This window comes from Cavia porcellus, unplaced genomic scaffold (genome assembly GCF_034190915.1).
Source record: "Cavia porcellus strain 051 isolate PalLab524CR breed Dunkin Hartley unplaced genomic scaffold, mCavPor4.1 scaffold_17, whole genome shotgun sequence".
Lineage (NCBI taxonomy): Eukaryota > Metazoa > Chordata > Mammalia > Rodentia > Caviidae > Cavia > Cavia porcellus.
In genome coordinates, this window is record NW_026947500.1 from 67,462,129 (window position 1) to 67,523,076 (window position 60,948).

The 60,948-nt window shown below is 40.0% G+C and overlaps 3 protein-coding genes across 3 annotated transcripts in view; 1 reads left to right on the top strand and 2 right to left on the bottom strand.

Annotated features, from left to right (window-relative positions):
- Positions 1–2,050, bottom strand: part of LOC100723962 (olfactory receptor 7D4) — a 6,627-nt gene extending 4,577 nt beyond the window's left edge. The window contains exon 1 of the mRNA XM_063228598.1: positions 1–2,050. This exon is cut by the window's left edge and continues 4,577 nt beyond it. The gene's annotated coding sequence lies outside the window, so the exon portion shown is untranslated.
- Positions 2,051–32,884: 30,834 nt separating this feature from the next.
- Positions 32,885–33,838, top strand: LOC100720558 (olfactory receptor 7D4-like). The gene has a single exon (XM_003461170.4). The coding sequence runs from the start codon at positions 32,885–32,887 to the stop codon at positions 33,836–33,838; it is 954 nt and encodes a 317-aa protein (XP_003461218.3).
- A 6,567-nt stretch (positions 33,839–40,405) lies between these two features.
- Znf317 (zinc finger protein 317) lies at positions 40,406–60,008 on the bottom strand. The gene is made up of 7 exons (XM_003461171.4): positions 59,817–60,008; positions 48,858–48,975; positions 47,712–47,851; positions 47,107–47,233; positions 46,497–46,592; positions 44,985–45,067; positions 40,406–43,578 (listed from the first exon to the last, which is right to left on the bottom strand). The coding sequence occupies exons 2-7, from the start codon at positions 48,886–48,888 to the stop codon at positions 42,256–42,258; spliced, it is 1,800 nt and encodes a 599-aa protein (XP_003461219.1). The 5' UTR covers positions 48,889–48,975; positions 59,817–60,008; the 3' UTR covers positions 40,406–42,255.
- Between the last annotated feature and the right edge of the window lie 940 nt (positions 60,009–60,948).

Here is a 60,948-nt window from a genome sequence, read left to right on the forward strand (position 1 = left end):
TGTCTGAAGAGGTATTTTCAGAAGTAGTTTCTCTGGGCTCCATTCATGGCAGCGGCTCATAGGGCTCTGGTCATGTGAGCCTGGTGGTGGCAAAGACACACTCAACCACACAGGGACCTCTGGAGCGCTCAGGTGGTGGAGGCCTGCTCAGCACTGGTGCCGTGGGCTTGGGTCCTCGCACAAGTGGTGAGTGCGAAGGTGGGGATGCGTCTCAGCAGGCCCGTTCCCATGCCCATGGTGCTGCAATGCGTCCTTCTCCTCATGCCCTCTGTGATGCGGCCCAGATCCAGGAAGGCAGCCGAGGGAGCAGAGGCGGCAGCAGCAGCAGTGGTGGTGGCTCTGTGGGGCTCCAGTCGCACAGGCCTGGCAGTGGCAAATACACATACACCCCTGGAACCTTAGGGGTGCTCGGGTGGCAGGTGCCTGCTCAGCGCCAACACCATGGGCTCGGGTCCTCGTGTGAGCAGCAAGTGCGAAGGTGGCAATGCATCCCAGCAATGCGGTCCCAAGCCCACAGGACTGCAACCCGCCCACTTCCTCATTCCCTCCTGTACAGGGCCTGGATCCAGGGAGGCAGTGGTGGTGGCGGGGGCAGGGGCAGCCGGTGGATGCTGAGTCATTTCACTCTCCCAGCCTCTGTTGGGCCCCTGGTGATTGAGTCAGAGGTGGTGGCTGGAGGCGGTGGTGTGGGGATGGCCTGTGTCACTGGCGGCCCGGAGGCACTCAGGGCTGCATGGTAGCACAGACAGCCAGGAGTGTATGTTCGATTCATTTTTCTCACCTTAGTTTCTCCTTGGGACAAGAGAATTCCTCTCCCTCTGTTCAGGGCTCCCCATGTTGTATTATGTTGAGTTCTAAGTTGACTATCTCATGGAGCCACTGTAGCCAGCTGTTATCTATCTGCAATCTTAACTCCACCTCCTATCACTGGCTTGTTAATTTAAATTCTCTTTTAATGCTACAGACATGAGCTAGTTTTTTCCCTTATTATGGCTCATCCAAAGAAACTGAAAGGATTTTTTTTTCTTTTCTTTAGCAATCTTCATGTTTCTTTATGCTATATTTTTATAAAAATAATCATGCCAGGATTTTTAATTCAAATATTTATTCTGTGATACTTTGTAATAATGTGATACTTCTCTATATATGCTTGACTTTTCTCTTTATACAGGTGATTTTTGCTATTACTCTATTTATAAGGCTTTAAAGTATATTTGTGCTCAATAACAGTCTCAGTAACTTATATAAAAGCTCTCCTTTATAACATTTTGAAAATACGAATCTCCCAATGTACACTGAAATTTGATTTATTATCTGAGACTTTCATAGTATATTTTAGTTATACCAAGTAGTGGGTTTTATTTTGGTGTATTTGTACATGCATATGACATACTTTGGTTATTAACTCCCACCATATTTCCTACTTATTCCTCAATCTCCTTCCACTTCTTAGTAAAACTGAAAAAAATAAAAATAAAAAATAAAGCTGCAATTTTTATTTTAAAAGCATGATTTAGAATGAGGGAACAAGATGGAAGACAGAAGCACATAGAACTAGTTCAATTCTCTGATAGTTGGAATCAAAACTGCTAGCAAGTATCTGTGTATGAGAGTGGGTGACTGTGGAAATGCATGTGAGCTGACAAAGGACAGAGACTTGGAGAACCACAGAGACTGTAAACAGTGCCAAGAAAGTGACAGGGAGTTCTTGTAACACTGATTCGATTACATTGCAGCAGAATGTGGAGTTACCAGAGAAAGAGGTTGAGATCCAGGAAGCACAACTAATGTAGGCATTGGCAATATCCAGAAGGGCATAAAAAACAAGATTTGGAATCTTCAGAATAAACTAGAGCTTAAAAAATTCTCTGCAATTCCAAAGATTCTCTACATACTAGGGAGCCATTGGGAGAAGATCATATCTGATGTTGGTGCTTAGAGTAACAAAAGCCAAAGAAGTCTCTTCCAACTTCATCCATTTGATGTTTTCCTCAACCTTTACAGGAACTGTATTGACAATGAACTGAGTGTTGACCATCAAAAATAATTAAATTGCAGACATTAGTTGCAGTTATATTGCAGACCTTAAGATGAAATTATAACTTCAGCAATAGAGTGCTAATAAGAGATTTTCATAAATTAAAAATTCCAGTGAAAATATTTAGGAATATATATATACCAGAATGATCCAATCAAACTTGGAATGAAATAGATAAATGTGGTGTAAGTTGATTTTCAGTGAGGAGTTAATGAACAGATAATGGAAGGCAGGAACCTAGCAAATAGTAGAGATTAATTCACAATTGTCAAGATTAAAGAGAGGCTATAGATTCCAAATTGTGAAAGAATGAAATACAGAAATACCTGGAAGAGATGTGGTCTCTGTGGAAACTAAAATTCTTTCTATGCACAGGGATGTTCTTTACAGATTAAAGAAAATGGAATTCTCATTATTCTAGAAGTCAAACCCAGTGCTGATATTCTCTCCTTTTTTTTCTAATTCTTCTTTCTGTCACTGGGATATACTTCCACTCTTTGAAGGTGGTCACTGAAACTTCTTTGTCACCACATTTTTCCCCCACAAAGACAACTTGAAATTTTTGTAAGATGAGATCAGAGAATTGTGGATGGGAGGTTCCAGGAATCTTGCTAAATTTTCTACTGTCTCAGAAAATAAATTGTTCTATTTTCTTCCACTCTCCAAACAAGTCATCTCCTTTGGGTACAGAAAAGATAGAAAACAGAAAATATTCAATCAATTTTGTGCTCATGTAAGCACTGGCAGAGGGAGATGGATTCATCTCTTCAAAGGAAATACTTGATTATTCCTGTTTTACTTTCACAGTCTCAAAGTGTCCCCTGAGGAAAGACTTGTCTTTATAAAAAAAATAGTCCAGGAACTACATGTTGTGATATATTTCTTTTTTGTAATCTTTGGAAATTTTAGAAATCATTACGACAAAGTGGAAATCATTTCTTTTAAGCTTAATATTTTTATTCTTCAAATTAACTTATATATTGATTTAGGTTAGTAGACAAAATGCTACATATATATGCTTACAATATGAAGTATTTTATTATATAAAATAAATTCAAAATATTAACACATGAATTTTTCAGTAGCTAATTTTATTTTGTGTAGTGGTTAAACTCAAAATATTAACACATGAATTTTTAGTAGCTATTTTTGAAGAACATAGTATGTCTGGTGCATGTCTGTAATTCCAGCACCTAGGAGGCTAAGGCAGGATGATCATTGCAAATTCAAGGCCAGCCTGGGCTACAAAGTGAGCTCAAGGCCAGCTTGAACTGCATAGCAAGACCTGGTCTCAAAAAGACAATAATAGTAATAATAATAATAATACCACTAACCGCTGTACTATAGATTTTTAGAGATGATTTCTCCTGCTTAACTAGACATGTGCACCCTTAAACACTAATTCCTAACTGCGTCAGTCACTAGTAACCACAGTTCTCTAAATTTCTTTGGATGCAACTTTTAAAGTCCACTAATGTGTGCAATCATTAGTACTTATCTTATTATACCTGACTTCTTAAAATAGTAAAATGTTCCTCAGATTCTTGCATATGGCTTGTAATGGTTGATGCATTATACCAAATTGAGAGGCTTAGAAGTTTAAGTGACTCAGTAGGGGACCAGGGTCTTCACTTTGTAAGCATCCTGAGCGTGTGTGCATCAGGAGGGCATGGAGATGGTGTGGTGGGTAGCCTGCTTACCATATAAGATAGGAAAAGAGGCTTGCTCCCCCCACTTTTGCTCTTGCTGCTTTTGTTGTCTTCTGCCACCTCGACTGTTATTCCTATTCCATGCCACCCTGCCCAGCTGATTACAGCCTGAATCCCCTACAAACTAGGAACTAAATAAACCTTTCCTTCCTTTATTTTTGGTATCAGGCATTTTCGTCCAGCAGCAAGAGAAATTTAACTAGACGTATTTTGGTACCAGAGAAGTGGAGTCATTGCTGTGATTATAACTGATTATGTGGTTCAAAAGCCTTCTGGAATGACTTGTGGGAAGAGTTTGGAAAAGTTTGGAGACATTGCCTTAAAAATTAGTGCTAGCCTGCTTTAGGCTGCTCTGTGTGGGAGATTCTAGTCAGAGCTCAGTAGGACAGAAAGCTCATGAAAATCCTACTGATAAAGACCAAGTTTGGAAGGCTTCTTCTGGGAAGGACATTGGTTGATGGGCTCCAGACCATGTGTGTTACGCCTTTGCAGAAAGTTTGCATTTTGTTTCTATCCAGAGACTTTCCCTGAGACTAAGATTAAGGTAATTGGACTAATTAACCTGGCAGAAAAAATGTCAAAGTAGTCAAATGTTAAGGTAATGGCATGGCTATTGTTGGAGGCTTTTAGCCAGATCTACATTGAGAGTCAAGAGCAAATAGCCCAGCAGGATAATTTAAAAATGTGAATGTGATAAGAAATGAAGTTCCAGCAAAGCTGTGGATTAAAAATAAGAGCTGTGGCAATCTCCATAGTTAGAAGGAATATGAGAATGGAAAATATGGCCTGTAGGCATCACAAGAAGCAGCAAGTCACCATACACAGATGGCCAGCTGACTGGGAACAGCCAGATGCAAGCTTTTTCCCATAAGTAAGTGCCATTCGTGTACTGTGGGGAGAGAAAATAAGCCCTGTATAGGAACCAGCACCATGCACAGGCTGCCACAGGACTGGGAACAACCAGACCCAAGCCTTTCCCATGAGTCAGCACCATTTGAAGACTGTGAGGAGATAACAAGGCCACACCAGGAAGCAAGCCCCATATGGAAATCAGCACCAAGTGTGACTGACTAGGGACAGCCAGACACAAGCCCCTTCCAGCACATGGGCTGGCAAACTAGAAGTACCCCGCACCCCGTAAGTGACTGGCTGATCTGGAGAAACAAAGGCTCTGAGGATAGCTATCAAGGGAAAATGCAATTGGATGCCTGTGGTGCTTTGGTGTTTCATTGAATTTGCAAGTCTAGGGCCAGTGGTCTGATCATAAGTTCAGAGGATGGCCATATGTAGATTCTCTTTCTAAAGGTTGTAGCCATTTTTTATTCCCTATTGTCCTGTTTTGAAGTGCTATGTTGTTTTCATTCTTTTGTTGGGCTGTGTTTTATCCTCTTTTTGTTTAATTATGTTAAATCTGACAGCAGGAATAGCTATTTCAGAGATATATGATGATAGCCATTTTAGATTTACTGTTGGCTTGTTTGGGAGTCCTTTATTGCATTAGTTTTTTATTTTTATTCTTTCATTTCCATTCTCTTCTTTTTGACTTTTATTATGTCCAAAGGTATCTACAGTTATTTTGAAGACAACATAGGACATTATAGTAACTATTGCTGATTTTGTAATGTTTTGAAGTCTTATATTATTTATACTACTTTGTTTTGATTGGTTTTATTCTTTTTAAAATAAAATAATATAAATTTAAAGAAGCAGCAAGTCTCCATAATTTGCAGCCTCAGTACTGCAAAAGTGACTTTGCCTTGAGAAGTAAGTCATAGATTATCATGTACCACAATGGTGGCAATATAGAAAATTTGCTACTAAGAATTGGATTCAGAATGATCATCAATCGAGGCACTTGACCCTCACAACCAAAAGAAAAGAAAGCCTGGCTACTGTTCCAGTTGGCAGAAGACTGTGGAATCATCTACATGGTGCTGGTTTTAGGTGCATGCAGAATGCAAGAATTATGGGGTTAAAAAGACTTTCCCATTGATTTGAGAAAGCCTGTGAAGCCAAGCATTGGGCCCCTGAAAGGGCAGTGTGTAAAGCTGTGAGAATGAAACCAAAGATATAGTGGAGACTCCAGAAGATCATCTAATGAAAACAACAAGGAAAGAGAAAAACAGGCCCTAAGTGAGAAGTCATGGAAACTGTAAACACCAGAAGTATCATAGGGGTGGGGTTATTCAACCCCTTTAGAGCTCATGATTTGTCACAGATTGCTTCAGATGGTGGACATGGAACTTAATATTTTCCCTGTTGGATTTTGGACTTGCTTCAGTCCCATTACTTTGCATCCCCTGTTTATAACTTTTAGGATGAAAGTATTTATCTTGAGCTATTTCATGTTGGAAGTATTTAATTTTTCATTTATCCAGGGGCTTTCAGTTTAGAGTTTGCCTTATATCTCAGAGGAGTCTTGGAACTTGGACTTGTCAGTAATGCTGAAACAATTAGGACTTTGGTAACTCTTACAGATGGACTAAATGCTTTTTGCATAAAAGAATGTACATGAGTTTGAGGGGCACAGGAACAAAATGTTATGGTTCTAATGTAACATGATATTGATAGACATATACTGGCTCGTAGGGATTGTTAAACATGTTATAATGTTCAGGTTGTAAAATGATAAGAATAACCATGTCTTTGTATCTAGAGATCAGTTTAAAGAAATGGGTCTGGTTGTCAAGGTGACAAGGGGTAATTTGGGAGCCATGGATTTAGCTCAGCAGTGTAAGTACCTGGCTAGCAAGTGTGAACTTATGACTTTGACACCTGGTACTCCCTAAAAAATAAATAAATAAATAAATAAATAAATAAGGGGTGGATTGGATATTAGATATTGTGTCAACTGGGAAGTTTAGAGGTTTAACTATTTGGTTCAACAGGAGACAAAGGTCCTTATTTTGTAAATGTCCTGAGCCTGTGCAAGAAGAGGATATTGAGATGGTGTAGATGATTAGCATATTTACATTATAAGGGAAGAAAAGAGACTTGTTTCCTTCTAGTTCTCTTCTTGCTACATTTAATTTGTTCTGCTCCCTTGAACTGTTGCCTCTTTGCCATGTTACCCTGCCTCAGAGCCAGCTAATTACAGACTAAAACCTCCACACAAATTGGGAGCTAAATAAAAATTTCCTTCCTTAATTTTGGGTGTCAAGTCTTTTGTCTCATAAATGAGAGAAAAGTAATTAAGAAATGGTTGTTAACTATAGATTTTTATAATTTTTCATGTCCAATAGTAATCCATAGTGCATTTATATTACGTTTTCTTTACCTACTCTTATAATGATGGACACATAACTTGATACGAGATCTTATCTATCGTTAATATTTCTTAAAAATATTGGAGGAGAGGAGGAGCTGGGCGGATTTGGGGTGCCTGCATCGGCCCCTTCCTGTGTCTGGAGGGCTGTGAACATCTCTGCAAGCAGGGAGGGATTGCAGGTTCCTGAGGCACCTCAGCCTCTGGTAAGTGCTCAGCACACTCTGCCCAAATCTCAGACTGTTCTGGACCCTCCAGGCTTCTGGGTGCAGTGAAGTGGAGCAGTGGGTTAGAGGCCTCTACATCCGCCACCCCATCCCGGCTGCACTTGGAGATCTGCTGAGCTTCCGACGGGTGGGTGGGCCCACACTATCCCCCCAGCCCCTCATCTTTTGCTGCCGCGCCTAGCCATCGGTGTGCAGAGGAGGAGCTGGGTGGATCAGGGGCACCTGCATCCACCTCTCCGTGTGTCTGGAGGACTGTGGATATTTCAGCCCAGACTGTATGGGTCCCTCCAGGCTTCCAGGTACAGTGAAGGGGAGAGGTGGGTTTGAGGCCTCTACATCCACCTCCTGATCCCAGTTGCACTTGGAGAACTGCTGAGCTCCCAACGGGTGGGCAGGCCCACACTATCCCCCGAGCCCAGCCTGTTTCGCTGCTGCGCCTAGCCTTCGGTGTGCAGAGGAGGAGCTGGGCGGATCTGGGGTGCTTACATTGGCCTCTCCGTGTGTCTGGAGGACTGTGGATAACTCTGCAAGCAGGGAGGGATCACAGGTTCCTGAGGCACCGCGGCCTGTGGGGAGTACCCTAACCCGGCTGGGACTGAAGAGCTGTGGAGCTTCCAAGGGGCAGGTGGGCGCACAGTGTCCCTGAGGCCCAGCTTGTCTGGAACTGTGGAGTTCTGAGCAGGCAGAGGACGGCCAGTGGTTCTGCAGGCCCAATGGCTTGGGGTAGCGTGGCGCCAGAGTCTCAGTAGCTTCAAACATAGAAGGGGATTTTCAACAGATCCTGAGGAAGCTTTCAAATAACACTTGAAACACAGAAATATAGGAAAATGACAAAAGGAAAGACCAAATTACAACCTCAAACCTCCAGCCCATCTCAAGAAACCCTAGGAGGAATGTATTTAGAAGAAAATATATCCCATCCACCTCATATATCGGACACAATAGCTACTGAAATTGACAAGCAACTCCAGGAAGCTTTAAAGAAATTCAAACTCAAAATAATCTCCCAGAAAAAAGAAGAAATGATAAAAGAAATGAAAGAGATTCTGAATATATCTAAAGAAAACACAGATAAAAAATTGGAGGAACTAAACAAAAAGATAGAATCCCTAGACGAGCAATATAAGAAAAAACAGAATACATAATGCAGATGCACAGAGATATACAGGAAATAAAAAACTCCACTGAAAGTTGTAAAAACCGCCTTAATGAAAGTGAAGATAGAATTTCGACCTTGAAGACAGGATTGCAGCTAGTGAAAAGGAAAGGAAAGATCTTTTAAAAACAACAAGGAATCAGGAAACCACAATTCAACAACTGCAAGACGATGCAAAGAATAACATAAGAATGATAGGGATTAATGAAAAAGAAGGAGACAACATAAAGGATGTCAAGAGGATATTTAGAGAAGTAATAGCTGAAAATTTCCCAAGCATGAGATCAGAAACTGACATCAGGATCAGTGAAGCATATAGAACTCCAAATAGTCATAACCAAAATAAAACTACACCCAGACATATAATAATCACCATCCCAGAAATCCAACACAAGAATAGATTATTAAAAGCTGTCAGAGAGAAAAGACAGATCACTTATAAAGGAAAACCTATCAGAATCACAGCAGACTTCTCATCACAAACAATAAAGTCAAAAAGAGCATGGAGTGAAGTATTCCACATCCTAAAGCAAAATGATTTCCAACCTAGACTGATATATCCTGCAAAACTATCATTCAAAATAGATGGTGAAATACGATACCTCCATGACAAAGAACAGCTAAAGAACTTCATGAACACCAAACCAACCCTGCAAAAAATATTGAAAGACAGTTTAGATACACAAAGGAAAAAACCACTAAGCAAAGCAAATAATTAAACAGAACAGAAAGATAAAGATGCAACAACAGAGAGAAAACATTCCTACAATTAACCAGCATTTAACAGTAATAATCATTAATGTAAATGGTCTCAATGCACCAATCAAAAGAAACAGACTAGCAGAATGGATCAAGATACAAAATCCAACCATATGCTGTTTACAGGAAACCCATCTAACCCAGAAGGATACTCACAGACTGAAAGTCAAAGGATGGAAAACAATTCTTCATGCAGCAGGAATCCAAAAACAGGCAGAAGTAGCCATTCTGTTTTCAGACAACGTGAACTTTAAACCAACAATGACCATCAAGGACAAAGAAGGTCACCACATACTGGTAAGGGGAAAACTCCAAGAGAAAGAGATAACTATCTTAAATATATACGCACCAAACTCCAGAGCACCCAGTTATATTAAACAACTATTAACAGAAATGAAAACTCAAATTATCAGGAACACAATTGTAACAGGAGACCTTAACACACCATTGACACCAAGGGACAGATCAACCAGACAGAAAATGAGCAAAGAAATAACAGAACTGAATCACACCTGTGAATAAATGGGTTTGATAGACATATAAAGAATGTTTCACCCAACAACATCAGAATACACATTCTTCTCAGCAATACATGGATCATTCTCTAAAATAGACCATATATTAACTCACAGAACATATTGAAACAAATGCAAAAGAGTTGAAATCATCCCTTACATGTTATCGGATCATAGTGCTCTGAAATTAGAAATTAATGATAAAAGATACTGCAAAAATCCCGCAAACACATGGAAACTGAATAACACACTCTTGAGTAATCAGTGGGTCACAGAAGAAATTAAAGAAGAAATTAAACAATACCTAAAAGAAAATGAAAATGCAGATACAACTTACCGGAATCTGTGAGATGCAATGAAAGCCGTCCTGAGAGGAAAATTTATTGCACTGAGTTCCCACATCAGGAAAACAGAACAAATACAAATAAATAACTTGATGCTACACCTCAAACAGCTAGAAAAAGAAGAGCAAGTCAAGCCCAAAGCCAAAAGAAGAGAGGAAATTATAAAAATCAGAGCAGAAATCAATGCAATAGAGACTAAGAAAACAATCCAAAGAATCAACGAATCAAAGAATGGTTCTTTGAAAGAATAAATAAAATCGAAAAGCCCGTAACCAACTTTATTTTAAAAAGGGAAGAAAAAGCTCAAATTCATGCAATAAGAACTGAAAAAGTTGTTCCGGGAGAACATGGCGGACAGATAACAGATACTCGGAGGCTCTCTGAAAGGCTCAGATCAGAAGTCAGGAGGGTGGGGAGTAAGGAGAAATAAGCAGGTGGAGATATGCTCTGCTGACTCAGGAACGAACTGGGCTGAGAGAAACCAACTTGGAATGCAGTCCTGGTGCTAAAACAAGAAAAGAAAAGCCTCAATGTGGAGGCTGGACCCCGTGCCATTGGAAGCCGCGATTTGGGTTCCCCGCCACGTGGCGGCTGCCTCTACGTCAGCTCGGCAAGGAGAGAGACGCGCGGAAGCTCTGACAAAGGGGGGTCTGCGAATAGAGTCAAAAACAGGACGGGCAAAGAGGCGTGCACTGACTTGTGGTGAGGTGAGTGAGAGAAACTGACACTCTACAACAGTTTGACTCCAGTGGAGGACTTTCTGGGCCTGGGCAGTCCTGCGGGAGCAGGGCGCGGTGGCGACTCCAGCCACACATCCCCCTCTCAGGCGGGATTGGTGAGAAGTGCCTAGCCTATGTGATGCTGCTGGTGGACCCAGTGGGCTGGCCCAACCCAGATCCCAGAGCCTGACGGTGGCCGGGAGGGGCAGGCCCCGCATAGGCTGCCGGGTCTGTAACTCCCTGGTGCGTTGCGGTGGGCAGGAACACCTAGCCGGTGCAATTCCATCAGGCTGTGGCTGACACAGAGAGAAGCTGGGTCTCCTATATAAGCTTGCATATATAGGGAGCAGAGAATACAGGAAGAGACAGCAACAAGAAAGGATCCTCGGCCCCCCAATTCTGAGAAACAGGCAATAGTGGACACTGCACCAATAGACATAAAGCGCCATATAGAGAGCCTCATAGATCAGTTCAGGAATGAAGTTATCAATGACCTGAAGCTAGAAGTATGCAGAATAGTTAGAAAACTGCTAAGCACCACCCAAGAAAAAACAGATGGTGGAATGGAAGAACAGAAAAAGAGGGGAGAATTGTTTGATGGAGAAAACAGAGAAAGCATAGAATATGTGAAGCAGGTTCAAAGGGACTACCAAGAAACTAAGAAGTCTATCGAAGACTGGCATAACAGCTTGAAAGAAACTAAGGACAGACTATCTGAACTGGAGGGCAGACTTATAATATGGAAGAATGAAATTGAAAATTTCTTAAAAATAACAAAGAAACAAACAGCAATAATACAAAGACAAGAAGATGATAAGAGGAGCCATAACTTAAGAATTGAGAACATAAAAGAAGAAGTAGGGACACAAACAAATGAACTACAAAAGCTACTCACAGAAATGATCCAGGAGAATTTTCCTAATTTAGCAAAAGGTAAAGATACTCAGATGTATGAGGCATACAGGACCCCAGCTACCTACAACCCAAACAGAGCAACACCCAGGCATATAATAATTAAAATTCCAGAAATTCAATACAAGAACAGAATATTGAAGGCTGTCAGAGACAAGAAACAGACCACTTACAAGGGAACACCCATCAGAATTACAGCAGATTTCTCTGCACAAACCATCAAATCAAGAAGAGCATGGGGGGAAATAATTCAAGCTGTGAAAGATAATAATCTCCAGCCAAGATTGAGATATCCTGCACAATTGTCCCTGGAAATTGATGGAAAAACGAGGTGCTTCCAGGATAAAGAGGAACTGGGGAAATTTGCAACCAGCAACTCAACTCTACAGAGAGTATTGCAGGATATTCTAAAAAAAGAAAAATACAAAGAATCCAGAAATAGTGGCGGGGAGGCCACAATGAATGGAGCAGAGAACAAAATGAAGAAGACAAACTGACAGCTACTGACAGAAAAAGAGCTCAACAGAAATGAGGCAGAGAAGATTGGATGATAGGAACAGCTATTTTGGAGAAAATGACATCTTAGTAGGTAATACTGATTTAGTATCATCTTGTTTTGAAGTCTCATCAAGCTTTTGTTCTTCTGTCTCCAATGGTCTAAATAAGTTGTATCTTATTGGATTTTATTATGTATCATAGTATAAGCAAAAACCTTTTAAAGGAGACTATACAGAAACCATTGTTCATTTTCTGTTAGTCGATTCTAAATACTCTGTAATGCTGTCATTCTCTTAAATGGTTTTACATTGTTTTGATATATTTAATGCTACAGTATACGAAATTGTACTCAAGGATTTCAAGGAAAGAGACAATATGATAACTACTTTTAAGTCAGGATTATCTGGTGGTGAAACACTATTCTGCTTAAATGGTTATGTTTTGATCTGCGCTGTTTTGCTCTTATGCCCTCTTTTATCTCAATCTCCACTCCATTATTTACTTTTTTATTTTTATCCTTTTAATTAAAGGAAAAATAAATAAAAATGGCAGGATATATTATAGTAACCCAGTTTGACTTTCCATTATCTCGTTTTAAAGCCCTGTATTACTCTCACCATCATGTTTTTGACTGATGTTCCCCTATTCAGTTTTGCTGGATAGTATCAGGTTCGAAAGTTTAGGCATCAGCTGTGAAGATAATGAGATTCATTATAACGCCCATTCTCGTTGACTTTTATCTACTTTTGAAGACCTACAATGTCTCCAATGTTTTGGTTTTGTCAGTTTTGTTCTTTACTGTTTTGTTCAATTTTATTATAGCTAATGATATAGGCAATTCTATTAGAGATAGCGGGAGGCATTATGGTAACCATTGTTGATCACCTTGTATTATGTTTTTGCATTATCTATTATGTCCACCCTTTTGACTTGACTGATTCTGTTCTGTTATGTCACATTTGATTTTACTCTCTTCCAAAAAAGTAATAAGAACCGTGGGAGCAATGAAACCCAAAATGTGTAATAGGCATTGTACAAAAGAGAGGAAAAGAAAATGCTCTAAACTATATAACTGCATGTATATTTAAGTGTATAAGATAGAAAATGATATCACAGAGTTTTATTGGATCATTGAACAGAACTGTTTGCAGTATCATTGTTGGAATGTCCACTTTACAAACTTTAATTTTGTGACTTGAACGATTATTTCTAAGATGACAATATGTAATCCATTAACGGGTGATTTCCTACTGATTATTTATTTATTTATTTATTTATTTATTTATTTATTTATTGTAAATCTGTACAACTTGTACCCTTTCTCTGCTTTTTTTCTTTTCTCCTTAAATAAAATTTAAAAAAAAAGAAATGAAAAAGATGAAATCACTACAGACCCAATAGAAATACAGAAGATCATCAACACCTATCTTGAAAACCTCTACTCTCAAAAGTGTGATAACACAGAAGAAATAGACAGATTCCTAGAAGCATATGAATTACCAAAGCTAGATCAAGAGGATGTAAAACTGTTGAATAACCCAATCTCTGTTAATGAAATTGAAAATGTAATTAAGTCCTTACCCACCAAGAGGAGCCCAGGCCCAGAGGGATTCACTGCAGAATTCTACAAGAAATACAAAGAAGACCTAATGCCAACACTCCTCAAACTATTCAATGAAATTGAAAGGGAAGCAATCCTTCCTAAGTCATTCCTGGAAGCAAATATTACTCTAGTACCAAAACCTGAGGAAGACCCAACTAAAAAAGAGAACTATAGACCGATCTCCCTAATGAACATAGATGCAAAAATCCTCAATAAAATATTGGCAAATAGGATGCAGCAAATCATCAAGAAGATTATACACCATGACCAAGTGGGATTCATCGAGGAATGCAAGGATGGTTCAACATACGTAAATCAATAAATGTAATCCACCATATCGATAAAGCCAAAAATAAGAATCACATGATCATTTCTATAGATACAGAAAAAGCCTTCGATAAGGTCCAACATTTATTCATGATAAGAACTCTACAGAAAATTGGGACAGATGGTCTTTACCTCAATATAATAAAGGCCATTTATGACAAACCAACAGCCAGCATCATACTAAATGGCCAAAAATTGAAAGCCTTTACTTTAAAATCAGGCACAAGACAAGGATGTCCTTTATCACCTCTCCTATTTAATATAGTACTGGAAGTACTAGCCAGAGCAATTAGGCAAGAGTGAGAAATTAAAGGGGTAAAGATAGGAAAAGAAGTTAAATTATCATTGTTTGCAGATGACATGATACTCTACATAGAAGACCACCTAAACTCCATTGAAAGACTCTTAGATACAATAAATCAATTCAGTAATGTGGCTGGGTACAAAATCAATACTCAGAAATCAATAGCATTCCTATACGTGAACAACAAAATCACAGAGAGGGAAATAAGAGAAACTACACTCTTCACATTAGCAAGCAAATAAATGAAATATTTAGGAATTACTCTTATGAAAGAAGTGAAAGACTTATACAGTGAAAATTATAATACACTGAAAAAGGAAATTGAGCATGATCTCAGAAAATGGAAAGACATCCCTTGCTCATGGATAGGAAGAACAAACATTGTGAAAATGGCCATTATCCCAAAACTGTTATACAGATTCAATGCATTCCCAATAGAAATACCATCAACATACCTTATAGATCTAGAGAAATCACTCCTACATTTCATCTGGAACCAGAAGAGACCGAGAATCTCAAAGGCAATTCTAAGCAGCAAAGACAAAGCAGGAGTCATCACAATCCCTGACTTGAAGTTATACTACAAAGCAACAGTAATAAAATCAACATGGTACTGGAATCAAAACAGAGCCGAAGATCAATGGAATAGATTAGAAGATACAACCATAACTACAAACACACTCAACTACCTTATCTATGATAAAGGAGCCAAGGAGGTTCATTTGAAGAACGACAGTCTCTTTAATAAATGGTGTTGGAAAAACTGAATCTCCATTTGTCAACAACTAAAGGTAGACCCATGTCTATCACCATGTACTAAATTAAAACCTAAATGGGTCAAAAATCTGAATATTAAAACAGAAACACTAAATCTATTGGAAGACAAATTGAGTAGAAACCTTGAACACATACGGGTAGGTAGAGAATTCATGAACAGGACTCAAACCATACGGGAAATACTTCCCAGAATCAATAACTGGGACCACCTCTTATTAAAAAGTTGCTGTATGTCAAAAGAAATCTCCAGCTTAGTGAAGAGAAAACCCACAAACTGGGAAAAGATTTTAGTGAACTCCCCTTCAAACAAGGGACTTTTTCTAAAACATATAAAGCATTTAAAAAATGCAGACCCCCAAAATTCAAAGATCCAATCCAAAAATGGGCATCTGAGATGAATATGCAATTCTCAGATGAAGAAATGCAAATGGCAAATAAATACATGAAAAAATGTTCATCATCATTGGTCATTAGAGAAATGCAAATTAAAACCACACTGAGATACCATCTCACTCCTGAAAGAATGGCCAGGATAAAGAAAACCACCAACAACAAATGCTGGAGAGGCTGTGGGGAAAAAGGAACTCTCCTGCACTGTTGGTGGGAGTGTAGACTGGTACAGCCTTTGTGGAGGTCTGTCTGGAGATTTCTCAAAAAGCTGGGATTGGAAATCCCATTTGTTCCAGCTATTCCACTTCTAGGCATATTCCCAGAAGAACTGAAAGCATCATACCACAGTGATATATGTGCACCTATGTTTATAGCAGCACAATTTGTAATTGCCAGATCTTGGAAATAACCTAAGTGTCCATCAACTGAGGAATGGATAAAAAAGTTGTGGTATTTCTATAAAATGGAGTATTATTCAGCTATAAAGAAGGATCACATTGAGATATTTATCAATAAATGGGTGCAGCTTGAGACCATACTCATAAGTGAAATAAATCAATCTCGCATGTGTGAATACCGAATAGTTTCCCTAATGTAAGTAATGATTCAAATATATAAAAATATGTGGTAATCATGATTCCCCATTATGTGGCCTTGAAGCCTTATAAAGTTTTCATTTATTAATTGGAAAGGCTTTATTCTGGGCTTCTTGATATGGAAATATTTGAAGCTACAGTATATGAAGTTTTATCCAAATATTTCAAGGAAAAAGACAGACACTATGGTAACTACTATTAAGTCGGGTTATTTGGTGGTGAAGCACTAGATTGCTGAAACAGGCATGCTTTGACCTGTATTGTTATATTGTTATATCCTGTTTTATCTCAATCTCTGTCCTTATTCTTTAAAAAAAATTATTTAGTTATTTCTTATGTTTGTTTTAATTAAGGGGAAAAATTAGCAGGATATATAATAGTAACTCTTTTTGATTTCCTATTAACTTGTTTTGAAGTCCTGTAATACTCCCACGATCTTGTTTTGACTGATTAGACTCTGTTCCATTCTGTATGATAGTATCAAGTTTGAGGGTATAGGCAACTACTTTGACGGCAATAAGATTCACTAAGATGCCCATTCTGGTTTGACTATTGTCTCCTTTGGAAGTCCTGTAATGTTTACAATGCCTAAGTTTTATTGGTCTTGTTCTCTACTGTTTTGTCCAACTTTATAATATCTAATGAGATAGACAATTCTTTTTAAGGAAACAAGAGACATCGTTGATAACCATTGTTGATATCCTTGTACTCTGTTTTACATCATGTGCTATGTCTATCCTTGGTTTTGACTGACAGCTTTGTTTTGCCATATTTGACATTATTCTCTCCCCCCCAAAAAAGTAATAAGAACTAAGGAGTAATAAAAAAAAAGAAAATGGAAAGATATTTCTTCCTCTTGATTAGGAAGGACCAACATTATGAAAATGGCCATACTCCGAAAAGTGTTATACAGATTCAATGCAATCCCAATCAAAATATCATTAACATACTGTGTTAGTCACTTTTTACTCGTTGCTGAGATAAAATACCTGATGCCCAAGTTGGGAAAGGAAAGGTTTATTTGTTACAGTTTTTGGAGGTTTTAGTCCACACTCAGTTGGCTCCCAAGCAGGCGGGCATGGCTGGGCCGCCTTTCATGGCGGCTGCAAACAGCAAGCTTGAACTAGCAAAGAGAGAGAGATACTTTCTTCCTTCCATTACATCACATCCTGGCTCCACCCCTTTGTGGGTGGAGCACTGATACCATCAATCCAAGCACTAGACACTGAACGAATAACAAATGCACAATTCAAACTCATGAGGCCTGGGGGACACAGACATAAACCATGACATATACCTTACACATCTAGAAAAAATATACCTAAAATTCATCTGGAAACAGAATAAACCTAGAATAGCAAAGGTGATTCTGGGCAACAAAGACAAGACAGGAGGCATCTCAGTTCCTGACTTGAAAATATACTACAAAGCCACAGTGATAAAATCAGCATGGTACTGACAAAGAAATAGACCTGACAATAAATGGAATAGATTAGAAGATGCAAGCACAACTGCAAAGACACTCAGCCACTTTATATTTTACAAAAGAGCTAAACAATGTTCACTGGGAAAAAAGGACTCTTTAATAAATGTTGTTGGAAAAATTGGCTTTGCACATGTCAAAGACTAAAAATAGACCCATGTCTATCACCGTACATTAAACTAAAGTAAAAATGTATCAAGGATCTAAACATTAAAATAGAAACACTAAATCTATTGGAGGACAAGGTAGGTAAAAATCTTGGAGAGCTAGAGGTAGGGAGAGAATTCATGAATAAAATGCCAGTCACATGGGAAATACTTCAAAGAATCAACAACTGGGATCTCATATTATTGAAAAGTTTTTGCACTTCAAAAGAAATCACCAACAAAGTGAAAAGAAAACCCACAGAATGGGAAAGAATTTTAACCAACAATCCCTCAGACAAAGGACTTATATCCAGAACATATAAAGAACTAAAAAACATCAAGTCTACCAAATACAAAGACCACCCCCCTTCCAAAATGGGCATGAGAAATGAACACACATTTCTCAGATGAAGATATACAAATGGCAAATAAATACATGAAGAAATGTTCACCATCACTGGTCATTTGAGAAATGCAAATTAAAACAGAATGGAGATCTCATCTCACTCTAGAAAAAAATGGCTGCCAGCAAGAAAACAACTGATAACAAATGTTGGCAAGGATTCAGGGAAAAAGGAACTCTTGTTCACTGTTGGTGGGAGTGCAGACTGGTGCAACAACTGTGGAAATCAGTATGGAAATTCCTTTTTTTAAAAAATATTTTATTTAAAGGGCAAAAGAGAAAAAAAAGCAGAACAAAACAATATAAGGGTACAAGTCAAACATATCAAGACTGTGTAACACCATTCAAGGGGATGAAAGCATTGTAGAGTATTTAGAACCAGCTAACAGGGGAAAAAATGATCAATGGTTTGTTTCTTTATTATCTTTTGCCTATAACAATGTTTGTTTATACTACCAAAAATGATAGAATCCAGCAAGTTAAAACGTGATAAAATCAATGGAGACAGAAGAGCCATAGTTTGATGCAGCTTTAAGACAAGATGGTATTAAATCAGCATTAGCTATTATTATGTCTTATTTTTTTCAAAGTAGCTGTTCATTGCATCACAGGCCATAATATCAAATGGCCCAGAATAAAGCCATTCTAATTAATGAGTGAAAATTTTATAAGGCTTCAAGGCCACATATGGGGAAACATGGTTATCACGTACTTTTATATATTTGAATCATTTCCTACACTAGGGAAACTATTCGGTGTTCACAGATGCGAATTTGAATTAGTTCACTTATGAGTATGGTTTCAAGCTGCGCCCATTTACTGATAAATATCTCAATGTGATCCTTCTTTATAGCTGAGTAGTACTCCATTCTATAGAAATACCACCACTTTTTTATCCATTCCTCAGTTGATGGACATTTGGGTTGTTTCCAAAATCTGGCAATTACAAATTGTGCTGCTATAAACATAGGTGCACATATATCACTGTGGTATGATGCTTTCAGTTCTTCTGGGAAGATGCCTAGAAGTGGAATAGCTGGAACAAATGGGACTTCCAATCCCAGCTTTTTGAGAAATCTCCAGACAGACGTCCACAAAGGTTGTACCAGTCTACACTCTCACCAACACTGTAGGAGAGTTCCTTTTTCCCCACAGCCTCTCCAGCACTTGTTGTTGTTGGTTTTCTTGATCCTGCCCATCCTTTCAGGAGTGAGATGGAATCTCAGTGTGGTTTTAATTTGCATTTCCCTAAAAACCAATGATGATGAACATTTTTTCATGTATTTATTTGCCATTTGTATTTCTTCCTCTGAGAATCGTGTATTCATCTCAGATGCCCATTTTTGGATTAGGTCTTTGAATTTTGGGGGTCTGAGTTTTTTTAATTCTTTATATATTTTAGACAAAAGTCCTTTGTCTGAGGGGGAGTTCACTAAGATCTTTTCCCAATTTGTGGTTTTTCTTTTCACTATGCTGGTGATTTTTTTTTTTGACTTACAGAAACTTTTTAATAAGAGGTGGTCCCAGTTATTGATTCTGGGAAGTATTTCCCGTGCAGTTTGAGTACTGTTCATGAATTCTCTACCTACCCCTATGTCTTCCAGGTTTCTACCTAATTTGTCTTCCAATAGATTTAATGTTTCTGTTTTAATATTCAGATCTTTGATCCATTTAGATTTTAATTTAGTACATGGTGATAGGCTTGGGTCGAGTTTTAGTTTTCAGCAAATGGAGAGCCAGTTTTTCCAACACCATTGATTAAAAAGACTGTCGTTTTTCCAGTGAACCTGCTTGGCTCCTTTATTGAAGATAAGGCGGTTGAGTGTATTTGTAGTTGTGGTTGTATCTCCTAATCCTATTCCATTGATCCTCTGCTCTGTTTTGATTCCAGTACCATGTTGATTTTACTACTGTTGCTTTGTAGTATAACTTCAAGTCAGGGATTGTGATTCCTCCTGCCTTGCCTTTGTTGCTTAGAATTGCCTTTGATATTCTAGGTCTCTTCTAGTTCCAGATGAAATGTAGGAGTGATTTCTCTAGATCTATAAGGTATATTGATGGTATTTTTTTGGGACTACATTGAATCTGTATAACAGTTTTGGGATAATGGCCATTTTCACAATGTTTGTTCTTCCTATCCATGAGCAAGGGATGTCTTTCCATTTTCTGAGATCATCTTCAATTTCTTCCTTCAGTGTATTATAATTTTCCCTGTATAGGTCTTTCACTTCTTTCATAAGAGTAATTCCTAAATATTTTATTTTTTGCTTGCTAGTGTGAAGAATGTGGCTTCTCTTATTTCTCTCTCTGTGATTTTGTTGTTAGTCTATAAGAATTCTATTGATTTCTGAGTATTGATTTTGTACCCAGCTACATTACTGAATTTATTTATTATATCTAAGAGTCTTTCAATGGAGTTTAGGGGGTCTTCTATGTAGAGTATCATGTAATCTGCAAATACTGACAGTTTAATTTCTTCTTTTCCTATCTTTACCCCTTTTATTTTTCTCTCTTGTCTAATTGCTCTGGCTAGTACTTCTAGTACTATATTAAATAGGAGAGGTGATAAAGGACATCCTTGTCTTGTGCCTGATTTTAAAGTAAAGGCTTTCAATTTTTGGCCATTTAGTATGATACTGGCTGCTGGTTTGTCGTAGACAGCCTTTACTATATTGAGGAAAAGACCATCTATTCTAATTTTCTGTAAAGTTCTTACCATGAATGAATGTTGGACCTTATCGAAGGCTTTTTCTGCATCTATGGAAATGATCATGTGATTCTCACTTTTGGCTTTATTTATATGGTGGATTACATTTATTGATTTACATATGTTGAACCATCCCTGCATACCTGGGATGAATCCCACTTGGTCATGGCGTATAATCTTGATGATTTGCTGCATTCTATTTGCCAATATTTTATTGAGGATTTTTGCATCTGTGTTCATTAGGGAGATCGGTCTGTAGTTCTCTTTTTCGGTTGGGTCTTTCCCAGGTTTTGGTACTAGAGTAATATTTGCTTCCAGGAATGACTTGGGAAGGATTGCTTCCCATTCAATTTCATTGAAGAATTTGAGGAGTGTCGGTATTAGGTCTTGTTTGTATTTCTTGTAGAATTCTGCAGTGAATCCGTCTGGGCCTGGGCTCTTCTTTGTAGGTAAGGAATTAATTACATTTTCAATTTCATTGATAAGAGATTGGGTTATTCAGCAGTTTTACATCCTCTTGATCTAGCTTTGGTTCTTCATATGTTTCTAAGAATCTGTCTATTTCTTCTATGTTATCAAACCTTTGAGAGCATCGAAATAGGTGTTGATTATCTTCTGTATTTCTATTGAGTCTGTAGTGACTACACCTTTTTCATTTCTTATTGCATGAATTTGAGCTCTTTCTTCCCTTTTTTCAATAAGGTTGGTTAGGGGCTTATCGATTTTATTTATTCTTTCAAAGAACTAACTTTTTGATTCATTGATTCTTTGGATTGTTTTCTTAGTCTCTATTGCATTGATTTCTGCTCTGATTTTTATAATTTCCTCTCTACTTTTGGCTTTGGGCTTGACTTGCTCTTCTTTTTCTAGTTGTTTGAGGTGTAGCATCAAGTTATTTATTTGTATTTGTTCTGTTTTCCTGATGTGGGAACTCAGTGCAATATATTTTCCTCTGAGGACGGCTTTCATTGCATCCCACAGATTCTGGTAAGTTGTATCTGTGTTTTCATTTTCTTGTAGGTATTGCTTAATTTCTTCTTTAATTTCCTCTGTGACCCACTGATTACTCAAGAGTGTGTTATTCAGTTTCCATGTGTTTTGGGGATTTTTGCAGTATTTTTTATTGTTAATTACTAATGTCATGGTGCTATGGTCCGATAGCATGCAAGGGATAATTTCAACTCTTTTGCATTTGTTTAAATATGTTCTGTGAGTTAATATATGGTCTATTTTAGAGAATGACCCATGTACTGCTGAGAAGAATGTGTATTCTGTTGTTGTTGAGTGGAATACTCTGTATATGTCTATTAAGTCCATTTGTTCACAGGTGCAATTCAGTTCTTTTATTTCTTTGTTGATTTTCTGTTTGGTTGGTCTGTCCATTGGTGTCAATCGTGTGTTAAGATCTCCTGTCAGAATTGTGTTACTGCTTATTTGGTTTTTCATTTCTGGTAGTACTTGTTTTATATAACTGGGTGCTCTGGAGTTTGGTGCATATATATTTAAGATAGTTATCTCTTCCTCTTGGAGTTTTCCCCTAACCAGTATGTAGTGACCTTCTTTATCCTTTCTAATCATTATTGGCTTGAAGTTGACTTTGTCTGCAAACAGAATAGCAACCCCCGCTTTTTGGGGGGTTCTTATTGCATGGAGTGTTGTTTTCCATCCTTTGACTTTGAGTCTGTGAGTATCCTTTTGAGTTAGGTGGGTTTCTTGTAGACAGCATATGGTTGGATTTTGTTTCTTGATCCATTCTGCCAGTCTGTTTCTTTTAATTGGTGTATTGAGACCATTTACATTAATAGTAAGGACTGTTATAAATTGGTTTGTTGTTGACATATTATCTTTCTGCTGTTGCATTTATCTTCCTCTTCTGTTCACCTGTCTGCTTTGTTTAGTGGTTTTTTCTTTAATATATCTAGGCTGTATTTCAGTATTCCTTGCAGGGTGGGCTTGGTGATCATGAAGTTTTTCAGCTGATCTTTGTCATGGAAGTATTTTATTTCTCCATCAAATTTGAAGGACTGTTTTGCAGGGTACATCAGCCTAGGATGGAAATCATTTTCCTTTAGGATCTGAAATATATCACTCTATGCTCTTTTTGACTTTATTATTTGTGCTGAGAAGTCTGCTGTAATTATGATAGGTTTTCCTTTATAGGTGATCTGTCTTTTCTCTCTGACAGCCTTTAATATTCTATTCTTTTGTTCAATTTCTGAGATGGTCATTATTATATGTCTGGGTGTAGGTTTATTTTGGTTGTGACTATTTGGAGTTCTATATGCTTCACTGATCTTGATATCAGTTTCCATTCTCATGTTTGGGAAATTTTCAGCTATTACTTCTCTAAATATCCTCCTGACACCCTTTATGTTGTCCCCTTCTTTTTCATCCATCCCTATCAACCTTATGTTGTTTCTCTTTGCATCATCCTGTAGGAGTTGAATTGTTATTTCCTGATTTCTTGTTATTTTTAAAAGATCTTTTCTTTCCTGTTCACTTGTTGCAATCTTGTCTTCGAGGTCTGAGATTCTATCTTCACATTCATTGAAGCGGTTTTTACAACTTTCAATGGAGTTTTTGATTTCCTGTATATCTCTTTGCATCTGTTTTATGTATTCTGTTTGTTTCTTATATTGTTCATCCAGGGATTCTATCTTTTTGTTTAGTTCCTCTAATTTTTTAACTGCCTCTTCTTTAGCTATGTTTAGCATCTGCTTCATTTCTTTTATCAATTCTTCTTTCATCTGCGAGAATATTTCTAGTTTGAATTCCTTTAAGGCTTCCCATACTTGCTTCTTTATTTCAGTTACCATTATTTCAGGTATTTCAGTCATGTGGCATGTGTTTTCTTCTATGCACATGGCTCCTGGGCTTTCTTGGGATGGGCTGGATGTTTGAGATTGCATTTTGGACTTTCATTTTGTCATTTTCCTGTATTTGGGAGCTTCCAGGTGTGGGAGAGAGACCCACCAACCTGGGATGGGGTACCCTGCAATGGCCCCACTCACTGGACTCAGCAGGGAACTATGGCCTGCTCCTCAGGCCAGGAAGAGTGTCTCCTCAAGCTGGGCGGAGCTCCCAGCTGCTGCTGCCACAGTCTCTGATCTGGACTGGTCCCTGGGTCCGGTGGGGAACCAGCCTGGGTCCCCAGGTCAGGGCGAGAGTTGCCGCAGGCTGGGCGGAGCTCCCAGCCACCGGTGTTACTGTCACCCTTCCAGCCTGGTCTCTGGTCCAGTGGGGAGCGGGCCTGGTCCCCCAAGTCAGGAAGAAAGTTCCCGCAGGCTGGGCGGAGCTCCCAGCCACCGCTGCCACAGTCTCTGATCTGGACTGGTCCCCGGGTCCGGTGGGGAACCGGCCTGGGTCCCCAGGTCAGGACGAAAGTTCCCACAGGCTGGCAGTATGAAATTCCTCAAAAAATGAAGACTGGAAGTTCCCTTCAATCCAGCTATTTCTCTCCTGGGTATTTTCCCAGAAAATTTGAAAAGCTCATGTCACAGTAATACATGTACACCCATGTTGATAGCAGCCCAGTTTGTGGTAGCTAATTGTTGGAAACAATCAAAATGCTCATTAACCACAGAATGGATGAAAAACATGTGCTATTTTTATACAATGAAGTATTATTCAGCTATAAAAAAGATAACTTGAGGCCCTATTAGGCAAATGGAGGCAACTTGAGAATATCCTCATTAGTGAAATAAACAAGACTCATATTAGTAAATATCATATTGTCTCTCTAGTGTAAAAAACAATAAGAACTGGCAGAATAATAGGATCCAAAAACTATCACAGATATTGTAAAAGTGAAAGGGAAGGAAAGTGCTCTAAAGGATGTAATGGTATATATAGTGTGTAAGATAGATGACCATATTACTAAATTTCTATTAGATCATTGAACAGAAGAGTTTGCACTGTTAATGTTCAAGTGCCTAGCTACTTTTTATGCTTTGATTTTATAAGTTTAAGAACCATTGTTAAAATGACAATATGTAATGTACCAACTAGTGACTTTATGATGTTAATTTTTGGGTTTTTTTGGTCTTTTTTTTTTGGAGACAAGGTCTCACTATGCAGTTCAGGCTGGTCTTGAGCTCACTTTGTAGCCCAGGCTGGTTTCGAACTCACAATGATCCTCCCACCTCAGCCTCTGGAGTGCTGGGATTACAGGCATGAGCCACCACTCCTGGGCTCTAATTTTTATTTTCTTTTTGAATTCTGTATTCTACTTCTCATTTTTCTATTTTGTTTTAATTTTCTTTTCTTTTTTTAAATAAAATTTTAAAAATAAAAATATTTTAAAATGTTCCATGCAAAAAAAGAAAGAAACTGAGAGTAAATCAGATATAAAATCTTCAATAAATATGATGAAAGGGTAAGAAAATACTCAATGAGGAAAAAATAACTCAGAAAAAAGGAAAAAGAAAAAAAGATATAAATTTGTATATATACACTTAATGATTACTAAGATGATTGTACTACTAATTCTATTAGTTTTTGGAGCAAAATAGTTAACATTCATAGGATTAAATCAATTTTGCATTACTCTATCTAGTAATTCGAGTAACACTTTTGAAGATAACTATGTAAAACAACAACAAAATTTGTTGAAAGCCTACATTGTTACTGTTTGGGGCTCTTCAGTATTATTTATTTGTCTGTTTTATTTTTTGTTTTTTCATACTTTGTTTTTTTTTCTTCTCTAATACACAAAGGAAAGATGTAAATATATTGGCTTATATATACCTAGAACTTCTAAAGAGTTTACAAGAATTGATTTTATTACGTGTGATAGTATGAACAATTACATTTAAGAAAACAAGATATCATGGTAGCCATTTCTGATTAATTATCATCTTGTTTTGAAGTCCACTAATGCTTTTATTCTTTGTTTTAATTGATTTTAGTCTTTTTGCTATTATTTGATTTTAATATGTGTGAAAGTATGAACAGCTATTTTGAAGAGAACAAGAGACATTATGTTAGGCATTATTGATTTCTTATTGTCTGGTTTTGAAGGCCCATAAGGCTCTCATTGTTTTCACCTTTTTTTTTTTCTTTCTTTCTTTTTTTTTTTTTTTTTTTTAATCGGTACCAGGGATCAAACTCACGACAGCCTGCTAGCAAGGCAGGTGCTTATGCCACTGAGCTAAATCCCTAGCCCCCTTGATTGGTTTTATATTATTTTGTTTTGTATTAATTTATTCTGCATGAAGGAGTGTACAACTATTTCAAAGAAAACAAGAGACATTATGGTAGCCACTGCTGATTTCCTGTTGTCTTGTTTTGAAATCCTGTTACTTGCATTGTTTTGCTCTGATCTGCTTTGTTCTGTTTTGTTTTATTCTCTTTAAAATAAAAAAACAAAAGATCTGATCCTTTTATACAATTACTACTGAGCCATAAAGGAGGATAAACGAGATATTTATAGGTAAATGGATGCAACTTGAGATCATACTCATAAGTGAAATAAATCAGACTGACATATGTAAACATCTTATAGTCTCCCTTGTATGAGAAACTAAAAGAATAAATAAAGACCAAAATGTACAATAGGTATTGTGAAATAGGCAGATACTGTTCAAAAGGAAAAAGGAACTAGGGTGGGGGAACAAAAAAAGGAAGGAAGTAAAATGAAAAAAAATATAAACAAGTTAGTTATACTACTAGCTTCTGTTAGTTCATTCAAAAGAAAAGTTTGTTCTAATATCATTTGGAGATTTTTTATGCCCATATCTTGAACTCCAAGTAACTACTTTAAAGATAACAATATGCAATGTATTAATTATTGTTAATCTCTTATTGTTTTATCATGAAACTTTTTTTTCTATAAAATAACAAAGAAAGTAAAGCAATTTCATAGTAAATATAAAGAATTAAATAACAGGGTTATGGCCAAAGACAATAGTGGAAGATGAGTGTAGAAAAAAAAGAAAGGTATTTATGCGTATAAGACAAAATAACTCAGTGTCATGAGCTTTGACCATTTCTTATTTACTTGACACATGCCTCTGAAAGATTTAGGAAGAAAACTAATTTAACACAGTTTAAGATTTGCCTTTCAGAAATGTCTATGCTCACTTTTTTTTCTTTCTATTTTTGTAACTAGAAGTTTAACTCAAGGTTGCTATCCTTTTTGATACCTTTATTATTTATTTAGCATTCCATTATTATACTTTATTCTGGATTAATTTTATAGTTACCCTAAGAGAAAAATATATCATTTGGTTATTTAAAATAGCACAAATAAACCACATGTTTGTTTTTTTTTGTTTTTTTTTTTTTCTTTCAGGATTTTTTTAGAACTCTCTTTAGACTCTGGACACTGAACAAGCCTTGAGCGATGATATTTCTTAATCTTAGATTTGTTTTTTTTTTTTTTTTTTTTTTTTTTTTGTCTTTTTCGTTTTTACCGGTACCAGGGATCGAACTCACGACTGCCTGCTTGCAAGGCAGGCGCTTATGCCGCTGAGCTAAATCCCCAGCCCCAATCTTAGATTTGTTAAAGAAACTAGAGATGATTAAGACGTTCTCAGCCGGATGTGGTGGCTCACGCCTGTAATCCCAGCACTCGGGAGGCTGAGGTGGGAGGATTGTTGCGAGTTCGAGACCAGCCTGGGCTACAAAGTGAGCTCGAGGTCAGCCTGAACTGCATAGCAAGATCCTGTCTCAAAAAAGACAAAAAAAAAAGATGGGGGGCTGGGGATTTAGCTCAGCTGCATAAGCGCCTGCCTTGCAAGCAGGCAGTAGTGAGTTTGATCCCTGGTACTGATAGAAACGAAAAAGACAAAAAAAAAAAAGATGTTCTTGAAGGGAAACTGGGTCCCTGGGGCCACATCCAATGGAAGAATTGCTTTAGGAAGACAAAAGCAAACAAAAACAACAGTGAGTGCTGGTATATAAGCTACAGGAGATGAAGGAAATGGGTCCTAGATGTGGCCCTAACTCTGGCTCTCTGGAGCTAAATACAGCAGAACACATGATCCCCTGATCCCCAAAAGAGAAACGCTCCAGAAACAGATTATTTAAAAAGCAATTAATTTAATGAGAAATAAGATGCTTTCACTTCAAAATCAGCCCCCTGTGCCTATAGTCCCCAACTCATTAATCCCAGGCCAGAGGGAAATGCCTTGGGCCACCCCAAGTGTTGACTTTGCCCTGGGTCCCTGAGCTTAGCTCTTTGTCCCTGCCCTGAGGACACACAGCGCTATTATGTGCTCTCCTTTGGGAGGAGGAAAGATAATAGGCTCAGTCTTCAGAAATTCCCTCATGATGCCTTAGCTTTGCTCAGAGGGTGCTGTGGCAAAGAGGTAAGAGGGGGCCAAAGCTTTTACATGTGCTTAAGCAGGGATGTGGAAAGAGAAAAAACAGATAGAAATCAAATAAAAGTTCCCAGCTCTGGACAGGGCACTCTAAGCCCCTTGGTGCTTTTCATTCTTATCTCCAAATTTAGGTCTGTTTTCCTTTTACTCTGCTTTTCAGTGTGTAGGTGTTCCCCTTATAACACCCTCTCCACTCAGTTGAACATTTTCTCTAGATGAGACATGTTCACATCTATAGAGCATCTCTTTCAGGCTAACAATGAGCTATGCCCTGAACGTAGAAGTAGTGCTTTCCTGGGAAGACAGAAAAATCCAGACACAGATGCATGCATGCAGTGTGACACTTTGCTCCATGTATGGTCCAGTGGAAGCCAAAGATGGAGTGGTACCCACTACCTAGGGATATCAGTAAAGATGTCAGGACAAAGTATGAAACGAAGGCTAGAACTCTTCCAGATGAATAAGGGAGAAAGAGGACTCCAGCTGTGGAGAGCTGGTAAGTACAAAAAATCAAAGCTATGAAATTGCATGGAGGTTACTGGAATTATAAGATGTTAAGTACTTACTGATCTTCAACAAAGCTAATACCGTATTTCTTTTTTTTTTTTTTAATAATACCATTTTTTTTTTTGTTTGTTTGTTTTTTTGTCTTTTTCCTTTTTATCGGTACCAGGGATCGAACTCACGACTGCCTGCTTGCAAGGCAGGTGCTTATGCTGCTGAGCTAAATCCCCAGCCCCTAATAATACCGTATTTCTTACGGTTAATCAGTTGATAGTCTTAAAGCATTTAAAAAATCACATTCCTGTGAGTTTGATCTCTGGTACCAAAAAAAAAAAAAAGATTCCTCACCTATAGTGGTGGCACATTCATGAAATCCCAGCTACTTAGGAGGCTGAGACAGGAGATACTAGACAATGTAGAAAGCTCCTGTCTCAAAATTATAAAAAATAGTAGGGGGCTGGGGATTTAGCTAAGTGGTGTAACTACCTGCCTGGCAAGCTGGCAAGTGCAAGGTTATGAATTCAGCCCTCGGTACCAATATATATATATGTCTTAGTCATGATGACACATGACTGTAATCCCAGAACTTTGGGAGGCTGACACAAGAAGAACACTAAGTTTGAGTTCAGCTTGGGCAGCTTAGAAACCTAGGAAGACTCTGTCTCAAATTAAAAACTAAACATAAAGGAGCTGGGATATAGTTTAGTATGAAACTTTGGGTTCAATCAAGTACTGAAAGAAGTGAAGGACAAGGAGAAGGAGTGGAAGAGGAAAAAGAAGAAAGGTAAAAAGGAAAGAGAAGGAAGAGAGGGCAGAAGAAAGGACAGCAGGTGGGCCACATTCCTCAAGTTGATCCTCAATATCTTTTTTTTTTTTTTTTTTTTTTTTTTGGTACCAAGGATTAAACTCATGACCTCACTCTTGCCAGGCAGGCACTTATGCTGCTGAGCTAAATTCCCAGCCCCTGATCCTCAGTATGCTAACTAGAGTAATTGCTGCAGAGAAGTGAAAAGCAGGAACATTTTTCTGTATCTATTTACCTATGCTGATTCCCATTTAGTTGTTGTGACTGCAATAAACATGCTATATAGATATCTCTTTCATGTACTGAGTTCATTTCCTTCCTGTATCTACTGTATGGTAATTCTATCTTCGGGTTTTCAAGGAAGCTTCATACTGATTGGCATAGTGGCTGTACTAATTTATATTCCTATCAATAACACATGCTCACCAGCATTTTGTTTTTTGATTGACTAATTGATTGATTTATTGATCAATACATGTTTTCACTACAATATGCTTACATGCCTTGCATGGATTTGGTGCATGTACATAACACATCTTAATTCCTCTTTTCATTTTCTTCTTTCCCATCTTCCTCCCCTTCCCTACTTCCTATTATCTTTTTTTTTTTTTTTTTGCTCTTTATTTGTATTTTTGGCTTCTCATATAAGAGAAACTATGTGATATTTAAGCTTCTGTGTTTGATTTGCTAATAGACATTCTGACTAGGGTGAGATTAAATTTCAGTGTAGTTCTGATTTGCATTTCCCTGTATGGTTAGAAAATAAAGATATGGTGTATATATACACATCAGAATTTTATTCAGTCCTAAGTTAGAATGAAATAGTGACCTTTACAGGAAAGTGGATGGAACTAGAGATCTTCAAGCTAAGTGATATCAGCCAGACACAGAAAGAAAAGCATCATATGTTTTCTTTCATATGTGGAAGCTAAGGAAAAAAATGGAAAGAAAGTAGAAGAGTGACTATTAGGAAAGGTGAAGGGGACTAGATCAGGCATAGGGAAAGAAAAGATAAAACGGTAGTACTGAGGGTAGATATGATCAAACATGACATCTACATGCATGAAACTGTCACAGTGAAATCCATTAATAACTGATTCATTAATGTGCATTAATACACATTAATAACTACAATGTAAAAACAAAAAAGCAGCTACTTTTCCTTTTTTTGTTGTTCATTTGTTTTGTTTTTTTGAGACAGGATATTGCTACATGGTCCAGGCTAACCTTGAACTCACTTGTATACCCAGGCTGGCCTCAAACTCATAGCAACCTTCCTGCCTTGCCTCAAGGTTGCTGGGATTACAGGTCTACACTATCACAGCTGGCTATCAACAACATTTCCATGATACATAAAGGTCTGCCCACGGAGACAGAGCCTATGCTTTTTCTATTCTTAGTCTTAACCTAGTGTCTGGCATCCAGTGGCCACTCAAACAACTGTGGAGTAAAAAAATGATGAAATGTAGACAGTCAATTACATGTCCCAAAGTATTTAGACACCACCACAATCAATGGAAGTTATCTTTAGAGAGAGGATCTAACATCACATAAGTTAAAAATGAAACATTTCAACTCAAAGGATAATACTTTCTGTTATATAACGTGTATAAAATTAAGGATCACTGTCTCCTGGACAAAGATATAATAGTCAAACAGAAATTGAGACTGATTAATTTTGTAGTGGTGGGGATTAAAAGCAGGGCCTTGTGCATGTTAGGTTAGTTCTGTACCACTGAGCTATACCACCCACCCCCAGGCTTATTTTTCTAAATGGAGAAAATAAAAAGTAAATGGCTCTCATGCTCTTCATGGTCAATTGTAAAACCTTCCTGATAAATGGTGTCTCTGGGACTAAAACTGTTCAATGGTGAACTCATCCCTGGATTTAATCCCCAGAACCAAAATAATAATAAAAGGCTTTGTTTTGTTTTTTGGTGCTGGGGATTGAACCTAGGGCCTTGCACATGCTATACTGGGGATAGAACATGCCAAGCACATACCCTATCAATAAGACACACCCAAGGGGCCCTGACTAAAGGGATTTTATGACAGGGAATTATAGCTACCTGACCCTGAAAATTTCTTCCATTATTCATTCAACAAATATTTTGAAGCATATATTATTTACAGTCATTTCTGAGAATCTTCAGGAGACTCACTCTGGGGTACCACAAAATATAGTCCCTTTATATAAAGTGGCAAAATGTTTGCATATGACCTAGGCACCCTCTCCTAAATACTTAAAATTACCCTTAGATGACTTATAATACTATGTAGATAATATTGTATGTAGTTATACTCGATTTTTGAAGGAACAGTGATCAATAAACATCTGTACACATTCAGCACACATAATCATTTTGATTCATAGCTGGTTGAATCCACATCTGTGGAATTCAGTGTTTCAAATATGAAAGGAAAATAAAATAGAAAAGGTAGACTTGCCTCAGCTTACACATATTTGAGAACTAACACACATGCCTGTATGGGCATGCAGAACACGATGGGGCTTCTGAGCTGATCTTTTGAACTGAGACATCTTTTGAACTGAGCTGGGCTAGAGGTAGAGGGGTAAATTGGGACAGGACTAAGACGTTAGCATAATAATAGAGTGATTTCCTATAATGTTTTTGTACAATATTCTCTGAGTCAAACTTGAGACAGAGAGTAGTCTGTTCCATGTCACTGCCAAATGGCATGAAGACAATAAGACATCATTAAGGAGCTGGAGTGTGGCTCAGTGGTAAAACACTTGCCAAGCATTCATGAGGCCCGAGGTCCATCCCTAGCACACACAAAAAATCATTGAATTCTTCAACCCACAGTTTTTCTCCCCTCTCCCCTCTCCCCTCTGCCTTCTCATTTCCTTTCTTCTCTTTCCCTCCTCTCCTCTCCTCTCCTCTCTCTTCCTCCTCCTCCTCCTTTTTCTTCTTCTTTTCTCTGTCTCTGTCTCTCTCTCTCTCTCTGTCTCGTTCTCTGTTTCTCTGGACATGAAGAGACCCATGGCAGGGCAGCCGCTTGTGGCACTGAGCTAAATCCCTGGCCCCTAGAGAAGACGATGGTTACAAACAAAAAAGAGATATTCATATGCTCAGGAAGTATAGAGCAGAGATGGGGAACAGCCACAAGCCAGAAAGGATACATAAGAAATCCCTTCATAGTATAGAACAACCATTTAAAAGATAGAGCATTATCCAGACAATAGTGTTACACAAGCCGAAGACAGAGCAGTCTTAAAGAAACCTTGGTCAGCTAAAGAAAACAAAAACACTTAGGTATGTTGTAAGGCTTCATGAGTAAATGAGTTTCAAGTGTATGGCATATTCCTGTTTTAACCATACTTGCCTCCTTCCAGCCAATTTCGTGAGGTACATGGAACCAGGGAATCAAACAGCTATTTCAAAATTCTTTCTTCTGGGACTCTCTGAAGATAAGGGACTGCAGCCCCTCCTGTTTGGGCTGTTCTTGCTAATGTACCTAGTCTGTTTTATAGGGAACCTGCTAATCATCCTGGCCATCAGCTCTGACTCCCACCTCCACACCCCCATGTACTTCTTCCTCTCCAACCTGTCCTTTGTGGACATCTGCTTCACTTCCACTACAGTCCCAGAGATGCTGGTGAACATCCAAGCACAAAATAAAGCTATCACCTATGAAGGCTGCTTTACACAGATGTATTTTTTCATGATTTTTGCTGGCCTGGATAGTTTGCTACTGACTGTGATGGCCCTTGACCGGTTTGTGGCAATATGTCACCCGCTGCACTATATGGTCATCATGAATCATCGGGTTTGTGGTCTTCTGCTTCTGCTTTCTTGGCTGATCTGCCTGACATATTCTTTGTTGCAAAGTTTGATGTTTTTGAAAGTATCCTTCTGTGGAAAAACTGAAATTCCCCACTTCTTCTGTGAACTGGCTCAGATCCTCAAGCTTGCCTGCTCAGATACCTTTGCCAATGATCTTCTGCTATACTGTGTAACTGGCATCCTGGGTATTATCCCACTGTCTGGGATTCTTTTTTCTTATTCTAAAATTGGTACCGCCATAGTGAGAATTACATCTCCTGGAGGGAAGTACAGAGCCTTTTCTACCTGTGGCTCTCACCTCTCAGTTGTCTCCTTGTTCTATGGCACGGGCCTTGGGGTTTACCTTACTTCTGGAACAGCCCATCCCTCCAGAGAGAGCTCAGTAGCCTCAGTCATGTACACTGGAGTTGCCCCCATGCTGAACCCCTTCATCTATAGCCTTAGGAACAGAGAATTGAAGGGAGCTCTGAGGAGAATTTTTCAGCACAGAAGTTTGTTCTCAGTGAGACAATGGAACTAAAGGATAAACAAAAGAAATCCAGACTTCTGATGACTAATGTGTTTCTACACTAAATTCCTCCATAATCTGAAGATACGAAAAAGAAACACCACTCATGAACCGTGAGAAGAAAATATTCTGGAACAGAATACAACTTAAGTTAACACATCAAAAGGTTCATTATCACCTGGAAGGGTGTCACTCAGTGATAGAATGTTTACCTAGTTTGTGCAAGGATCTGGGTTCAATTGCATAAAAACTTTAAAAAATTTTAAAGGCTCATAACCTACTAAGGAAAATAATAACCAACCAGTATCTAGGCTTTGAAAAATAAGACTATGGCTGGTCCAAAGGTAGTGAGTTATCTCAATTGATTGTTCACAGTCAGTACAGATTGAACTCCTTGTTCTACTCTTTCCCTCCTTCTCACTACTGCACTTGACTAAGTCTAAAAAAAAAAAAAGAAAGAAAGAAAGAAAAAGAAAAGAAAAATAGACTATTTCAAGGATAGACTTTTACAACTGTCATGGGAAGAGAAAGCAAGTCAAAGAATATACCAAAAGAGAAAACAGGACAACAGTAACATGTATTCACATATTACTGGTTCAATTTTACCCTTATTGGTTATGTTCTAGCTCTATAACTGTTAAGCTAAACTTTTCCCTGGTCTCCATCTAGAAGGTGTGATAGTTGTACTAAAATGCACTTTCCTCTTTCTCGTAAAATTTTACTTACTGAATTTTGCTTTGGTGTTTATTACACATCTGGGAGTGTAACTCAGTGGTAAAGTCCTTGGCTAGCATGTACAAAACCCACACTTTGATATATAGAACCACAATAAATAAATAGATAGATAGATAGATAGATAGATAGATAGATAAATGGGTACTTTCATGTAAAAAAATATAAAACAGCTTCCTCAGGCAACCCACTGCAGTGACTACTTTAAGAGAAAGTAACCTCTAGTTTAATCAATCTGTATAAGCTACGAGTTCTGAAACAAAACTACAACACAATTCACTCACTATGATACTGCCTTGCTCCACATTCTTCACTTCAAGCTATTTCTCAGAAATTAGTTTTCAAACAAAAAACTGTCAAGTCTTTAGCAAGACCTTGCATACATTTCAGTTCTCATGGCACTTGTATTTGAGGGACAACACAGCATAAAGGTTAAGGAGGCTCTGAGTTCAAATCTCAGTCATTTCTTAAGAGTGCAATCATGGGTAAGTTACTTAATTTCTGTGTCTCTACACCCTGGTGTATAATAAGGATAATGATAATTATCTCGAGCAGTTCTAGAGAGGATTAAATATTACAAATAAAAGAGCTCAGAATACTGCCTGGTATGACACTCAATATGAATACCAGAAATGGATTGCAAGATCCATAAGGAACATCGAGGTCAAGTACCTGAACTTTCAGAGATTGCAATTAGCCAGCCAGAAATCCTATCTTTTCCTTTAACTCTAATAGCCTGCACTGGCATGAGGTGAGGAGCAAGGAGGAATCTAGCAGCAACAGAATGAAGCTAGAAAATCTGAAAGTCCAGGCTGATGATGTTGGATAGGGCTGAGTATATCCCCACAGTCCTGACTCAGGGGAGCCAGGAGTCATGAATAAGAGATGTCCTGTCCCAGGCTTGGCTCTTATCAGAGTCCTAGGAGAACTGCCATTGGAGGTGACAAGATCTGTGGAGTACAACAGAGAACTAAGGAGAAGACCAGGAAATGGCTCCAAGTATGAACTCCCCACAACAGAGAGCTAAGAGGACAAAACATCATTTATGGATGGTTTACCTTCATTAGCAGGTGCTCCTGCACTGTGAGCACAAAACTACAACCTGCCTCGGGTTGGCTTGAGGACTGGCAAAAACTCTTAGTACTGAATTTGGTCTCAGGCAGATTTTGATGTCTGAGTCCTATCTTTGCCCTTAAGACAGACATTTATTCTCTGTCTCTAAGCAGCTTCAGATTCTGCATTTGTAAATGAGTGATGGGGTGATTACAGAAAGTCAGTGTGAAGTGTTTGATACAGTGATCCAAAGTAGGCAGTACATGACATATTTATGAACACAGAACTTATTCATTTACCTGGAGGAAGATCTTTTGGCAAGATACTGCTCCCTTGAAAGTTCTGCCCAGCTGCTTTCTTTTCCAGTAGGTACCTAAGGGTGAGGGCATAGATTGCTCCTAGGGAAAAAAGGCTTAGTTCAGCAGGTTGAGGTCTCACCTTCCTATAACTCTATGGAGCTCTTGGCCTTGATAACCTGGGCAAAAGTAGGCTTGTCAAGGGGCTGACCACCTGATGTGCTGATTGCTTTGCATCTCCCTTAACTCCTGCCCCAGAAATTATTTCTCTACCATAAGGTTTTAAACTTGAGTGTTATTGACATTTGGGGTTAGATAATTCATTTTGTGGGTGCAGACCATCCTGAAGAACATTTAGTAGGATCTTTAGCTTCAGTAGCTGCCACCTCCCCTCCCCGTTTAGAACACTACCACCTAAATGGCTCTAGACATTGCCAGATGATGTCCCATTGGGCAAACCCTCCCTCGATGACAACCACTGATATAACATGAACCAGAAGAGTAAACAAAAGAGAAATGCAGACAAAGAGAGGGGAAGATCCTAGAGTTAAGATACTGATCTCTAGTCAAAAGTCCTAGCACAGAAAACAAATAAATTTTTTTAAAATTTAAAAAAAAAAGGGGGCTGGGGATTTATCTCAGCGGCATAAGCACCTGCCTTGCAAGCGCACAGTAGTGAGTTCAATCCCTGGTACCAATTGAAAAATAAAAAATAAAAAATAAATTAAAAAAAAAAAGCTCTAGCACAGGAGAGGGCTTACATCTGGAATAAAGAAACAACAGGACACACTTGTTGAATACGCAGATGAGTATTTTTAGTAGTCTCAAAACTCCAGACAAAATCTTCCTCATATGATCTTCATGTCTCCTTTTTATCTCCAATGTGTACTGCATGGAAGAGTCTATGTAAGTGTTTGCTAAATTGAGTATGTCTCATGCTCAGTGTGTCAAGCCATTAGTTACACATTTTGTGGGTTAACCATCACATCAGTCCGTAAGACAGGTACTACTACCTCCATTTTGAAAAACGGAAAAGAGCAGCACAAAATGAACTCAGAAAATGACAGAAATTGATCTGTCAATGTTATATGAAAATTTCCAAAAGTAATAAGAACTACAAGAGTAATAAAACCCAAAATGTATAAATGTTATTGTAAAAAAGAGAGGAAAAGAAAGTGCTCTAAAGAACACAACTGCAAGTATATTTAGGTGTGTAAGATAGATGACCATATTACTAAGTTTTTGTTGGATCACTGAACACAACTGTTTGCAATCTCACTGTTTGACTGTCCACTTTGTATGCTTAATTTTGTAACATGAACAACTACTTCTAAGATGATAATATGTAATCCATTAACTAGTGATTTCTTACTGTTTTTTTTTAAATTCTTTATTACTTGTACCGTTTTACTGTTTTATTTTGTTTTTCTTTAAATAAAATTTTAAAAAAATAGAAAAAGAAAGTTTCCACTGTCTGATTCTGGAGGCAAACCTCTCCTACAAATTTCCCTCCAAGCAAGTTGTTTAGGGGAAAGATACACCATTTTTCCTTGTGTTGACCTCTGTCCTCAGAATTCTATACTCCTTAGGAATGAAATCTGTGAAGCATATACAGCAAGATTCCTTCTATCAGATAAAAGACTAAGGGAACACATTTCCATAACATTGGCTGAGTCCAAGGGGTGTGGACCTGCAACCACTCATCCCATCTATATAAAACATGTATATATATAACCATATATACACATAATTTTTTATACATGTACACATATGATTTATATAAATATATATACACATATAATTTTTTGTAATAATTGTGCAGGTATGCAGTTCAGGTTGTCCTTGAACAATGTAGACAGCTAACCTCCTGCCTCAGCCTCTCAAGTGGTGGAGATTAAAGCAGGTGTCACCACATCCTGCTATCCAGAAAGAAGTGCATATATGGCAGGTGATAGCGGTCCTGTAGGGTTATATCACCTACTGTGTGTGGTAAAAACACTCTATGTCCCCATAATGAATTAATTTTCACCTAATAACACATATCTAAGGAGAACAACTTTAATAAACATAGTATAAATATGTACGTGTGTGTGTATAGTATACAATACATCTCATCATACCTGTCTGGCTTTAGCTCCTACTGCAAAGCTCCTTGTGATACAAATCTGATAGTCTGTATGTACCTGGGCATTCTAAAGTGGCATAATCATGCGATTCTATTCCTAAATACTCTCTCACTTGTTTTGGTTTGAAACAGTCTTGCTATGTAACTCAGGCTGGCCTTGAACCTGGAGCAGTCCTCCTGCCACAGCCTCTAGATAGCTGAAGTGATGAGTGAGTGCTGCCACCCTCAGCTTTTTCCATATTTATAACCTTACACCTTAGCCTGTATCACCTGTGTGTTCCTTGACTGCCTCAGGTTGAACATCCCCTCCCTGGAGCCTCCTGAATGGATTAACGCAAACATTTGGTTTTGTCTAAAGACTGAGAAGCAATGAGCAATAGCTACTTTGTTTAGAGCCAGGGATTTAGCTCATTAGCCTATGCTGGCTAATAAGCTAATCCCCTGGAGGCTGGGCCTAGAGTTGGATTCCTAGTACCCAAAAAAAGTAACAATAAAAGTTTTTTGTTTAAACATCTCCTCCAGACCTTCAGTTGAGCACACGACTGTATCTTAATAATCTCTATTTTCTTATAACCTAAATGTAAGGAACTGAACTGACTGAGATTCATTCTGTATACAACAGGTTCCCTAGAGGGAATCATTCCTTAGTGGATTGGAAGTTACCCACATGTTACACAGGACATGGGTGAGCCCTGCTGGAGATGCCACACGCATTTAGAATGTGAAAGACCAGCTTAGAGGGTAATTAGAAGGGCCTCCAGAGAGGCTCTGAGGGGTACCTTCTACCTGAGAACTCAAGTAAGTGCCATCGGATTTGAGAATCCTGGCCCACTTGCTGACGATGGAAACTCATTATGTTTCTATCCTGACAATTGCAGGTGATGAAGGAATTGGCCACAGAGGGAACAAAGTGAACAAATCCCAAGTTCCTAATTACAGACACAGCCCCCTCACTTTATGTGATGCAAAGAGAAAGCAGCAATTCCCTCTAGGCCCAACCTCCAGGGCTTACATCCTATTTTCTAACCGTAACAAGAATCAGTTAAGTGACTACTATTTCTTCGCTAATAAGTCCAGGAAAACTTTTGACTGAAGCCTGGGGGACATCCTGCACTTTCATTCAGGGGTTTCTGCCACTGCCCTGGGCACACATCCAAGGCTGCAAGTGGTTAGGAACAGTCCCAGGTTTCAGGAGGCCACATAGAAGCCCTTGACCAAGCACATGCCCACCATGCACTGAGCCCAGCAGACCCTTTAGCTGACAGCCACAAAATGAGCTGGGAGCTCAAGAGAAGCAGACTGTCCATCGGAGCCAGTGATGCTGCTGTCCCAGTTCCCAGCTTAGTAAGCTTCTTAGTAAGCATCCTTTCCTCTGCACAAGGATGATGACAGCCTTCTAGAGGAGCCAGGAAGAGTGGCTGTTACCCCACATCTGCACTCTCCTTGGATGAGATAGAGAAATTACTAGAAAATATGACCACAAATGTTAAAATTTCTGTATTTAGGAACTAGACTGACTTAGATTCTCAAAAAGTAACAGGATTGATTTAAGCATCAGCTTTCATTCTCAAATCACTGAAGTAGCAGTGTACTAAAGGCTATAGTGGACTTCATGTTGCTTAAACTAGAGGATTTTCTTGAGTAAGATTAAGATCTTGGTCAGTTGTACATGGGTCATACCTGTAATTCCAATTACTCAGGAAGTCAAGGCAGGAAGACCTCAAGCTTGAAGACCCTGACTAAATAAAATAAATAGGCAAATAAGAGTACTTGCCTAAGGGGCTGGGGATTTAGCTCAGCAGCCTAAGCGCCTGCCTTGCAAGCAGGCAGTCGTGAGTTAGATCCCCGGTACCAATAAAAAGGAAAAAGAAAAAAAAAAAAAGAGTACTTGCCTAGTGTGGCTGAGCTTCTGGGTTTAATCCCCAAAACCACAAAAACATGAATGATTAAGACCTTGTAGGCTAAACCAGATAGAAGTCAATAGGCTTAGCAGACTAAAAATACAGATTCAACTGCCATTGAAAGAAAGACTGTAAAAGCCTAATGTTCAGCCAGGCGTGGTGGTAGTGCACATCGAGGTAAAAGCAGGATCACTGCGAATGCAAAGATAGCTGTGATTAAAAATACCTGGAATTGCAGCCTTAGAAGGCCAAAGCAGGAGGGCAAGCTGAGTTTGAAGCCAGGTTAGGCTACACAGTGAATTCAAGGCCAGCATGAGAAACAGCAAGACCCCGGTCTCAAAAAGCAAAACAAAATAAAAAACATAAATTACTGAGAAATATGCATGTCTGAGTGCAAGGGTTTTCTAGAGAGCATCTAGCTGAGTGAGGAACCATCTTTCCACCAATAAAGCAAACAGATCACAATGAAATATCCATAGCACCTTAACAAGTGATCAGTTTATTTTTTCTCATATAGTAGGAAATTCAGAAGTAATAAGTTATGAAGATTCTCTAAGAAGCCATGGGGAAGCCAGAATCACTGTGACTGTGCATTAGTGTCCTCGTCAGTGTCTGGCTTTCATCCTCATGATCACAACACCAACCCTGTAATACTATGGACTAGGTCCTTGCAAGGTGAGACATGGGAAAGAGTAAAGAATAAAATGTGGAGAAGAACCCAGGTAGGAAAGAACCCTGCTCAAGAGCTTTTTCTCAGAAACTCTTACAGTGATCTCTGTTTATTTGTCTATATGATATGGACAGGAAATACTGAAAGAAAATCTTTAAGAGATTTTTAAAACAGCACACCTTACTAGTCCAACAGAACATGGATTCTTCTGATATGGAAGATGACAGTGGGCACTCAGGAAGCAACTAGAAGCCTATGCCTCCCCTGGCTGTGTGGGAGGCTACAAACATACAGAACAGTCCAGGTGATGGATTTTATGCTCTGATCATGATGCATTCCAATCAGAAAGCAGTAACAGGTACTGAGCATAAGACAGCATAAGACACAATCCTGAATAGGCCATCAGTCAATAGTATGCCAAAAGGAAGTAAAGATATGTCAGGAATGCAGCCCTAGTAAAAATATCATAAGCGAAACTTCTGTGAGGAGGCATAAGGGTTGAAAGGGGCATAATCTTAAAAATAAAGGGAAAAAATTAATATACTGGGGCCTAGTTTCACGACTAATCCATCAGGTAGAGTCTGGAGATCTCTGGAGAATATCATAGCGTTTCCTTCTCAAGGAGATACAAACACAGTGAGGGTATAGTGGCTGAAATCCTTTCCACAGAGGGTCACCAACAGGCTCAGGCTCAGTTATTTCCTGAAAGAACTTGTAATTTTAAATTTTAAAATAAATTTTTTCCAGTAGAACTGGCCTCAAGAATCACAGACTTCAGTCTGTTACTGCAGACTCTAACTGGGATTGTTCCCCACCTCTGTGAGACAAACATTTTAGGGCACACAATTCACACAAGGGGCTCCTTTGGATGGCAGGAAATTTGGCAGCTTCATGATGACTTCCTGCAGTGTGGCGGTAGCATAATTTCTCTGTGCTTCATGCATAACTGTCTCCTGCAACACTAAATCTCCCCTGGGTAGCAAAACTGCTCCCAGGTAAGAACCATGCTGCAGACCAAGCATAGGCCATGCTTTTTGGTCACAGCTTTAAGGACCACATTTCATCTCTCCTATGCTTCCTCTTTGGAAATGAAACAACTATGCTCAGCTTATGAGAATCAGATAGCTGGGAATGGTCTGTTCCTTGCTTTTGTAGACTTCCCCACATTCCTTACTTCACAGATTCTTCTCTCCAGTGATTTTGCTCAAGGAATACGGGGAGACTAAGAAAGGCTTCCCCAAGCAGCCACTATGACAGAGATTCTCTCATCCTTCCCAGAAGGTGATAACTGCTTAAGTTATTCTGACATTTAGTGCCAAGCTGGAGCTTCTCTCTTGAAGTTCTCTCATGTTTAAGAGTTTGGTGTACCCAAAGGTGACTCCAGGACAGATTCATATCCTCTTCTTCCAAAAGATCTCCCACGTGAAATAGCTCAGTTCTTATATAGCTTTACAGAAGCTGGATCTCTAAATTTCATGCACCTCGTTTTATTCTGTTTGGTTGAGACAAGATGTTGCTACTATGTAATCCAGGCTGGCCTTGAATTTGTGATTCTCGTGTCTCAACTTCCCAAGTGCTGGGATCACACATCCAGCTCCATGAAGGGTTCCCACATTCTTTATGCCTCTGTAGCTTCCTTGTGGTTTGGGTGCTCACTGCAGCCTCTTCCACACGGAGGAGGCGAAGAGCTTCTCCCCACGGTGCGTTTTCACATGGCTCCGCAGGGACGAGTGGTCACTGAAGGCCTTTCCGCAGGTCAGACACTCGTAGGGCTTCTCACCAGTGTGGATCCGCCGGTGCACATTGAGATTTGAGCCGATGCTGAAGGCTTTGCCACAGTGGTCACACTCGTAGGGTTTCTCACCAGTGTGGCTCCGCATGTGCGTCTTGAGCGTGGACTGGTTACGGAAGGCCTTGCCACACTGTCGGCACTCCACTCGCTTCTTCACCAGATGCACACTCATGTGCCTCCTTCGGGACAGGTAGTCACCAAAGACCTTGCCACAGGCCGCACACTCATAGTGCCGTTCCTGCGTATGAATCTTGCGGTGCGCTGTGAGGTTGGAGCTGGCGCTGAAGGCCTTGCCACACAGGTCACAGCTGTAGGGCTTCTCGCCAGTGTGTGAGTTCATGTGCGTCTTCAGGATGGACTGGTTGCGGAAGGCCTTCCCGCACTGGCGACACTCCACCGGCTTCTTCACGATGTGACCCCTCATGTGCTTCCGACGCGACACCAGGTCCCCGAAGGGCTTGCCACACTCCTTGCAGGGGTAGGTCTTCTCCACGGTATGATTCTTCTTATGCAGGTTGAAGTTGGACTTCCAGCGGAAGGCCTTGCCGCATAGTGTGCATGCGTAAGGCTTCTCCCCGGTATGGTTGCGCACATGCTCCTTTAGGTGCGAAGGGTGCTGGAAAGCCTTGCCACAGTCCTGGCACTCATAGGGCCGCTCCCCAGTGTGTGTGCGCTTATGCGCAATCAGGTGGCAGCTGCGGCCATAGGCCTTACCACACTCGTCACACTTGTAGGGTCGCTCGCCAGTGTGCACTCGCATGTGGATCTTCAGGGCCGACAGCGTGCGGAAGGCATTACCACACTGGCTGCAGTCAAAAGGCTTCTCCTTGAGGTGGGTTCGCGAGTGGCTCCGAAGGGCCGAGGGGTCATTGAAGGCCTTCCCACAGTCCCGGCATTCGTAGGGCTTCTCCCCAGTGTGGATCCTACGGTGCCGTGTGAGGGACGCGCTGGTGGTGAAGCCTTTCTGGCACTGGTGGCACTCATGCATCTTTCGCCCATCGTACATGCTCATGTGCTGGGAAAGGTGCGTTCTGGGTTTGAAGGCCACTCCATAGCTGTGGCGGCGATAGGGCTGCCTACCCCCGTGCTGTCTCATCTGCTGCGCAAGGTGAGCACCCATGCTGAAGACTTCAAACAAGTGCTTGTTGTACTCAGCCGACCTCTCCCCAAGGGGAGCTCTGTCCTGTGGGTGAGACACGAGAGCTGACTGGCATTTCCCATCTTCACTACAATTTTCTCCCTTGCTTCCACTCTCTGTAATGCCAGGAACTGAACCCAAAGCTTCCTGCATGCTAAGCTACATTAGGCCCTCTGGGCCTCAGTCCTGACCCCTGCATCCTAAAAAACAGAAGCACAGCAATGTCCAGAAATGTTATGGTATGCTGCTCCTGTCTCCTCTGAGCTTTCCCAAAGAGAATTAAGTGAGTGCTATTCCATAAGGCTCCATGGCTTTTCCTGTCATGAAGCTTTGTTGCATAGTTTGCTCGGTGTTTAAAACAGACAATGTCAAGTGTGTAGTGACACATCCCAGCTACTTGGGAAGCTGAGACAGAGGAACACTGAATTCTAGGCTAGCCTGGAAACTTGGCAAGATCTTGTATCAAAATTTAAAAAATATTTTATCTTGTATCAAAATTTTAAAAAATCAGAAAAGCACTGGGGATGTAGCTCAGTGGCAGAACACTTGCCTAGCATGTGTAAGGCCCCGGGTTCAATCCCTGGTACTAAACACACAAACATCAAACTGAGTATCTTAGATAAATTATGGAACAGAACTCTTAGTGAAGAAGTCTGAGACTATTATTTTATCCAAATCGACAATCTGCTTGGTCCTCAGTATCATGAGTTTCTGCATCCAGATTCCAACCAACCATGGTCTCAAAATATTTCAGGAAAACCATTACAGCCTTATTATTGAATGTGTACTTATTTTCTTATCATTATTTCTTACACAAAAAAAATAGCTATTTAAGTATCATTCGCACTGTTATTAGTATTACACGGAATCTAAAGATAACTAAAAAGCCTGTAAGAAAGTACCTGTAGATCCAATGTGAAAACATGCCACTTTAAATAAGGGCCTTAAGCATTGGCAGATATTAGCATTTGCAGTGTGCCATGGAATGACTCCCTGCAGATATCCAGGAACCATAGTACTCAGAAACAGTGGAGAACTACAAAATGCTTCCTCCTTAAAAGAGGCCATGTGCCTGGGGTTGTGTTGTTTTGTTTTGTACTGTGGATCAAACTCACAACCTTCCACTTGCCAGGCAGGCGCTTAAACCACAGAGCTAAACCCCCGGCCTCATGTCTCGTTCTGATGTGCTTTTTTTTTTTTCTTTTTTTGACGGTACTGGGTACTGAACCCAGGGCCTCTTACAAACTGAGCCACATCCCCCATCCCTCTGACATTTTTACTCTTCAGTCACTCAAGCTGTGCTCAAACCCACAGTCCTCCTGCCTCAGGCTCCCAGAGTGCTGGGATTCCAGGCCTACACCACCACGACTGGTAGTAAGGATGCTTTTCTAACTATAACTGTCCCAGTCTACTAAAATGTAGAAAAGTCAACAATTCTAAGGAACTCTTACCATCATCATACCACCAGATGTTTCCTTCCCAAATATATCTTCCATGAGAATTGACCACTTGGTTTTAGATGGAGTTTCCCAATCTGAAACAAGTTGGAAAAATACTAATTTGCTGGAGAAAAATAATGGTGGCATTTTTGGTGGGTATTTTTGCAGATAGTAAGCACACACAAAGAAAAGCAATGTAAAAGGGAAAAATACACAAGAGCAAACTATCTGTTAATGAAGTTGCCAAGCGAGATAATGGGCAATCATGGGAAAAGAAAAAATGTAAGTCAATTCAGGCTGACAGTGATAACAAGAATTTTTAGAAAATTACTCAGTTCGTTTTTTGAGGGGTTTTGTTTGCTTGTTTCAGACAGGGTCTCGCTATTGTAGTTCACGCTGGTCTTGAACTCAATAAATAGCTTTGGCTGGCCTTGAACTTGCTGAGACCTTCCTGCCTCAGCTGAGTGCTAGGATTACAAATGTGAGCCACCATACCAAGCTTCTAACAGGAGTATCATGAGGAAATTCTCCTATAAAAGGATAGAACTAAGAGGCCATGTAGAAACACAGTCCAAAGATAAAAGGGCATACAGACTGAATGACTTGTGAGAGAATGGACAGCTGTAAGAGAGCACATCTTCTAAGGTGTAATTACCTAGTATACCTTCTTGCCAAGGTTTGCCCCTGGGGTTCATGTGTTAGAGGCCTGGTCCTCAGAGTAGTGCAGTCTACTGGGAGGGATTAGGTCACTGAGCTGGTGCTCTCAGATGAGTCAACACTAGTATCCCCAAGTAGCCAGCCCTCACAAGAATGGGCTGTTATGAAAACAGAAAGACCAGCACCCCTTGGGCTCTGGCTTCCTATCTCACCATGGGGCCTGCATCTCCCTCTCAGACAGGTTTATGCCAAGAGACATGTGCCATGTTCTTCTAGGGAGGTGACTTGCCAGGACTCCACCACTATGAACTAAATATACATAAGCCATTTTCTTTCTACATTATCCAATCTCAGAGATTTTTGTCAGAGAAACAGTAAATGTGCTGGTACACTCACTCCACTCCAAACTCTGGCTAGCGCTAGTCAAAAATCACTTCTATTTGCTGTCTGCTCACTGTGTTGGTCAGCTTGCCATTACTGCCACCAAATACCCAAGGAAAATGACTTAAAAGAAGAAAGGTTTATTCTAGCTCACGATTTCTGAGGTTTCAGTCAGTAGTGAACTATCAATTGCTTTTAGGCCCTGGTAAGGCAGAAACATCACAGAGAAAGAAAGCTGAAAGCTGCTCACTTCCTGGCAGCCAGGAAGCAGAGAAGAATTGGAGAGGAAGCAGTTTGGGAAAGAATATATTGTTCAAAGCCACTCCCACAGTGACCCACTTCATCTAGTTAAATTCCACACTGGAGTAGGCCTGGTTAGCTAATAAATTCATGAATGGATTAATCTACTTGGTGAGGTTAGAGACCTCATGATCCTATCAGCTTCTGGGAGGACATTGTTAGATGTAAACTATAACATTCGCTCACCTGGACAAGTCCCTTGTTGAGTCCCCCTCTCCTCAGTCCTTGGGTCCGCTTCTTGCTCCAAGTGAGAGATAAGGCTGGGTTTTCCAATGTGATACCCTACTCACGGGGAAAGACACATGTTGAGGGAGGACTGTGCAGAGGAGAACCCCTTCCATTAATCTGGGCTCAACATTTTGGTCTTCGGGGTTCTGAAGATAGATAAGTTTGATTTAGGAGCAGCAAAATGATGGTTTCACATTTCTAAGGAACACAGTAAAAAGTCTTTCATAAGAAACAAAACCTTGAATGCCCACGCATTTTAACCCTCCAAAAGAATGACTTTTTTTAGGTGGTGATGGTGCTGGGGGCAGAACCCAGGGCCCTACCACTAAGCCACACTCCCAGCCCAACAACAAGGATTCTTTAATCTCAGAAATCTGTGCCCAAGTTCACACTCACTGAGAGCCTGCAAGGTTACCATGATGAATGGTAAGGTCTCAATGATCCCAGATGCCACCAGGAACGTGGGCCCACTTGTACCTGGTTCTTACTAGTGTCACAAACCCCTGACTACTTAGACCGAAATAGCTGTTTTGAGACCAACTAAACAGGAACTGGAGGGCAGGCTTACCCAGTGAAGTCAGGTTGCTATAGTTCTCAAGCATCACATCTCTGTACAGCTTCCTCTGAGAGGTATCCAGGAGAGGCCATTCCTTCTCAGTGAAGTCCACAGCCACATCCTGGAAAGTCACGGATTCCTGAAATGTCATACAGATTCAGGGTCAGGCACAACCCAGTGATGACAGGAGTAGTGGAAGACAGCATGAGACACTTGACATAGGTTCTCCAGGTGCTATGCTGTGCGTCTCAGCAGCTGCTCAGTAGCTAAGTCCCCAGACATCTTCCTCCCAGGGGATGATCTTGCCCCATCCCTTCATTCAAATGCAATCTGACAAGGCACTAAGTCATGCTCCACTTCAAGCCTCATCTGAGTGTGTCAGCTTTATGTTCCTGTCCCTAGGGTGGGACATGGGTGGACCTGAGCAAGCACAAGAAGGACATCTAGTGCATAAATACTTCTCCTGACCTCCTGGATGGCAGGTTAGCCATTCTGTACTCCTTGGCTCCTTCCTAGGCCCTGGAAGAAGCCCTGGGAAAATTGTGGCCTAAGTCACTGGGTCCCCCAATAGCAATTGAATGCCCCACCCACTCTAGGACTCTGGACATCCGTCGTACCTGATTACACTCTCTGGCGGGTGTATGAGGCTCCAAATCATGGCATACAAATAGGTCCAAATCCTGGGAATAGGAATGGTGCTTTGAAGGAAGAGGGAATTCTGACTCTTGGAGACAGGCAGGGTCCTGGGTGGACACAGCTAAAGAAGAAGATTCATGAGAAACAGTTGGCCCCCACTAACTGTAATTGTGCACACTCCCAAACAACACACACACACACACACACACACACACACACACGCACGCACGCACGCACGCACGTTAATTAATACACAGAGAAAAGAGCTAAGTGTGGTGGTGGTCTATACCTGTGATCCTAGCATTCAGGAGCTGAGGCAGAATTGCTATGGGTTCAAGGGTGGCCTGGGCTACACAGCAAGATCCTGTCTCAATTAATAAATCAACCAACCAATCAACCAAATACACCAAAGCAGCCCAGCTCCACTCAAAGACACAAAAGATACTGGATCTACATGCCCATAAGAAGCAGTACTCAGGGGCTGGGGATTTAGCTCAGCGGCATAAGCGCATGCCTTGCAAGCAGGCAGTCGTGAGTTCGATCCCTGGTACCGATAAAAATGAAAAAGATCAAAAAAATAAATAAAAAAAGAAGCAGTACTCAGGTTCTCTAACCCAAAATAGGTTGGACCACAAGTACTTTGGTTCACAGACATTTCTGGGTTTGAATAGATATAATGGGCTATCTTGGGATGGGACCAAAATCTAAACACAAAATTCATTCGTGTTTCACAGCCGCCTTACATATCTGGTATTCTCAATGTGCCTAACTTCTGATCACAAGAAGTCAGGGATGGAATTGTCCAACTATAATGTCAGATTTTAGATTTTGATATTACAAACGCTCAATCTGTATCTATTTTTAATTCATGAGTGAAAAACTGAAGTTCAGAGAATGTAGTTATTACGTTGCTCAAACTTATCAAAATAAGAGTTAAATCAAGGTAACCCTCATCACCCTCCTCACATACCAACCACACAGGTCTCTCTCCCTGAACCCACCCCATCACTCTCTAGCTCACCCACTTTCCAGGGCAACAGCCCTGTGACTTGTGCAGGTTCTTTCATGGAATGAACTACAGGGACTGCATCCAGTCAGTCTCTAAGGGCAAGAACTCAAAGACTCACCACATGTTGGAAACAGACCAGAAGCTGCCATCTTGAGAGAATGGCGTCAGCAGGGCAACAGCACCAGGACAACCAGGAAGCTCCTGTTCTTCTCTCATGGAACTCTCCAGGCTGGCGCCTGTGGTAAATGAAAAGGGTCTGGGGAAGTCAAAGGCTTTTGAAGAACTGTTTAGTTTGGGGCAGTTCTTTTGAGCAGCAAGATGTCTTACCTGGCCTTCATCTCTCTTAGCTAAATCCTCCAAGTAATGAGACAGAAGGGTCTCTAAGTGGTTTCAAACAGAATCCAGACTTACCCTCTAAGTAATGTGTCACTAGGCACAACTTGAACCACACACCTCTGATCTCCCTCTTCCTTTAAGGATGCCACCACAGAGGACAGCTCTGTCCATAAGGATGGTCCACCAGGGAACAGAAATTCTGGTCTCCAGATTGTGACACATGCTCCATGCCACCAAACACATCTGGGTTCAGAGCCTAGGTCTTACTGCAACTGTAATCAGTCTTTCCTCCCAGGCAATGACTGGGAAATCTACTCACAGGCTGAGGGTGTGGCTCAGTGATAATATTTCTTAGCACATGTGAAACCCTGAGATTATGGATGAATGGCTGGGTAGATGGATGGCTGGGTAGATGAATGGATGGATGAATCGATGCATGGACTGGTGGATGGACGGGGAGCTGGAGGATGATGAATGAAAAGATGGATGGGTGGACAGATGAACAGATGGATGGATCAAAGGGTGAATAGATAGGTGAGTGGATTGATGGATGTACTGTTGGATGGATGGATGGATGGGTAGCTGGATGGATGTGTTGATGGGTGAGTAGATTAATAAATGGGTGGGTAGATTGATGGGTAGATGGATGAATGGATAGATAGGAAAGTGGGTGGGTGGGTGAGTGGATGGTTGAATAAATGGATTTATGCATGGGTGGGTAGGTGAATGGGCTGGCAGATAAGAAAGCGGAAGAGATGAAGAAAATAGCTCTTTGGACAAAGAGCTTTCTCCCCCCATTACTCCTCTCACTAAGAGAAAACTCCAGGCCACCTGTGCTTCTGCCATCATGCTAACAGCTGCCTCCTCCTCTCATCACCACAGCTTTTCAGTTAAGTCAGACTCTGTCACTTCCACCATGTGTTTGGGGAAGGCAGAGAGGGGCAAGAAATGGGAAATAAAAGAATTGAGATGTATTATGTTTATGTACCAATTGTTCATGATGAGTGTGACTATTATGTACTGCAAACATGGACTAATAAAAATAAAGAGTCAGAAAGTGAACTATTTGTCTAAATTTCTTTACCTTTCTGTTTACTGCAATCCTTAAGGAAATACCAGTCCTGGATAATTCATTCCAACCCTCTGCAACACAGGCAACCAGGCTGCATACAACCAGTCAAAACACCGACGTATGGGTGTGGGGATTTAGCTCAGTGGCATAAGCGCCTGCCTTGCAAACACGTAGTCATGAGTTCAATCCCCAGTACGAAAAACAAAACACTGACCCAGAAACTCTAAGTGGCTAACCCCCCAGGGCATCTACACAACAGAGGACCAGGTAGAGCCATCTTTCAGTGACCCTGAGATCACCTACGCACTTACCAGTTTCTGATGAGAAACTTTTTAAAACTTTAACTGTTTTTTTAAAAACTTTTCTTACCATTATTTTAACTTTCAACACATAATCTTATACTTTACCCTATGGTAATCAAAACTAAACAAACATACCTCAAGAAACAGGAAAACAACAATCAGAAAGCAACTGTCTTTACAATAGCATATAAAAACTACCCAGAAATAAAAGAAGGAGCCAGGCATGGGGGCACATGCCTGTAATCTAAGCTACTTGGGAGACTAAAGAAGAAAAACTACAAGTTCAAGATCAATTTGACAATTTAGCAAGACAATGCCTCAAAATCTTTTTAAAAACTTGAAAAAAAGGCTGGGAGAATAGTTCAGTGGTCCCTGGGTTCAATCTGCAGAATGGAGGAAAGATAAAAGGGAGAGTAGAGGAGGAGGAAGGGAAGAAAAGAAGTACAAAACCTTGACAATAAAAACTATGAAGCACTGTTGAATTAAAGTAAAAACCTACATAAATGGGGAAATATATTATTTTCATGGAGTGAGAGATTCAGTATTAAGTTACTCATTGTCTCCAATTTCATTTACAGACAGAACAGTTTGTACCAAAAGACAAGTGCATATTTCTTTTTTAAGAAACTGAAAACCCAAATCCATAATGTTTAAAAAATAATAACTTTGAACATTTGTTTTTTTTCTCAAACATGCTGGTGATGTGATTCAGTGGTAAAGTACCTTGCTAACATGAACCAATCTCTAGCACTAAAGAAAAAATATACATATACATATATATATATGTAATATATATATATATATATATATAGAGAGAGAGAGAGAGAGAGAGAGAGAGAGAGAGAGAAGAGAAACTTAGAAATTTGGCTCCATTCTTCCTGTGGGCACAAAATCTACAGGTTTGCTTGTTTAAGATAGGGTCTCACAAAAAGGGGGGTGGGAAACGGGGAGGGCTGGAGATTTGGCTCAGCAGCATAAGCACCTGCCTTGCAAGAGCAGTCGTGAGTTCGATCCTCGGTACCAAAAAAATAAAAAGAAATACAAGATAAGGTCTCACTATGTATTTCAGGTTGGTCTTGAATTCACTGTGTAGCCCAGCCTGACCTTGACCTTCCTGCAGATCTTTCTGCCTTAGCCTCCTGAGTGCTGGGATGATAGACATGTACTGCCACACCAGGCTGCATAATCTAATTTGACTCTAAAACCTCTTAGGATCAGTCAAAACTTCCTATCTACAGCAAACCTTTTCATGACCTTGAATTACAATCTCTTATACAATCTCTCTCTCACACACACACAGTCAGATGCAGTGCTACACACACATGTAGCATCAGCTAAGGCAGAAGTTCAAGGTCAACCTGGACAACTTAGCAAAACCCCATTTAAAAAAAGAGAAGAAAAAGAAGAATCAAGTAAAATAATGAAAGAATAGAGCATGGTGCTGCACTCCTATAATCCTAGTACTCTGGAGGGTGAGGCAGGAAAAACCTGTCTCAAAAAGACAAAAAAGAAGAAAAGCAAACAGAAAGGAAACGAATTATGGTCTTAAATTTACACTAGTATATCGATGTTCATTATGGTGTTATTCTTAACAGCCAAGAGAGAAAACAACCCAAATCTACTTACAAATGGGCAGATGAGGGCTAGGGATTTAGCTCAGTGGCTTAAGTGTCTGCCTGGCAAGCGCGAGGTCATGAGTTCAATCTCCGGCACCAAAAAAAAAAAAAAAAAAAAAAGGGCAGATGGCAATATGCAGTACATGCAGAAAATAAAATATTACTTAGTCTTTTTAAAAGTAAGCAATTCTGAAACATTCCACAGTGTGCATTAACTCTGAAGACTGGAGGCTACTATAGGAAGCAAAATAAAACACAAAAGAGCAGGTATTTTATGACTCCACTTACATGAGTTTCTAGTGCGATCAAATTCATAGACACAAAGCTGAATAGCTGTCAGGGGCTGTAAAGAAAAACTGAAATTATTTTTTTAAGATTCCAAGTTTCAGTTTTAAATGGTGGGAAGTTCTATACATACACAGTAGCAATGGTAGCACAACATGAAGTATTCTGTAAGTTTGGCTTTGTATATATTTTACTACATTTTTTTTGTTTCTTTGAGACAAGATCTTGCTTTGTAGTTCAGGTTGGCACTGAACTCACTATATAGTCCAGTCTGCCCTTAAATTCTCAAAAGATTCTCCTGCCTCAGCCTCCTGAGTGCTGGGGTTACAGGAATGTGCCACCACCCCTGGATTACTGTCTTTTTGAAATGTAGGGGAAAAAAAAAACACAGTCAAAATCCTGAGGTCACATAGTTTATTTTTCAAATGGTTTCTTTTAGTTTACCATTTCATTATTTTTATTGTTTTTCTCCTTTAGTCTTTGGTTTCAATTTCATTAACTGAAACTGAATTCTGAAACTAGTGACATCTGATTTCATATCAAAAATTAGACTTTTTTTTTTTTTTTGTCTTTTTCCTTTTTATCGGTTCCCGGGGATCAAACTCACGACTGCCTGCTTGCAAGGCAGGCGCTTATGCCACTGAGCTAAATCCCCAGCCCCTTAGACTGATTTTTTATCATGACATATCAACACTGATCAGCCTTCATATTTATTTCACGTTAATGCATATATATTTTTTAACATTAATGTATTTGTACAGCCATGAATCATATGTAGACGTCCCCTAAAACCTTAAGTGCTCATGCTCATAGGGGGGTTTTGGAAGATGACTGAGTGATGGGAGTTTACAGCTTAATGTGCTGTTAGGAGGCCAGGTCTGGTCACAAAAGGTATCACTGGAGGCACCATACTCAATAGCTCCTCCCTTTCCTCTCTGCTTCTGGGAGTTCCTGAATACAATCTCATAGCTGGTTAACCTGTGAGTTAACAAACGTGTTTCCTACAAATATAAAGAAATCAAATGAAATTTTAAAATGAAAAAAAAATACAACTAAATTAGAAAAACTAAAAGCTTTCTAAAAATTGAGTGTGGCAGTGTAAGCTATAATTCCCCCACTGTAGGAGGCGGAAGCACGAAGATTTATAAGCTTGAGCCCATTTTAGACAACTTGGTGACTTAGCAAAAACTTGTCTAAAAAATAAAATGTAAAACAGGACTGGGGATGTAGTTCAGTTAAAAGATCCTGGATTTAACCTCCAGTACTGCCAGAGAGAAAAATAAAAATCCTCCAAAGTACAACTTAAGAAACTACAGGTGAAGTAAAGGTAACAGCAGTCACAAAATTCCTCTCAGCCACTCATATGGACAAATGACTCATCTTTGATGGAATCCAGACTGCACACCACATGAATCATGAATCACTCTTTTGTCTCCTGAACCCCTCAGCAAACCAATCAGACACCATCAGCACCATTAGGACTGTGGAAACAAGTTCAGTCTTTAAGTAACTTGCCAGAGTAAGTAACACAGCAAATGGCAAGGCAGGAACAGTTTTACTTTGATTTTTTGACTGTATTTTTTTGTTTGTTTTGTCTTTTTGAGGCATAATCTCTCTATGCAGTTCAGGCTGGCCTTGAGCTCCTTTGTAGACTAGGCTGGTCTCAAACTCGCAATGATCCTCCTGCCTCAGCCTCGAGTGCTGGGATTACAAGCATGAGCCACTGCATCCGCCTTTTTTGTTGTGTTTTGAAACAGGGTCTTGCCATATAGTTCAAGCTGGTCTTTAACTCACTCTGTAGTCCAGGCTGGCCTTGAACTCACAGTTGATTATCCTGCCTCAGCCTCTAAAGCACTAGAATTATAGGCATGAGACACTACCCCTGGCTTTTAATATTTTTTTTCTTTTAAGAACTCCATCATCTGTAACTTCAAAGCTCAAATTCATTCTTTCCCTGGTGTAAGGGGAGGTTTATTTGATCAATATCATCAGACTAAGAAGTGAGACTGAAAAGGGTATCAAATCTCAATGTCAAAGTCCATCGCAAAACTGCAGTGGCTTCCTGGCCAACATCAGTTCCCTTCCCTTTCCCCTTATGCAGCATGAAGAAATACAGGATTGTTGACCTCCGCTCACTTATTTCTTAGAACCATCAGTTATGTCCCTAGCTGAGATCGGGTGCTGCCACCTTATGAGGTACTGCAGGCCTGGGGAAACAGGACAATTCCTATCAGTTTCAGTGAGTCTCATCTAAATGTTTCTTCCCAGTCACTGTGTCTTTGGCACCCAGCACCAGCTGAGAAGGCCAAATGGGGTGAGAGGCCTAGATGTGCACTGTCACCATCCTCAGCTCCAATCACTGATTGGGGTCCCCTTAATAAGCTTCATTTGTCACATTTCCTACCTTTCCTTACCAACATCAATCCCAACGCTACAATCCCAAGATATTCAACACTAAACACAGGGATGCTGCTTTAAACCTCCCAGCCTGCCTCGTCAAGATAGTGCTATCCTGGGTTAGGTCACAGATTACAGGCTGAGCCCCAACCACTTGACTCTAGAGCCACAGGTTACCTGTGTCACCATTACAGCCCCCAGTACATGACTCCTTGACAATAACTTGTTTGAGACATAGTTTTCAAGCTGGCCTAGACATCATACTCTCTACCTTGGTTTCCCAAGAGGTAAGACTATATATAGATAAGTGCCACTGTGCAAGGTGACATTTTTTTGTTTTGTTTTTTGAGACAGGGTCTCCCTACGTAGACCATGCTGGTTTTGAACTCTCAGCAATCCTCTGCCTCAGTCTCCCAAACCCTGGGCTTATAAACCGGCCCTGGCTTCCAGTTGCCTTTTTTTTTTTAAAAAACATTTACCTTTCAGGGACTAGGGATTTAGCTCAGCGGCATAAGCACCTGCCTTGCAAGCAAGGCAGTCGTGAGTTCGATCCCCGGTACCGATAAAAAAGAAAAAGACAAAAAAAAAAAAAAAAAAAAAAAAACATTTACCTTTCTTGGTCATTTTTTTTTTTACTTTTTACTTATTTTTTGGTACCAGGGATTGAACTCATAACTGTGTGCTTGCAAGGCAGGCGCTTATGCCACTGAACTAAATCCCCAGCCCCTTCCAGTCGCTTTTAAGATTCCTCCAGTTCCTGGTCTTTCCTCTTCTGCCTGCCCTTCAGAGTCAAGAGTCCCCTGTGAAAGTCTTTACTCCACCCCAGGCATATTGGCACTCAAATTCCCCACCCTCTGGTTGCTGTCATCCCAACATCCCACTCTTGTGAATGTTGGGCTGCGCCTGTCTCTAGACCCGACGACGTGACCCTCCCAGGAAACTGACCACCCTGTAAACCAAACCACCCTGCCAGTCAAGAGTCTCCCCACTGGGGCCCTGTAAGAGTAAGTTCAGCCTTTACATCTGGTCATGAAGCTTTCATGACTGGATTATTGAACTGTGCATTCAAGCCAGACAGAGTGATGCATGCCTATAATGCTGAAGCAGGAAGACTGACACAAGTTCAAGGCCACCTTGGCCAACACAGTATGTTCCTGTCTGGAGTAGCGCCTGCTTGCATTCCATCCCTGGTACTGTTTAAAAAAAAAAAAAAAAAAAAAAAAAAGAACGAAACAAAGTGCTGCCTAGCAGGTACTACCTTGATGGTAGTACACATCTACACATCTGTAATCCCAACATTTGGGAAGCTGAGGTAGGAAGACCACCAGGAGTTTGAGGTCCCCTGAACTACATACCAGACTCTGTATTAAATGAGTGAAAGAATGAGTACTGGTGCATACCTGTAACCCAGGACCTCTGACAGGCTGAGACAGGACTGCCAGTTTAAGCCTAATACTGGCAATTTAGCAACTCGCTGAGTTAACTAACTTGAATAAAAAATAAAATTTGCCAGGCGTGGTGGCTCACACCTAATCCCAGCACTCGGGAGGCTGAGGTGGGAGGATTGTTGCAAGTTTGAGACCAGCCTGGGCTACAAAGTGAGCTCAAGGCCAGCCTGAACTGCATAGCAAGACCCTGTCTCAAAAAAAGACAAAAAAGGGGCTGCGGGTTTAGCTCAGCGTCATAAGCACCTGCCTTGCAAGCAGGCAGTCGTGAGTTCGATACCCGGTAATGATAAAAATGAAAAAGACAAAATAATAATATAATAATAATAATAATAATAAAATTTATGGGCTGGGGATTTAGCTCAGCGGCATAAACTCCTGCCTGGCAAGCACAAGGTCGTGAGTTCAATCCCCAGTACCCCCCCCAAAAAAATAATAATAATAATAATAATAATTAAAAATAAGGGATGGAAATGTAGTTGAGTGTGAAGGCCGTGGGTTCCATTACTGGTACTACAAAACTTAAAATAAAAATAAAAGGGTTGGGGCTGGGAATTTAGCTTGATGGAGGGGGCTGAAACTCTCGTGGGCATCCCCTACCCCGCAGCCTGTCGAAGGGTTTGGTCTTCAGTGCTTTCAGATTGTCCCCAGGCAGGGATGTCGCTCCCTACTCCTTCAGAAGACTACCCTTTTCCTCATCCTATCCAGTGGCATTTCTCACTCCAGAATTCCCGCTTGAAGGCCAAAGAGGAAAAAAGCGAGTTAGAAGAAATAAAACCAGGATGCCCTGTGGCTTCAAAGACAATGAACCAACAGCTTTAAAATGTTCTATAAAGAAGACTTCAGACAAATGGTTTTTCCAAGTACTGTTCTGTTTTAAGGAACAAACACTTGATCCTTAAATTTAACACTCCAGATTTATAGTATGTGGGGAGGTACAGATTCCCCCATCTTGTTTTATGAAGGTGGCATAAACCTGCAAAAGAAACGGCAATCTTCACTGAAATACAGACCCAAAGTCACAAGAGTAACAGCAAACTGAAGCCAAAAACGACAAAACAGTAAGCATCTTTTTTTTTTTTTTTTTTTTTTTTTGTCTTTTTCGTTTTTACTGGTACCAGGGATCGAACTCACGACTGCCTGCTTGCAAGGCAGGCACTTATGCCGCTGAGCTAAATCCCCAGCCCCTAGTAAGCATCTTTTTTCAAATAAGGTATTTAACAATACAAATACAATGTAATGGGAGAAAATTGATGGTTTAATTTCGCCACACTCGAATACAAAAAATTGTTTCTATATTATTTGTTCACTCACTCAATACACAAGCAATCTGAATTCCTATCAAAGATCAGATAACAAGGGGCTTGAAATGTATCAGTAAGCATATGGAAGTAGATGGTGAAAAAAATTCTGTTGAAAGCCTACCACAATTTACAAGAAAAACTTCTAAAGTAGGAAAAAGGAGCTTCCTAATAGCAACTATCTTAGAAAGAAAAGTTTCCAACAAATTCAAAATTTAATTCCCTGTGAAGTCAGGAAGGAAACAGAACTGCTTAAGATTTGTTCTTCAAACTCCAGTCAATGATCATGTAAGCCCAAGCCAGTCCAGCAAAGAAAGGAATTAGAAAATAAGTACTGGGGCTGGGGATTTAGCTCAGCGACATAAGTGCCTGCCTTGCAAGCAGACAGTTGTGAGTTTGATCCCTGGTACCGATAAAAACGAAAAAGAGCAAAAAAGAAAGGAAGTACAATTCAATGAAAAACAATTATTTATTTACTTTACAGATGATAAAACCATGTATGAAGAACATTCAGAAGATAATACAAAAATTAACTTTAATTTTCCTTTTCTGGAACAAAGTCTTGTTATGTAGGATAAGCAGGTGGCCAGCTCCTTGTCCTCCTGCCTCAGCTTCCTGAATGCTGGAATTGCAGACATGTGCCACCTGTCCATCTCAGGAATTAAGTATTTTTTAAAAAAAATTAAGTACTTGAGCAGGTGATGTATCTCAGTGGTATAGCCCTTGCCTAGCAAACCTAGTCCTGGATTCAAGCCCCAGCATGATCACCACCAAAAAAATTAAGTACTAAAGACAGCAGGCTGACCCCAAATTCAATAAACAAACCAGGAAGGCAAATGTGATTAAAAGGCGTTGAAAGAAACAATTCCTAGGGGAGGAAAAGGGAATAAAAAAAATACTAAGATGTGTCCCGTTCATGAACCAATCAATACCCACAAAGAAAGTAGTCATTACGTATCACAAACGAGTATTAATTTTAAAAAAATCCTTAGGAATGAATGCAACAAACAATTACCTCAAATCTATCTGGTAGGTAACTATACACTTTTACTGAAAGAAAATATAGCAGGCATAAACAAAAATATAATTCCATTAATAGTAAAACTTCTCAAAAATAAGCATTTGAGTCTACTCACAAATCACTAACAAAAAAGAAATTCTGGGGGAAAAAAACTATATAAGCAGTAAAATCCACATGCCTACATGCAGGTCAGGACAGAGCAGTATAACAGTCCACAACCTCGCCTGCCTCGCAAGAGTGATGTCGTGAGTTTGATGCCCGGTACTACAAAAAAAAAAGTCCATAGCATTTTCAGGTTTATAATTGGCCTCCTTGGTCTAGTTCATGGATTTGCTTTATTACTGTACTTTTTAACTGCGAGTCCATGAAAGCACTTTCATTTTTGTATATACACCCTACCTTCCAATTTAAAAATATATGAAAATAAGCGGCTCAAAGAAAGAGAGCAAAATATTAGTAACTACTATTAATGAATTAACCCTCAAGTTAAATGAAGATGTTAAACACTAGGAATGGTGAGGGATACCTGCAACTGCAGCACTTGAACTGAAACAGGAGGATCGCATAGGGAGTTCAAGCGTGGCAGGGACTACATAGCTAGACCCTGTCTCAAAAATAAGACGTTTAAAACTTTAAAAATTGACACAATGTCAAAATGAATTTTAAATATTTTTAAAATTCTTATGTTTTAAAAAAAAGCCGGGTGCAGTGGCACACTCTTGTCATCTTAGCCCTCGGGAGGCTGAGGCAGGATAGCAGGCCTTCTGGACTACATAGTGAGTTTAAGACCACCCTGAACTACACAGCGAAACCCTGTCTCAAGAAAACCAAAATTAGTAATAAAGTATTAAGATCAATCTTATAGAACATTTACACCACAATGTCAACTAAAATTAAGTGCACCAAAAATTTAACTTAAAAACTATAAAGGCTCAAATTAAATATTAACCAAAACAAAACCCGTGTCATGATAATACAAGTTATAACACAAAACTCAAGGCAGTAGACAAGGAAAGTGGTTCGCCCTCGCTACATCCAACTCCTTCCTCCCCCTCGCCCCTCAACTCCTCAGGCTCAGCCGGGCTTTCCATCCGGAACCCAAGGACTTTCCTCACCAAACGCAACGGCTTAGTTTCAGTTCTTCCATCAAGAGCATGTAACACAGCTGGTCATGGAATCCAAAACGCTCTCTCGCCCTAACTCCCTGGCTTTCGAATTTCTAGCCCCTCGCGCCGCCCTACTTCGGGACCCCTCGCGTCCTCAGGGTGCCCAGGTTTAAAGGTTTAAGAAAGCAAGTCTTACAGGATGGGGATACAACCCAGGGAGCAGAGGTCTCGAAAGTTGCCGCCGAAGGACGAGAAACTCGTACGTAAAGCCCCATATGCTGCGAGGTAGTAGAAGGTGCCCACCAAGTACAAGGGACGCGCGGTGCCCCTCTCCTTTGCCCATGTGTGTTACTCTAATCGCCTCCAGAGGGTAATGGCTTCCGCTTCACTTCCGCCTTTAAAATCTCGCGAAATCTCATTGGCCCCGTCTAACCAGGAAGCGAGAGCCCAGAGGGTGCTGGGACATGTAGTTCATAATGTGTGAGAAAGATGGCTGTCATGCCCAGTGGAATCTAACCATCCACCACACTCCCCAACTAATAATTGTCTTTTAAAGGAACCTAGTGAATGGGCCTGAAGATGCTTAGTGGCTAGCTAAAAAGGATGAAGCTTAGGCCTCTCGGCCTTCATTAGATACTGCCTGCTTTATTACCTTAAAAGTTCAGGTGATATACCTGCTCAGCTATGCCTGTAGGCATTTAATCACTTAAGGAAAGCCTGTCCAGTTTCTGGAACCATGATTCTGCCTCTTGAAGCTGTGCAACTAAGCGACCATGCTTTCAGAAGCTTTATGTCCTATATAAATGATTACCCCGTGTTTACCTCAACATTGTTACTGCCAAAAAATGTGGACTAAGAATATAACGCTGTTCAGAAAGACACTTGACAAGTGTATAAAAACCTTAAGAAAAAAAAACAAAACAGGACCAGGGCTTAATTCAGTGGCATAAACACCTACCTGACAAATGCGAAGTCGTGAGTTCAGTCCTCGGTACCAAAAAAATTTAAATTTAAAAAAAATGAAGATCTCATTGGATCTCGCGAGATCTCATTGGCCTGCTCTAACCAGGAAGGTCTTGGAGAGACAGCGATGCCGGCTTGTACAGTAATTTATCAACAAACAGAAGGCAAAAAGACAAAAGTTTATTTAGAGCAGGATACATTGCCAAGGGAGACAGGGTAGAGGTTTCCAAGAAAGGAATCTAAGGGATTTTTATGTGGATTTATAGGTATGGAAAAAAGATTTGAGCAGCAAATGTGATCATCTAAAGAATGTGTTTTTCCTGAATCATCTGGCATCTTTCAGACCTTCCTGAAGCACCCAAATT

Bases quoted from the DNA above. Each gene is read 5' to 3' on its own strand.
- Znf317 (XM_003461171.4), bottom strand. From the start codon at position 48,888: ATGGCAGCTTCTGGTCTGTTTCCAACATGTG. The intron at 47,234-47,711 runs GTACGACGGATG...ATGACATTTCAG, and splicing joins CCGCCAGAGAGTGTAATCAG to GAATCCGTGACTTTCCAGGA. The intron at 46,593-47,106 runs GTAAGCCTGCCC...CCCCGTGAGTAG, and splicing joins TAGCAACCTGACTTCACTGG to GGTATCACATTGGAAAACCC.
- LOC100720558 (XM_003461170.4), top strand. From the start codon at position 32,885: ATGGAACCAGGGAATCAAACAGCTATTTCAAAATTCTTTCTTCTGGGA.